Genomic DNA, 67,700 nt, shown 5'->3' on the forward strand with positions numbered 1-67,700 from the left:
TGTTCATTAAATATCACATTTCTACTTCTGATGATTTTCATGTTTTGTTCATCCTAAAACCTATAGTCAAATTTCTCATCACCATAGCCAATGAAAAAGCATATTTTAGACTTTGCATCAAGTTCACTACGAGAATCAGAATCAATATGAACATAAGAAACACAACCAAAAACTTTTAAATGTGAAAACTTTACCTCTTTACCGCTCCAAACCTCCTCAGGAAGTCTAAACTCCATGGAAACTGATGGTCCTCGGTTTATCAGGTAAGTTGCAGTGCTAACAGCATCAGCCCAAAAAAATTTTGGTAGTCCAACATGCAACCTCATACTTCTAGCACTCTCACTAAGAGTTCTATTCATGCGCTCAGCCACACCATTCTACTGTGGTGTCCTAGGAATGGTCTTCTCCATCCTAATTCCTTGTGCAGCACAATATTCATCGAACCCTCCATCTATGTACTCTCATCCATTATCTGACCTCAAACATTTTACTTTCAAACCTGTTTTTGTCTCAACCATGGCCTTCCACTTCTTAAAAGTTTCAACCATGGTTTGACTATTTGACCCTTGCAGCTTACGTTCTTGGTCTTCCCATTGGAACTCCATGGTCATTTTCTACCAATTACACATCACCAGCCCAAGTTGTTCAAGCCATTGTACTCCTAGCACGAGATCAAGTCCTATAAGGGGTAGAAAGTGGAGGGTTAATGTGAAGGGAATACCCTGAAGGATAACCCATATGTGTTCAAACCCTTCCTAACACTTGATATTGCTACCATTAACCACTCGAATGACAAGCAGTCCATCAGAATAACTGATAGCTGAAGTATCTTCACCATTTTAGCACTATGGAAGTTGTGCGTGGATCCCCTATCAATAAGCACCTCTAATTCGTGATGGCTAATTTGAGCCTTAATCCGCATGGTACGAGGGATGGACCAACCGGTGAGCGCGTGTAAAGAAATTTCTGGTTCAATCAGATCCGCATGTTGGTTCTCTATCGAATTTTCATCCACAACTTCTTCACACATAATTTCATTGGTTTTGGTGTGGCCCTCCAGCAATAGCAGTTGAGGTCCTTGGCATCTATGTCCTACAGTAAACTTGTCATTACAATTAAAACAAAGTCTTTGTGCATGTCTTCGTTGCATCTCATCCCAAGTTAATCTCTTTATAGGTGAAGCTTTTGTTGGTGTTGGTAGAGCTGGGAGGGTGCGAGTAGGTAGTGGTGGGCGTGAGATCCTTCTTTGTCTCTGGAGTTGTTCATCCTTCATGCGAGCTAAGCTTATTGCCTCCTTCAAGGTTTTAGTCTTAAACATACGAATTGCTTCTGAAATTTCGGACCGCAAACCACCCATGAACGATCCTACGAGCGCCTTCTATGACCAATCGTGAACCCAATTACCTAGTCTCTCGAATTCTTTTTGGTAATCACGAAGAGATCCGACTTGTCGAACTTTGGATAGGGCTTCATCAAAATCTTCACTCTTTGTGGGACCAAAATGAGCCCACAGTTCCTTCTTAAATGATTCCCATGTAACCAAGCGACCTTCTTCCCAGTAAGCTCGACGCAACCATTGCCACCATTGGTTGGCTTCTCCTTCAAGGTGGAACGATGCTAGAGATACCTTTTGGTTGTCTATCGTGCCTTGAAATTCAAAGAATTGAGCTACTCGATTAAACCATTCAGTCGGATCATCTTCGAAGTATCTCAGAAATTCTAACTTTACCATTTTGGAAGAGAAAACCTGTCTGTCGTCATCATTCTTCTCACGGTACGAACAGGAGGATTCTTCTCGCCAATTATTGTTGTTGTTGTTTCTTGAGGGTTCTTTAGTTGAAAGCAAAGCCTTGGATAGCTTGTTGATGGTTTCCTCCAAATGGTTCAGCTTATCAGTTACGCCTAACTCCAGTCGTTGCATTCCATCTTGAACTCCACTGAGTCCAACCTCCAAAGCCTCAATCCTCTCTTTGTTATACGCCATTGTAACGAAGCTCTGATACCACTGATAAGTCCCAGTCAAAGATTCGTGTACTACAATAATTGATTACAAGTATTCTCATCGGGTGAGAACGGACCACACAAGGAAATTGGGTTAAAAAATGTCATATCCTTTATTGATGTCCATGAGCAATAAATACAAATCAATCTAACAAACTTTTAGCATGTCGCTGAAACTGAAAGTCCTTCACACCATAATGAAATAAATTCAAATAATAAAAAATAACAATAGCGAAAGTGAAAATCAATGCAACAACTTTTATTCTTCTACCACTACTTATGACTCTTTCCAGCACGTGGTTGTTAATCCTTCTTAATTCCTTGTCATAAGAGAATAGCAACTTGACTATGAAATGATCCCACAACCACTTGAATGCGTACATGTCTTCATGCATGATATTTTGGATTTCTTTTGATGGCACGTTGCGAACGTTGTGGACCATTCAAAGTCTTATCATTACCTTTCAATTAGACTTCTGTCTATTTGTCAAACGGGTAAGAAGAATATTAAGCTGATGGTTTTTTTTTCCTTACCTTTATGGTTGAATATGTTAAGCGATAACCATTGTTGGTATACTTCCTTGTGTACTTGCAATTATTTTGAAAGTTCAATTAGTAAGAACAGAAAATAAATTAAACAAAGTGTAGACCCTCAATTTTGTCCCTTTAGCACATGTCTTTAAGTTCACTTCGAGTGCTCCACAATAGTTCCTTGGTGGCCTATTGCTACTCATACTACTTACATTTTTTTTTAACCACCTTGGAGACTCTAATTAAGAGATTTATCTAACCCCATTGTGACCCTTGGCAACCCTAATCTAGACTTAGACACTGTCTTAAACATCCTATGCACCTTCTAGCCTACACACACTCACTTTAGGTCACTTAACACTTCACCTAGATTTGCTTAGATACCTTTTTTATTACCCTAGGCACTTTTTAGGCTCATCTAGGTTCACCTAGGCCTACTTAGATTCACCTAGACACCTTCCAACTTGCACACATTCACCTTAGGTCACTTAAGCACTTTTTCATAAATAAGTCACTTGGACGCTTCTTTTGGCATAGTTCACTTGGGCACGTTCTTGATTTTATTTTTTCAAGATTAGATGAGTATTGGCTTGACTATATATTGCATGAAACAAATTTTATTTATTTTATTATTATTATTATTATTTTATATATTTTTTAGGGTTTGAGTTTGATATTTAAATTATTATAATCCGTTGCATTAATTTAATTTCTTGATTTTTTTTTCTAATTGCATACGTCTAATATTTATTTTTATACCCTTATCAATTTATTTATTTATTTACTTGCTTATTTATTCATTCTTTAATTCCATGAGTTGACATCTTAAATTTTTGTGGCTATGTGATTTGATTTTCTATTTTATTTTATTCTATTTCCAATTACATGATTTCTTATTTCAACTTTACTTTTAATTTTGCATGAGACTTGGAGTCATTAAGGAGAGGAGATCACGACCAAATAGGAAAACTTGGAAGGAATCTAGGCTACATATAGAAAGTGGATAGATCAAGGCTTTAAGAAGGAATCCGGGCTGGATAGAGAAAGTGGGCAGATCATGGCTTTGAGAAGGAATCCGGGCTGCCACTTGGAGGATACACAACACGCACTCCATATGAAGGGGCAAGATATGGCAGCTGCATGATGAATTAGTAGAAGGATAACCCATGCAAGAATTTTCATTCGTACATAGGAGAACACCACGTACCCACATGGAAGGATAATGCTGCCAGTCTACAATCTCCATGGGCTGCAGCTTGATTCTCCAAACACAGCAGCCACACATTCTAAAAGCAATAAGCACCATTTAATCTCCACCACCCATATTCAAGAATGATAGGCACCATGGGATTTCTTTTTCTCCATCACATATGGAATGGCTGGTGACTTGGAGAGCATAAAAGGCACGCACAACCTGCTTGTAGGGGACACGCATCGGATGGATTTTTTAAATCTTCATGCACAATAGGCATAAAAAACCATGGCTGCCACTTTCCAAAAATAATCACCATGCAGCCACACGATTTTAAGGAATTTTTTTTGAGATGACACATACAAATTTTGGAGAGTTGCAGAAGACTTCGGACGAGGATTGGGCTGCCACTTGGACGCATCAAGAGAGGATTTTTTTTCTTTCACTTCACAGGTTAGTTTTCAATATAGAATTTTTATTTAGCCTAGATTTTTTTTAAAATTTTAATTCAATAGTTTGATTAATTCTTTGTGATAAAGTTTATATTATTTTCTTCTTAAATCCCAAATTAGTTTAGTTTTAATTTAATTTTTAGTTTAAGTGTGTTAGTGATTTTAATTCATTAGTTTAAATAATCATGTCAAATAAAGTTTGTGTTTTTAATTCCAATTAGTTTGATTTTAATTTGTTTTTAGTTTAAGTGCATTTGTTGATCTTAATTCTTTAGTTTAAATAATCATGTCAAATAAAGTTTGTGTTTTTAATTCCAATTAGTTTGATTTTAATTTGTTTTTAGTTTAAGTGCATCTGTTGATCTTGATTCTTTAGTTCAAATAATCGTGTCAAATAAGGTTTGTATTTTTTTTTATTCTTGTTAGTTTAGTCTTAATTTGTTTTTAGTTTAAACACATTTACTGATCTTAATTCATTAGTTTAAATAATCGTGTCAAATAAAGTTTGTGTTTAATTAATCCTAGTTGGCTTGGTTTTAATGTTTTTAGCTTAAATGTATTTGTTGATTTTAATTCATCAGTTTAAATAATCTTATTAGATAAAGCTTAATTTCAATTTAGTTTAATTTTAATTTATTCTATAATTTGAATGCGTTTATAATTTTAATTCAATTATTTTATTAATCCTCTTAGATGAATTCCATATTTCTAATTCCGATTTTAGTTTAGTTTTAATTTGCTGATTTATTTATTTGTTTTAGTTTAAATATATTTGCAATTCCAATTGGATAGTTTAACCAATCTTATTAGATAATGTTGATGTTTTTAATTCTAATTTAATCTAGTATTAATTATTCTTTTAGTTCGAATGTGTTTATGCGATTTTGATTTCGTTAATTTTGATTTTAATCCATTTATATCCAATTTCGTAGTTGATTATAATTTTAGTTAATTAATTTAGTTAATCATGTATTATTATTTCATCTTCTAAGTATGGTAATTTTAATTTTGATCCATCAATATTCAGTTTTTAGAGTTTTGGTCAATTAATTTAGTTAATCACATGTTATTATTTTCATATTTTGAGTATGACATATTTTGGTTTTGATCTATTAATATTTAGTTCGAGTTTTTAGGAATTTTGGATAGTCAATCTAGTTAATTGCATGTTATTGTTTTCATATTTTCAAGATTGCTAAACTTCGGTTTTTGATTTATCATACTTTGTCAGAGTGTTAATTTATTTTAATCGATCCCATGCTATTATCTCTATATGTTAAGTTTGTTGGCTTTAATCCTTGATTGGTTTTTATCCTAATTTATGTGTTTTCTTGAAATCTAGATGTTAGTCTTGGACAATATTTTTGTTAGTTTGTTTGATTAGGAAGTCATTAGTTTGTTGTCTTAGTGATTGTTGGCCAAATCTTTTTTTTTTTTTTTTTTTTGAAGGCCACTGGAAACCCATGAAGGTTGGCCCCACTCTCATCAGTTTAATTGACATGATTTTCAAAATCTTTATTTTGTGATCTTTGTTTCCTTTTGTTTTGATTGGTATTTTGTTTTCTATGTTTTGTTATTTTAAAAATTAATTTCTTTTATTTTAAAACAAAATACTTTTCTCAAAAGATCCCTTTAAAAATCTATTTCAAAAACTCATTTAGAGTCCTCAAGATCAAAATCTCTTTTTTAAAATAATATGCAACCATTTCTTGATCGTTTTGCATCTTTCTTGGTTTTTAATGAAAATTTTGGTTTCGAACAAAACACAAATCAGAGCTTGTGGTCCCAAATAAATGGGATAATTCTAGGCTAAATTCGTGTATATCAATTGGGGAATTGGTGAAACCCCTACATAAGAAAATCTTTTCAAAACTTATTTTTTCTACCACCCTTGCTATTTGTTATAATTATATCTATCTATTTTTTTAGAAATTGTATACAAGATGTGTGTGATACTTGATTATTTCGTATATTCTGAATCATTTTTTTCTATGCTAATTAGACATGCATGCTAGGATTTCTTATTTTATTATTTATTATCTAACCCTCCATGTCCCGAGGAAGCGTATTATGAATTATCTATGCTATCCAGGTACATCCCCTAACACCCACTTTCTGAATTCTGTAAATATGATTGTCATTATGAACTATGTCTATGTTTGATAGTGCTTGGGTGTCATGATATTTGTTATATTGTTCGATCATTTATGATAAAGTGCATGCTGGGTGATATACTATTTAAACTAACCTTTGATGTTTAATGATAGCGCTTGAGAAGAGGTCCGGGTGCGCATCCTAACTCTCCTTTATTGTGATTTGATCTTGTTTGTCATGCTATATTTTTGGAATCATCTTAGTCAACCAAGCTATCCTCCTAAAGGTACCTTCCCAATAAGTAACCTGGTCCCCGGATTCAGACTCGGGTATTTCAAGGACACACTTTTTCCAAAAATTATGGAGTCACTTTTTTTTAGGGTTTTATTTCTTGTTTTATTTTCCCTTTAAAATAAAATAAAATAAGTGGCGACTCCAACTTTTCCAAAAATTAATTTTTCACAAATAAAAGCTAGTCTCGCTGATTAAGTGGAGACGCACGTGAAAAATGCGGGTCCACACAAAGATTTGGAAATTGATGTAGAACCCTACCCTGGAACTTGGCCATCGACATACCACGGTTGCCAATTGCTGTCTATGGAAATATTGAGAGATTTTATCCATTACTCAGTGCCCACATGTGGGATAGCCATATCCTGATCACCACTGAAGGGAACAGAAAAAATAATGTTTGATGAATGAAGTTAGAAACTTAGAAAATTCATCTTTGGTTTATACTTTAATTAATGAAGCTATGTATGATGCAATTTTGATAAAAGTAGCCAATTAAGTTATGTCATGTGTCATGGTTATGCATTTACTATATAAACGTATTTAGTTTTAAGGTTTGGGAGTTCCAAATCTTGAAGTTTTGAGTTTGAAGAAGAAAACAATAGGTTTGGTTAGTTTCTCATTTTTAAAAATTTTTCTTTTTTTATATTTGATTTTACTTTATTGATTCAATATATTGCTCATCATTTTTTTATGAATTTTGTACATGAAAAACACACCCATAAGAGGTTGAAGGCTTTCTTTAGGGTGTGAAATATGATATTTTAGGTTTAGGACTAATGAGGAATAATGAATAAATAAAAACTTGAAAATGAATCTAACCAAGGTTTGGGTAAAAGAAATAAGATGAATAAACCCTCTAAGCAATTTGAATTAGGTTAATGCATAGTGAAAGTTTATAGAGGTACTAGTGATTTTTGGTGTCTTTTGATGACTAGTTAATTCAAGTTATTTTATCATTACCCTCCCTAAAGCTGAATCTACAAAAAGAGTAAGATCTTACACATTGTTATTCAACCTTGAATCAATTCATTCACTTTATAGTAATTAAGGATCTTAAATAAATGAAAAATTAGATTTTAGATGCAATTTTGAGTTGTAGAACTCAAGTTGATTGTAAATGACCATAGACCCTAAACACCTTAAGGCCACCCTTAATTGAAAACTGTTACTTTCTGTAAGTCTCAAGATGGAAAAGGAATTATGAAAATCACTTGCTAATATTTTTAATTAATTTTTTAGTTTATTCCATATTCCATAATCATTCTTTTCATAATTTTAGGCTAGAATTGAAATTGTGAAATCACTTTAAGCTAGTATCAACAGTATTCATAAGTTGATCTCTAAGTATGATACCTGAAGGACTACAAAGCAATCATAACTTTATCTCCGATTTTGCTTTAATATAGTTTTCTAGTATTATGAGTTTATTATTTAAGTTTCAAATTATTTTTAAAAATTACTAAACTTATTAATGAATTCAATGTATTAAGTCTTGTTTAATTTGAAGTTTCTTTGTTTGGTGAAAAAAATTAGAAAACAGTAATTCGATGTGAAAAGAAACAATAGAGTTATTTTATATCAATTTTTATCCATAAATTTCTAGTATTGATTGGATCATTATTTGAGTTTTAAGTTATTTTAAAAAATTACTAGATTCATTTATGAATCCAACACATTAAGTCTTGTTTAATTTGGAGTTCATTTGCCTAATGAAAAGAAAATTGAAAAATAATGATTCTATGTGAAAGAGAAACACTAAAGTCATTCTAAACTGGTTTTTTCATAAATTTTTGGTATTGATTGATTCACTATTTGAGTTTTAAGTTATTTTTAAATATTATTAGTCTCATTAATGAATAACGCATTAACTTTGCCGTAGAAGGAGCCCAAATAGGAAAACCACTAATTTGGCATAAGTCCCAAGGAGATAGATCTTTTCTGGGCCAAAGCTGGTGCTTATTGAAGTGTGAACAACAAGCATCAATGTGATGATCATGAAATACCGAGATGACGTTCTTTCTCAAGGGTCAATAAAACTAATGTTAGCAAGCATTTTTCTAGTCGGAGTGATCATTGTTTAATTAACAGTCAGTGCTTTCTCCACCATCGTTGATCAATTAGAATTGCAGAGAGAGCTTTCAGATGCCAAAGAAACCTCCTTGGGTTGTGTTTCATGAGGCAGGATGGAGAAATCACCGGTTATATTATTGCAAAGATGCTTTAACCAAACTGAGAAAATTGTTCAAGCCATGGAAAGAAAGTTTTTTTGAAAATATCAGCATTACAAAAATATAGATGGATACATAAAGATTGATCATTGCAAACCATATACTTCACTGCAATTCCTTGAAATTAAAACAGTCATTTTTCTCCGCTTGATTACAGAAAGATCTGTAACCCTATCCTCACTTCTTTTTTTGATAAAAAGAAGAAGAAGAAGAAGAAGAAACTTGCCACACTTGTTCTTGGGAAACACCAACCTCATTCGAAGGCAGCATTACGAGGGCTGGGGGGATTTGTGAGAAAAATATCGAGGAGCTGATCAACGGTATGATAGTTAATATCAGGATATAGTTTTGAAACCTCGATATCATCTTCCCCTATTTCGAAATTCATTAGAACCCCTTTTACGAATATACTATGAAGGATGGCCACCGGTATGTTTTGCGGATTTGGCAGGGCTGAAAAAGTAACAAAGAAAGAAAAGCTTGAAGTTGGTTATCAAAATGTAAATAGATTCTGAATTTCCAAATTAAGTAAAGAATTAATGATGTATTAATTGATTAAGAATTTGAATTTCTTACTCTCAGATAGCTTCACAACCTCTTCCTCTGAGACATGAACTCTCTTGAAGCTTCTACCGGTCTTCTTCTCCCAAAGAGCGATCAATTCGAGCTGCGAAATAATGTTTTTGGGGGGCCGAAAAATGACTATCCGATTGCAGGCTGTGGGATCATTTGCCACCTTGATTGTATAAAGAGCAATGTCTTCTTCATAATTTAACACCGCTGTAAATAACATTAGAAATTGTGTATGTCATGCAAAGATGAGTATATACATGCTTTATACTTTATTTGAAATAGAGGTTTCCTTTAGGACATACCCTGGGCTTCACCACTGCCATAGACGGTAATACTATCGTTTGAATGGTCATGTGGATGGAGCAAGTAATTCATAAAGTATGCACCAAAGCAGTTAGCAGACACAAATGTGTAAGAAATCCCGGCAGCTTCAATGGCTCTTCTGATAATCCTCTTCTTATCAAGGACTTCTTGGAATGGGGGAAGAACAGTCACCCTATCCTCCTCAACTCCAAAATCAGATGGAAGGAACCTCTAATGAAAATAACTAAGTATAAGAATAGCTCAAATTTTAATTAAGCTATCAGATAAATGTGACATCAGTGTAGACCTCAGTGTCAATCTCGTCTGATATCCTATTGCACTCATAATTTTAGATAATGAAATTATATATATATATATATATATATATAGAGAGAGAGAGAGAGAGAGAGAGAGAGAGAGAGAAAATATATTAATAATATCATGTGGGGCTAAAACTAAACATGATCTAACCAATATGTAGAACGCTAGTAAGCTATCTTCAACTTGTAACTTGTAACTTATCATTTGGGTTTCATTACGGTATGAAATCGGTAACTATATGAGACCAAACATAACATATATACTATGTATATTTGCATCCATCTTATGTCTTATTATCTTATACCTCTTTCACTTTTTTTTTTTTGTATTGAACTCCTTTTTTTATTTATATTTTGTCTTATTTATTTATGTTGTTATACAATAACAAGAATAGACAATAAAAAAAATCAGAATAAGAACATATAAATTTACATTAAAAAAAACCATATACATGAAAAACCACAGGTAGAAGAAAAGAAAATCTACTATATCAAAATATTGGTATAAGAGAGGAGAGTTATAAACGAGACTATAGTAGAAACATAATCATCATAACCTTAAAAATATACAACATCACCCGATCCCTCCGCTACCACCATAAACCCCACAAAAAATCTCAAAATTATAATTGCAGGTTTTAATTTCTATAAAAGCTGCATTTTCAAACCAACTAAAAATAAGAGCTGATTTGAGCAATAATTTCAAAACATGCCTAAAACCGATATATATATATATATATTATGAGCCAATTTGAATCAAACTTCTAAAGTGAAGGGTTGGATCGATGAATACCTTTGTTGTGCCCGCAACTTTGATGGCATCTATAATTTTGAGTTGGTCAAGAACTTGGGGATATGCAAGGGCTAAGATGACCACATCTACTTGTTGAATCACCCACACAAGCTTCTCATGCTCATCCAGTTCTCCCTGTTGCAACAGGATACTGATCACCGCAGGAAGTAAGAAAAGAAACTAAGACGAAAAAGAGGGAAAAAAGGTATTACTTGGACAATGTTGACGTCCATGGATTGGAACTCTTTGAGAAGTTCTATCTTGGAGGGATGTGTTTGTGGAGTCATAGGCCTAGAATAAACGTACGTTGGATGACCCATCTTAACGCTGGCCTTAACCATATATCTACCAATATAACCTGTACCACCAAATATGAGAATTCTACTTAACATACTCTCCATTGCTTTCCCACTACTTCTTTGTTGCTCTCCACCTCCCACCTCTCTATTGCTGATCTATTTATAGAAGAAAAAAATAATCCCTTCTGGTTTTAAGACGAAGGAAATGAACAATACATAAGAAAAGACCAAGAAGGTATCGACGAAAGAGAGCTCGTTGTAAATTCAAAAAGATGGACCCATTCGTCCCATGGAGCTAAATGACTTTTAATAAAGTAGGACTTTCATAAGTCTGAAATGGTGCCAAACAAGCTCGACCTTGGTGTCTAATGACCATGGTTTGAAATGTCGAAATTTTTCGGCGAAATATCATCGATATTTCGATTATCGGAGCAGATCAACACGATATTCCACACCGATTATCAATGGGCAATTTTGCCTAAATATCCTCATTTATGCCGGGAAAAATCCCTATATTTTTGGTGGTCAAATCTTGGTGCCTGCTATTCACCCCCAAAATTTCAAATTGTTTACATTCTATGTTGTTTGGGGGATTGAGTTTAAGCTTGGTTACCACTAGGCCAAGTTCACACTTATTAATATATATTAATAATAAATTTGTTAAAGTTCATTATTCAAAAATTAATTAATTAATTTTAATTATTTTACTTTAAATTTAATTAATGTATAAAAACCATCATTATAATTTTCTTAACAAATATTTTTTAATATCATTTATATGATAATTAAATATAAAATATAAATATTAAAAAATTATATATGCATCACCATTTATTTTATATTATTAAATACATTTGAATTAAATAAATTATAATTTTAATATTAAATGTATCATCATTTATCTTATTGATTCTATTTTAAAAAATTATCATAAGTTCACTTTTAAATTTTTTATATTTATCCTTTTAATTTTATTTAATTTTGAATGTTTTTTATTTTAAAATATTAAAAATATAAATTTATTCAAAAAATACTAAAATATAATAATAATAATAATAATAATAATAATAACAACGTAAGTTCTAATATTTTATAAATTAAAATTAATTTGATTAGATAAATAATAAATTATTAAGATCGATTTATCCTTGTTGATATTTTTCTATTTGATAATTTCTATGTCAATTACAATTAAAAAATAACTTTAACATGTGTATGTTTATTTATTTTATTTTATTTTTAAAATTTTTTTTTAAATATTTATATGAATTTTGAATAATTTTCGTCTATCGATATTTTTATCAAAATATCCATCGAATTTATCTTATATTTTCAATATGTCCGTAAAAGTGAATGACAATATAGATCCTGTACAATTAGTGGTACAGGGAAACCATGTGCTACCTACTTTCCGTACATGGTTCACAATTTGAGCCACCCCTTTCCCCATATCATCCCGGCTTCTACCAAAACTCCCTAACTTCATGACCTAATTAATGTCTCGCCAGCTGCACCGACTTCCCACTTCACCGAATAGTCTAGGGTCCGAGACTGTAGGCTTGAGCCCTCACTGCATGGTTGCTTAGGGAAAAGATTTTCACCTAATTAATATCTCGCCCACCGCACCGAGATCTAAGTTCCCACTGCACGGTATAGTTTGGTCGCTACACCAAGATCTACGGCATCAATGAGAGTATAGTGTCAAAGTGCGCATGAATGAGCCCTCACTGCACGAATTATCAAGTCTATTTGTTTTCCATCTAATTTTCCTTATTCTCATATATTTTCACAAAATTATCGGGTCTCTGTCCATTTACTTTGAACTCACTCCCAGACCTTGGATTCGGAATTATCACAATTCTAGAGGGGTATACTTGCTCACCAAAATATTTGTGGATGTATTTCTTTATTATATATTGTCTCTATCAGCATTCAACCTAATTGAAAACATTGTAGATTTGGTATAGATATAAAAAAGATGCAGACCATTAGATTTAGGCAACTTAGTAATAGTTATACTATATTATTTCCCTGATTAGTGAGAGGACTTGTCTTGAACATTAGAGTAAGCTTGTGAGGTAGATACCCTAGTATGCATGTGTTGCACATTGAATAGGATTTGTTGAGATGTATGTCATACATATAATTAGTTGGACATGCAATATCTCTTATTTGCTATATTGCAAGTGCTTTCAATCTTGAAAAATCATTTAGTTAATGTTAAGGTTTAGTGATTACTTTTAAGTCACAAAAGACAAACTGTAAAGTGGTCATACATTCTCACGTATTAGGGTGATTAATATTAATTCAACATGTAGTGAGATGGATGCTTAATAAAAATAATGCAATATTCCACTAGGGATACTTATATTCCCTTGAGCAATCCTAAGGTGAATGATCAAGTTGAGCAATCCTAAGGGTTGATTTTATGTATGCTTTCAGTGTGTTAATGCCCCATATATATTGATCAAGCAAGTTCAACCCTAGCTTAGTAAAAGTAGAAGAAGACAAGAGAAACCACAATTGTAACTCAATTTCAATATAGAGATAATAAGCACAATTGATTTCAAAAATCTAAAATCAATTTCAAGGAGTGAATTAAAAATGAAGGGCAGAGGCCAAATTCAGTTTAATTAATTTCAAATCAATTTGTACATTGAATAAACTTGCAATGGCATAATCTCAAATCTATTTAACTTGTTTGAGGGCTATTCCAATTGAAAGTTTGATTTCAAGGAGGATATTGAGGAGTTGAAATTGGTTTTCAAATGAAGATTTTAATTTCCTATTTTGTAATCAAAATAGCTATTTCAAGTCTGCTAGAAGGAGAAATTTACATAGACTTCAAATTGAAATTTTGCAACCAGGTAGAGCTCAAATTGAAATTTTGATTTCATTAGATACTTTTCATTAGAATTTTGGGATATTTGATTCTACATTGCTTAGGTAGATAATGAAGATAGAGCCACAGTCTTTGTAAGTTTAGGAAGCTTATATATTTGCATTATTATTAGGGTTTAGGGATGGTCCATTTATTCATACGGATTCATACATTGAGACTATTATTTTCCTTTCAATAAAAGTAGTAGTTTTCTTCTTTTTTACACATTCAAGATGGCCTCCATCTTCATCTTCCACAACCTGATGTCATTTCCATCATTGAACTTCACAATATTGTATTTTGCAGTCGACATTCTTCTTTCTCTGCTCTTGATTCAGTTTTGATACTAGATATTGAGTTTTTATCCAAATTCCTCAATGAATTGAGATAGAACAACAATCCAAGAAGACAAAGAATACAATACCAGAAATCAAAATATAACAAAACAAGCAGGATTTACGTAGTTTGGATCCAAGATTGAATCCTACATCCACGGATCAAAATCACCTCCAAAAATCCACTAAGATTAAACCATTTTAAACCGTCAAGAATTTCAAGGATCACCAAGCTTTCACTTCAGTGAAGAAGACTCACACTCTGAAATCCTCTCACTTCTTTTTGGCAATTCAAAAAACTCATCTCTCTATTTTTCTTTTCTTTTCACACTTTTATACATGAGTACATGACAAAAAAGTGCTAAGCAAACAGGTGTGCTAGCTCACACTTTCAATTAGTTATTCAACTAACTTCGCTTATATGGCTAATCAATTTTGGACTATCAATTTCCACAATTTATTTTCTAATTAGAAGCCTAGTGTAATAAGGGAATGTAATCTTCAAAAAATTTAAAATCTGTGTGAAAGTATTTTATCCAAATTAATTGTTACTCTCAAATTTTAAAATTAATTTTCATAAATTTCTTCTTCTTACACAAATTAATAAATATTTTATCTTAGAAAATATTTTCAAAGAAATTCATTTCTATCAAATCACTAATTTTGCTTAAACCTTTTGGTAATGTCCTTTAATGACAAATTATCTTTTATGAAAAATTTCAAAAAAATTACTCTCCAAATTAGAAGCTTCTAGTGTAATAAGGAAACTTCCAAGTTATGAGGTTTTGAAAACTTGAAAGCACCTTATCTAATTAGGAAAGATTTAGAGCATATTTGGTAGTGAATTAATTAATTTATGAATTAAATTTCTTGAGTGAAACTCCAAAAGTCAAACCTTTTTTTTTTTAACAATTAAACTATCTAAAAATATATAAGCAGAATGTAAACTCATATTTTGAAAAGAAAAAAAAAACCCCCCAAAGAATATAATAAAATGAAATTTACTGAACCAATTTTTTTAAATAAGTTTCAAATTAAATTAGGATGACTTTTTTTTCTGATATTTTATTTTCTATTCATTTCATTTAAAATTTATTTTCGTGTTTACTGAATAGTCAAATTTTAAATATTACATAATTATATTGAAAATAATTGATGCTATACATTTGAAAAGATTAATCGATTAGAATTTTACATGTATTCATTTCCCATGCATTAAAAAGCAATCATAGCCCTAGATTTGACTATAAAACAATGTTAATCAACAATCATTTGTTTAGAAACAGTTTTCTATTTTTTAGAACCAAAAAAGGGAAAACAAATTCGATCACAAAAAAATTGTTTTCTATTCTTAAAAACAAAAACATAAAATGGTGTTTTCAGATAATATATGTGAATTGTTTTCAATTGATTTCACTTATTTTCTAAAGATTATTTTAAAAAATAATTTTCAAATACGGAGAATAAATAAAAATAAAACATTATTTATAAAAGTTATTTTTAAAACATATTTAAAATTATATAAAATAGATTAAAAACATTTCAAGTTCTAAAACAGATATTTGTTTTATAAAACATTAGAGAATAGTTCTTAAAAACTCTTTCAAAATTATTTTCAAAAACAATTATCTAACCGTACCTAAATTTCCACTCAATAAATAATTTTATTGTAGATTTTGGGAATTCTTAAAAGTACTAGAAACTAATATTATCATTGTACTAGAACTGAACAATCTTGATGTGAATCTATGAAACAATATTACAATAAATTCATTTCTATCAAATCATTAAGTTTGCTTAAACCTTTTGGTAATGTCCTTTAATGACAAATTATCTCTTATGAAAAATTTCAAAAAATTTACTCTCCAAATTATAAACTTCTAGTGTAATAAGGAAACTTTCAAGTTATGACTTTTTGAAAACTTGAAAGCACCTTATCTAATTAGAAAAGATTTAAAACATATTTGGTAATGAATTAATTAATTTATGAATTAAATTTCTTGAGTGAAACTCCTAAAGTCAAACCTATATTTTTTTATTACAATTAAACTATCCAAAAATATATAAGCAGAATGCAAACTCATATTAAAAAAAGAAACCCCAAAGAATATAATAAAATGAAATTTATTGAACCAATTTTTTAAATAAGCTTCAAATTAAATTTGGATGACTTTTTTTTTTTTTTTTGATCTTTTAGTTTCTATTCATTTCATTTAAAATTTATTTTCGTGTTTGCTGAATAGTCAAATTTTAAATATTACATAATTATATAGAAAATAATTGATGCTATACATTTGAAAAGATTAATTGATTAGAATTTTACACATTTATTTCCCATGCATTAAAAAGCAATCATAGCCCTAGATATGACTATAAAACAATGTTAATCAATAATGGTTTGTTTAGTAACAGTTTTCTATTCTTTATAACCAAAAAATGGAAAACACTTCCAAAGACTAGAAAATTGTTTTCTATTCTTAAATAAAAATAAAAATAAAATGATTTTTTCTGATAATATATGTGAATTGTTTTCAATTGATTTCACTTATTTTCTAAAGATTATTTTAAAAAATAATTATGAAAATATAGAGAATGATTAAAAATAAAGTATTATATATAAAAGTTATTTTTAAAACATATTTAAAATTATAAAAAATATATTAAAAACATTTCAGGTTCTCAAACAGATATTTGTTTTACAAAACATTAGAAAATAGTTCTCAAAAGCTCTCTCAAAATTATTTTCAAAAACAATTATCCAATAGACCTAAATTTCCACTCAATAAACAATTTTATTGCAGATTTTGGGAATTCTTAAGAGTACTAGAAACTAATATTATCATTGTACTGGAAGTGCACAATCTTGATGCTGAGCCCACGAACCAATGTGGGCATGCATTCACGTACGATTAAAGAGGATAATAATGGATCCACCTATAGAACATCTCATAACATTCCCTGCGCTTGTACTCAGGAGGTGAGTGGCCAGCTCCCTGTACAAAATAACAAGAATATATATCCCAATAATTACCTTTCAATTAGCTACACTTCTGTGTATTTGTCAAACGGGTAAGAAGAATATTAAGGTGATGGTTTTCTTTTCCTTACCTTTATGGTTGAATATGTTAAGCGATAACCATTGTTGGTGTACTTTCTTGTGTACCTGCAATTAATTTTGAGAGTTCAATTAGAAAGAACAGAAAATCAATCAAACAAGGATCTGGAAGTTGATGTAGAACCCTACCCTGCAACTTGGCCGTCGACGTACCACGGTCGCCAATCGCTGTCTATGGAAATATTGAAAGATTTTATCCATTGCTCGATGCCCCCATGCGGAATAACCATATCATGATCACCACTGAAGGGAACAGAAAAAATAATGTTTGATGAATGAAATTAGAAACTTAGAAAATTCATCTTTGGTTTATACTTTAATTAATGAAGCTATGTATGTATGATATGATGTTAGACTAATTATCAATGGTCGAAAACTAAGTAAAGGAAGCTGTAAATAATCACCTGAAAACTAGAACTTGCAAGCCTGAGTTGGTGAGGTTTTTGTGATATCCAATGACATTGTTGACATTCACAGTGTAAGATAGGCTAATGTTACACCTGAAAAATTCTTTTACTGTTCCCTGGTTGCAACATCACAGAAGCATCTGTATCAGTGAGATTATGTTGAATCTAAATGGCTTATCTCAAATAAAATTCACATACATACTGGTCTAACGTAGAGGGCCTCTTGGACACTTTTGTAGTTCGTCCATATATCAGATAGCAAATACTCGAAATTCTGTGAAAGAGAGGGAGATATATATAGTACTATAGTTTGCTCATTTGTGAAGCTATATGATTAAACATAAACAATCTACAACAAGAAAAACATTTAGAAAGATAAGGAGTTTACACGACACCAAGCATCACCGGTTGTGTAATGTGATGGAAGGAGGAAACTTTTTGAATTCTCTTGGAGTGATCTTCGAATTTCTTTGTTTTGTTTTGGGGTTAAGAAAGCACAATTTGGCTCCAAAATATCCTGGAGGCTTATTTGTTCTATGCACTGCAAAGATCAGACAGATAGTCGGTACTACTCATCCTTCGTGCCCGAAAAACTTAGAGAAATTAAACAATATGAAGAATGGAAAAGACACAAAGCTATTAATCCATCAATATTTTACCAGGAGGATAGATTCAATAGCCTCTACACATTTTGCATTGGAGGGCTCTACATCAACATATCTTCCATTGCAACTTGTTTTGGCAGCCTGAAAAAGCACAAACCATTAGATTTTCACAATAATATTTAGTTTATATGAGATTATTACACATTCAAGAAGGAAAAACAATGCCATTTGGGTGAAGGAATTAAGGGCTCCAATGACCTCATAGAGTGAATCAGATATAAGTGCCATCCGGTGAGCATATACTATTCTTGAGTTTTTTTCAAGAGTGGTATCAGTATGAGGACATCCAATCAAGTATCCCTGAGATCATTCAAAGAACATTATATTCATGTTCAAAGACTCAGAAACTGTAATACATAGATAGTCTATAGTCTAACTGGTCATATTACTTTGAGATTAATGTGGGGTTCTTCTCCAACTTCATTTCCTGCAAGTCAATAATCAATCAACCTCCAAGACTTGATATATAGGATGATTTGATTCAAAACATCAAATGAAAAGCCCACTTTTACAATATGTAAAAGATATCATAGAATTGAACCACGACCTCCCATCAAACTAAGCTCTGACATCATATTAAACAACTAATCCTTTTAAAAGCTTAAACTTATAAGATTTAGCTTCAATCTTACAATATGTCATATTACTCTTTTAACACATAACATTTTTTATTAACATTACCATCTATTATTTCTTGAGCAATGATGGGAGCAAGTATGCCTGAATAGGAATCCGTCCCAAGAAAGAATGGATTCGACTTGAAATCCAGGTGATCATTCAACCACTGCATCACAACTCAAATAAGACAGAAAATGAATTCAATTATAGCGATATAGGGCACAAATATCACTATAATTGCTAAACAAAAATTAGGCCAACTCAAATAATTTTCTTAATTCTTTGTAGCATCTCAACTCACATTTTTCAAAAACTCAATAGTCTGAATGGCGGACAATGTGTCTGAGGTGGTGTAGGCTTGGGTTGTTGTTGCATAGGAGAAGCCAGTGCCCACAGGTGCATCTAAAAATAGTATGTTGGCCGTCTGGAATATCATCATCAACATTTGAGGAAATTAACTTAACTTCATCACTTTGTCCTACTAAATCAGATCCCATGAATTTGGAATTCAACACAAGTAGCAGTATGAAATTCTGTATATACATACCTTGGTCCATGAGTGTGGATAAAGTAGCAATGTTGGTAAGCCTCCTGTATAATCTGTGGTGTTGAAAGCAACTGGACCTGTTCAGGATAATAAAAATGTCTTTCGCTTTCTGTAAGTAGTTTAATCAATTTTGAAATTCTTAAAAATAAAAAATAAAATGGATCGGTTTTGATCCCAAATTCCACTTTTTCATGGATCGTTACCTAACTTTCCAAGTCATACACGAGCATGACTCTGCATGAGTGATGAGTGTAGTAGGTAAATAATCTCAACCAACTACCGTCATTGGTAGTTGGAACACCAATAGGTGTGGGCGGGTTCAAATGTGAACTTTTATTTTATTTTTATTTTTTTTGTAAAGCTCTTGTGCCCTTTACGTAGCCGAATTAGAAATTCTTAAAGCTATGTTTGGTTCCTGGAAAATTTGAAGGAAAATGCGAGGGAAAGAAAATACAAAGGAAAAGTAGAATGAAAGAAAAAGTGAAGGAAAATAAAAAAAAAATAGATTAAAAGTTGATAAATTATTTTTTTTGTTACTTCAAACTCATTTCATTTATTTTAACTCATCAATATAAAGATTAAATAATTTAAAAATACATAAGTTTTTAATTAGTTTTAATTATATTTGATTTTCTTTGATATTTTTCATAGGACAATCAAATATGAGAAAATCATTTTCCTTAACATTTTTTTTCTTTCCTTTGTACTTTCCGGGAACCAAACATAGCCTAGGTCATATACGATCTCCAAACAAATAAAAAATTAAAAAAATTAAAAAATTAAAAATTGTTAGGTAGAATGAAGAGTAATCAATTACCTAAAATATTCATTAAAATATCAAAACTATGAAAATATTGTAATTGGATTTTACTAAAATGTGGGGTAAAAATTTTGATCAAAAATCTCAATAACATGAAAATTGATCAAAAAACATTAAAAAAATTAAAATAATAATAAAATTATTTTATTAAAAAATTTAATATATGATAAAATTTATAATGTTTCGTGATAATATATATATTGAATTTAAAAGTATATTGAGACAACAATGAATTTAATTTTAATATATTCAATAATATAAATGAAATGAGGATGTAGATATACTCATTTTTTATTTAAAAAATAATTATATTTTTTTTACATTTAATTATAAATAAAAATATAAAAATGATCATAATAGCTTTACATTTTCAAAAACAAGTAAACGTGATTTCAAAATTAAATAATCAAAATTTATTTATTTATTAAAGTCTCATTTTAATATTTCATGAATAAAATATATAAAAAGGTGACAAACGTGCCCTAATGATTGCGCTTTTGGGCCTCCACATACATTCGGCGGCCTCGAGCCTCGCCCTTTTTTTTTTTTTTTTCCTTTTTAATGGGATGCTTACGTGGATAAATTATGATCAGAATATCGCTCTCAATTCGGCCCTTGCCTATAGTATGAAAAATCTAGTAGAACTCAACAATTAGAAAAAGAAGTGGAAATCTTGGCATACCAATTTGATAAACGAAGCCATTCAAGCCAGAACAACCAGGGCCTCCATTGATGTAAAGAATAAGAGGGTCAGCTCGAGGGTTGCACTGAGACTCCACAAAGTAGTAGAAGAACTCTATATCACCCACGCTCACATATCTGATCAATACAACAACTCCATTATCAATTCAAATGATGAAAATGTAACATAGACCATGAATTATGATCTCCACAGAACTGACAAAATACTTACCCAGTTTCAAGCTTAAAGGGAAGCTCGCCGGAGAAACCAGGCAGAGTCCTGACAATGTTTTGAGACACTACTACAGTTGCTGAGAAAAGCAGTAGAGGTAGAAGCAGAAAATATTGCAGATTCATGGCTCTCGCAGTTGCTGCAGAGTGATCGGAGATCAACCCTATTCTATTTTATTTAAGACATGAAGGTCATAAATGTTTGGGTTCTTAACCACATGATTGGATGGGGTTGAATGTAGGTTAATTGAATATTAGGTGGAAGAAACAGGAAGGTTAGATGAAATCAAGTCAATCTCACACAAATAGAGACTATTAATAGCCTGATGTCATGGGTTAATAAAATATGATTGTGCCCATTTGGAAGTGCTTTTGCAAATTTATTTAATTATTCAGCTAGATTGTGTGTCCTCGTGCTCTCATGATTATTATATGTATCTAATAATAATAATTATTATGACACTTTTTTATAATCACTTCTCATTTTTTATTATATTACCTAACATATATAAATTTAAAACAACTAAGGCTCTGTGTCTATATATATATATTTAGATATGCTGAGCTTTATAGTTGGTTAGGAGAAAGTTCCAAAATTCATATAGCACTTTTTGTACTCTGTTTTTTACACAGTTCAACGAATGAAAAACCGAGCTATTTTTTCCTTTCTTCAATCTTCATTTTCTTGAAACCAGTAATATGGTATCGGAGCTTTCCCTTTTGCTCTCCTCTGTTTCTATCTTCTTCTTTTTCACCTAATGCCTATGAGATCTGGATAGACCCTTTGGGAAGAGCTTAAGAATTTTCAAACCCTATCTGTTTGCCATTGTGGTGGAATGCAAGCTTGGTCAGATTATCAATAGCAAGAATATGTAATCCAATTTTTAATGGGGTTAAACGATTCTTATGCCTAGACCCAGGGTCAAATTTTGATGATGGAGCCTCTTCCACCTCTTATGAAAGTTCTAGCACTTGTGATTCAAGAGAAACAACAGCTGAATATCAATTATGGATGATCCTCTAATTCTGGGTAATTCCAATTCAGCTTCAGCAAATGCTCATACTGGCAGTGTTCCTTCTAAAGGAAATCGAGAGCATCCTCAGTGTGTCTATTGTGGTCTTCAAGGGCATACAATCGACAAGTGCTACAAGCTTCATGGGTATCCCCTTGGTTACAAACCTCGATCGAAGAATTCAATGGGTTAAGCTCAAGCCCATCAAACCACTTCTGTTGTATCCGGTGATACGGGCTCTACTTCATCAGATGCAACATTGAGCGCTCTTTCCTCCAGCTAATGTCGACAACTTATTGCTTTGCTAAGTTCACAGCTGCATCGAAGCACGATTGCCACTCCAGAATTGCAAGAGCAAGGAGCCCCTTTAGTCTCAAATTTCCTTGGTAAATATTATTTCTCATCTTCCTTTTGTCATAATTCGATTCCACCCAATTCCTGGATACTTGACATTGGTGCTACACATCACGTGTGCACTTCTTTGTACCTATTTAAAACCTCTTTTCCTTCATAGAATTCTAATGTCACCTTGCCGAATGGTCACTTTGCTCCCATAACTTGAATTGGGTCTATTGAGTTTTTTAGTGGTCTTGTTGTTGATAATGTTTTATAGGTGCATCAATTTCGATTCAATCTTCTTTCCATTAGTGCTCTCTCACCCAACTTCACCACTATTCAGTACACTTTCTCTCAAAATCTTGTCTTATTCAGGACTGTACGCAAGGGAAAATGATTGGGATGGGTAGCCGCTTTGGAAATCTCTATATTTTGGATCCTGACAACCTTTTCCCTATGTTTTCCTATGTCTCGGTTGTTTGTAATAATGCCACAAAGTTTGATCATCAGCTTTGGCATAAATCCCTCTCTTGTTAGGCTTAACACTTTGAGAAATGTATTGAACCTTAAGAATTTAGTTTTTCATCCTTCTCATTGTAAAGTTTGCTATTTGGCAAAACAGAAATGATTACCATTTCTTGTTTCTAATACAGTTACACATTATCCTTTTGAGTTGATGCATCTTGATATTTAAGGATCTTTTCATCATCTTACATATGAAGGATACCATTATTTTCTTACTATTGTGGATGATTTTTTATATTTTACTTAGGTTTATTTGTTGTGTTCCAAATTTGATGTCATTAGCATCTTTCCTAATTTTTACAAGTTGATTCAAACTCAATTTGGTGTGGAGTGTTGCACCTGAACTCTTGTTTTAGTCTTGCATTCCATGGACTATTGGAGTGATTGTACACTCACTACCACATATCTCATTAATCGCATTCCTAAAAAAAAAAAAAAACACTCTACTATACTAATATGTTTCATAACTATTTTTTAAAACAATTCTAAAAAGTAGTTTTCAAGAACAATTTTTTAAAACTGTTTTTTGATGTTTTATAGAACAAAAGTCTCTTTAGGAACCTGAAATGTATTTAATTTATTTTTAATATTTTTAAATGTGTTTTAAAAATAATTTTCTATGTCTATAGCTTTACTTTTAATCATTGTATATGTTTGTATAATTATTTTTTAAAACAACTCTCAAAAAATAAATGAAAACAAATAAAAGATGTTTTCAGATAACAAAAAATAGTTTCTAGTTGTCAAACGTTTTTACAGTTTGTTTTTTGGAAAATAAAAAATTGTTCTAAAAAACAATTATTAAACTAATCTTAACTTTTCTTTTCATAAAAAAGATTTGGGGTATTTTATAATAGAGCTAATCATGTATCTATGAGAACAAGTTGGAAAATACTTCAATCTAAAACATTCTCTGTAAATAAAAAATTAACTTTAGTTTGTATCAAATAAAAGTAAATATCTCTTCTCACTTTGTAAATTCTAAATTAAGGTTAAACACCACAAAAAAAAAAAAAAAAAAAAAAAAAAAAAAACCTATTGAATCTATTTAGTAAAAGAGATTTGAGTGAGTACAAAAGGTAAAATATGATAAGTTAATTATTAAATTTCATAAATTTTTTATTCTATATTTATCTTTTTTGTGAAATAAATGTATAATTATTAAATAACTTTGTTTAAAATTTATCTTCTTTTAAACCAAAACTTTTATTATTAGTTCTTTCATGTAATTGAATTAAAATCCTAGAAAAAAGACTATTTTTTTAACTATTTTTATACTAAATCAAACAATATTTTCAATTGATTTACATTGAATTAAATTTTCTTAAAAATAGAAATATTTATTTTTAATTATTTAATATAATAAAATTAATTTTTCAAATAAACTCTATTTAATCATTGAAAAGGACTAGGTTTAATGCTTGATTAGAAGCTAAAATTATGATTATATTTATTTAAATGGTTTTCATAAAATAATAAAATAATTATAAAATATCAAGTCATACATTGTTATTATTTGTTATGAATCATTTATGTTGCATAATGTGACTATACCATTAAATAGATCGTCACATGTACACTATCCTCGTGAAGCCAATAATGAATGATATACATTTTATTTTTAGGACAATGAGTAAAAACATTTTCTAAAATCACTATCAAAATCACTTTAAGTTAATTAAAATTAGATATATAATAATAAAAATGGTGGATTTATGATAAATATATAGAATTCTTTTTTTAAGTTAAACTACTTTTAAAATTAAAGTCTTCATTATATAAAATTAATTTAAAATATAACTAAAAAATTTTAATTATTTTTATTTTTATAATTAAGATTTATAGATAAAACAAAGTATTGGATGAGGTTTCATATTAATTCTTCTTTCAAAGAAGATAATTATCCCAAAAAAAATTAAATATTTATACCCACTTCTGAAATGAATAATAGTTAAAAAATAGTAGTTACTTTTTTTAAGAAGATCAAACACTTTTCAATTATATCAATTGAGTAGTTATAATTTCAACGCTTATTCAGCATTAAAATTTTTCATTACTTAATTTTATCAAACACCACCCAATAATTGATTATTGGATTCAAAGACATAAAATAACTAATTTAGTTACACCCGAAGACAAACCTTAACGACTCTTCAATTGAAATATTTGGAAATTGAGTGATTAAAACATGGAATATTAGATTTGATATTTTCTCTAGAGAAGTTTAGGAAGTTGGGATCTATGGTTGTCGACTACAAGTCATCAACTACTAGTCTTAATCGTGAGGTTATATAGAAACCCATAACAAATGCAGCGATACTAATCTTATCTAAACCACTTTTTAATTTCAATAATAATCCACTAATGCTGGTGTGGACCCTCCAATTTGCCCCTTTAGCACATGTGTTTAAGTTGACTTCTAGTGTTCTACAGTAGTTCCTTAGTGGCTCATTGCTACTTATACTGCTTCTATAAAACTGTTTTTTATTGTTTTATAGAACAAAAGTCTCTTTGGAACCTGAAATGTATTTAATTTGTTTTTAATATTTTTAAATGTGTTTTAAAAATAATTTTCTATGTCTATAGCTTTATTTTTAATCATTGTATATTTTTGTATAATTATTTTTTAAAACAACTCTCAAAAAAAAAATGAAAACAACTAAAAGATATTTTCAGAAAACAAAAAATAGTTTCTAGTTGTCAAACGTATTTACAATTTGCTTTTTGGAAAACAAAAAATTGTTCTAAAAACAGTTATTAAACTAATCTTAACTTTTCTTTTCATAAAAAAGATTTGGGGTATTTTATAATAGAGCTAATCATGTATCTATGAGAACAAGTTGGAAAATACTTCAATCTAAAACATTCTCTTTAAATAAAAAATTAACTTTAGTTTGTATCAAATAAAAGTTCATATCTCTTCTCACTTTGTAAATTCTAAATTAAGGTTAAACACCACAAAAAAAAAAAATACCTATTGAATATATTTAGTAAAAGAGATTTGAGTGAGTACAAAAGGTAAAATATGATAAGTTAATTATTAAATTTCATAAAATTTTTATTCTATATTTATCTTTTTTGTGAAATAAATGTATAATTATTAAATAACTTTGTTTAAAATTTATCTTCTTTTAAACCAAAACTTTTATTATTAGTTCTTTCATGTAATAGAATTAAAATCCTAGAAAAAAGACTATTTTTTTAACTATTTTTATACCAAATCAAACAATATTTTTAATTGATTTACATTGAATTAAATTTTCTTAAAAATAGAAATATTTATTTTTAATTATTTAATATAATAAAATTAATTTTTCAAATAAACTCTATTTAATCATTGAAAAGGACTAGGTTTAATGGTTAATTAGAAGCTAAAATTATGATTATATTTATTTAAATGGTTTTCATAAAATAATAAAATAATTATAAAATATCAAGTCATACATTATTATTATTTGTTATGAATCATTTATGTTGCATAATGTGACTATACTATTAAATAGATCGTCACATGTACACTATCCTCGTGAAGCCAGTAATGAATGATACACATTTTCTTTTTAGGACAATGAGTAAAAACATTTTTTAGAATCACTATCAAAAACACTTTAAGTTAATTAAAATGAGAAATATAATAATAAAAATGATGGATTTATGATAAGTATATAGAATTCTTTTTTTAAGTTAAACTACTTTTAAAATTAAAGTCTTCACTATATAAAATTAATTTAAAATATAAATGAAAATTTTTAATTATTTTTATTTTTATAATTAAGATTTATAAGTTAAAACAAAGTATTGGATGAGGTTTGATATTAATTCTTTCTTTCAAAGAAGATAATTATCCCAAAAAAATTTAAATATTTATACCCACTTCTGAAATGAATAATAGTTAAAAAATAGTAGTTACATTTTTTAAGAAGATCAAACACTTTTCAATTATATCAATTCAGTAGTTATAATTTCAACGCTTATAATTTAGCATTAAAATTTTTCATTACTTAATTTTATCAAACACCACCCAATAATTGATTATTGGATTCAAAGACACAAAATAACTAATTTAGTTACACCCGACAAATGAAATATTTAGCAATTGAGTGATTAAAATATGGAATTATGATCTGGACCTTCTGGAACTTTTGGGTGTCTTTGCTGCAATCTGTCATTTGAATGAGTGTTTGGTTTTTAGTATGTTATTCTAGATGTGTGGGAGTTGTTTCCTGAAATTTTTTGTAATTAAATTCCACTCCAAGACATTTTTTTAGAAATTGTTTTGTGATGCTCCCTTTTCTAATTACATGCTAATGATTTTGTACTTTGCTTGAAATTGTTATTTATTTTTTAAGTCATTTGACTTACCTTGGCTCAATTTTGGCTTTAGTACTGTATATTAGACATAATAAAGATGCTATATAATTTATACTTGTCCTAACCACTCTAGCATTTTTGGAGAAATCTTATAAATTATGCATGTTATCCAGGTACGCTCTCTATCACTTACTTTTCGAAATTCTATGAAAGCATCAATTTTCCTATGCATTAGATAAATATATCCAAACCTGGAGTAATCATTAGTAAAGGTGATGAAATATTCATATCCTCCTCATGCATGAACATTAAAAGGTCCACATGTATTAGTATGGACTAACTCCAAATACTCTTTGGCTCTATATCCTTTAGTAGTAAATTAAGGGTCTCTCTATATAAAATTTGTAGATTTGAAGATCCTTTAGAATCAAGTGTCTATTGATTCAAACTAATCTTTGGATCCTATTTATATTAAAATGACCTAAATGTAGATGTCAAAGATATGTTTGATTAGTGTTAAGTTCTTTTCTTTTTAGTAAGATATGATTACTCTCATTACTTGGCAAAAGTGATAACAAAGTAATATGATATAGATTTTCAACCAATGATCCTGAACATGTAAATGAATAATTCCTTTTAATAGTAACTTATTTAAAACACTAAATAATTTGATTTACGTAGACTAAAAATCAAAATAAAATTCTTTCTAGACTAAAAAACATAAAGACAATTTTTGAGTTGTAGAAGACATTTATTCTCTAAGATAAAGGTAATGTCTTCTATTGTCTGCACAACTATCCTCACATTAGATGTTAGAGTTAGGTACATATCCCCATCATTCAACCTTCTCCTTAGTTGAAAACCTAGTAAGTGAAGAATTACATATATCGTTAGTGGCCCCAAAATATATCCATCATGAATTGGTAGAATCTACCACTAAACATGATTCAACCAAAAGTGAATGATGTATACCTTGTTTTTTCTTTAGGAATTTAAGGAACTCATTTTTCCAATGGCCTATTTTTTCCACAATGGAAACACATTTTCTTTCCTTAGCTCTTGTTGTCTTCACCCTTGAACTTTCCTTTCTGTTTGGTGTTTCATTCTTGTTCTTGTTTTTCTTAGTCAAGGAGCCTGAAGAACTCTTGACTATCATGTGAATACGTTTTTCATCTATGAGAATCAATCATATAAAGTCCCTCATAAGCTTTGGTAAGTTCATCAACAACTTATTTATAGAATAGTTGAGCTTTAACTACCTGAAGGGATCTGACAAGGTCTCTAAGATCATATCGACTTTGGTGGACCTATCAATCTCAACTCTAAGGATCTCCATCTCATTAAAGACTTTAAGTTCCATATGATCTATAACAAGAGTTCCTTCTATTAGCTTAGTTTTCATGATAATCCTTACAACAACTTTTCTAACTGATCTGCCCTTGATTAGAAATGTATTAACCATTTTGAAGTAAAAAAATGTAATGAGGAAGCATAGCATGTAGTGGATAAATTTGAAATGAGCCAATCACTTCAAATTGGAGACTTTAATTTTGAAGTCAACATTTTGGAATCTTAAGATTCACTTATGAATTCAAAATCCATTTTGAATTCACTCAAATTTTCAAATTCAAGGTTTGTTTTGTGTAATCTAAACTTCAACCATTTGGAATCCAACCTCTTAAGCACCTATTAAATTCAAAATTACTCCAAATAATCTAGAAGTTGTAATTTCTTGAGTTTTTAGGACATTTATGGTGCAATTTTGATAAAAGTAGCCAATTAAGTTATGTCATGTGTCATGGTTATGCATTTACAATATAAATGTATTTAGTTTTAAGGTTTGAGAGTTCCAAATCTTGAAGTTTTGAGTTTGAAGAAGAAGACAATAGGTTTGGTTAGTTTCTCTTCTTTTTTTACTTTTTTTTTATATTTGATTTTACTTTATTGATTCAATATATTGCTTATCATTTTCTTATGAATTTTGTACATGAAAAACACACCCAAGTTGAAGGCTTTCTTTAGGGTGTGAAATATGACATTTTAGGTTTAGGACTAATGAGGAATAATGAATAAATAAAAACTTGGAAATGAATCTAACCAAGGTTTGGGTAAAAGAAATAAGATGAATAAACCCTCTAAGCAATTTGAATTAGATTAATGCATAGTGAAAGTTTATAGAGGTTCTAGTGATTTTTGGTGTCTTTTGATGACTAGTTAATTCAACTTATTTTATCATTACCCACCCTAAAGCTGAATCTACAAAAAAAGTAAGATCTTACACATTGTTATTCAACCTTGAGTCAATTCATTCACTTGATAGTAATTAAGGATCTTAAATAAATGAAAAATTAGACTTTAGATGCAATTTTGAGTTGTGGAACCCAAGTTGATTGTAAATGACCATAGACCCTAAACACCTTAAGACTGCCCTTAATTGAAAACTCTTGATTTTTGTAAGTCTCTAGATGGAAAAGGAATTATGAAATCACTTGCTAATATTTTTAATTAATTTTTTAGTTTAATCCATATTCCATAATCAATCTTTTCATAATTTTAGGCTAGAATTGAAATTGTGATGTCACTTTAAGCTAGTATTAACAGTACTCATAAGTCGATCTCTAAGTACGATACTTGAAGGACTACAAAGCAATCATAACTTTATCTCCGATTTTCCTTTAATATAGTTTTCTAGTATTATGAGTTTATTATTTGAGTTTCAAATTATTTTTATATATTACTAAACTTATTAATGAATTCAACATATTAAGTCTTGTTTAATTTGAAGTTTATTTGTCTAGTAAAAAAAATTAGAAAACAATAATTCTATATAGAAGAGAAACAATAGAGTTATTTTATATCAATTTAGACTCATTTATGAATCCAAAACATTAAGTCTTATTTAATTTGGAATTCATTTGCCTAGTGAAAAGAAAATTGAAAAATAATGATTCTATGCGAAAGAGAAACAATAAAGTCATTCTAAATTGGTTTTTTTTTCTAAATTTTTGGTAATGATTGAATCACTATTTGAGTTTTAAGTTATTTTCATATATTATTAGTCTCATTAATGAACAATGCATTAAATTTTATTTAATTTGGAGTTCATTTGTCTAGTGAAAAAAATAAAAAAATAATGATTCTACATAGAAAGCAAACAATTATAAAGTCGTTTTAAACCAATTTTTGTCCATAAATTTATGATATTAATTGGTTCACTATTTAAGTTTTAAGTCATCGTTACTAGACTTATTAATAAATCCAACACATTATAAATTCTACACACACACACACATAATAAAAAATATATATATTTGTGTGTGTGGGGGTAAAATGTGTGTTATTGAGTTTCATGACTTTTTAGTGAACTCCATGACTTTTTAGTATTAATTAAATTAGTTTTTGAGATTCGAATTATTTTTAAAATTTTATGTATCAAGTATAGTTTCACTTGAAATTTATTTGCTTACTAAAAAGTTTTAGAGTTTTAAAAAAAAATAAAGAAAGCCTTTGATATTTAATGATCATGGAATTCATGACTTTTTAGTATTAATTAAATTGGCTTTTGAGTTTTAAATTATTTTAAAAAATTTATAAATTTTATATATAAAGTATAGTTTGATTTGAAATTTAGTTGTTTACTGAAAATTTTTAGAAAAGTTAAAAAAAATTAAATAAAAAATCCTTTGATATCGAGATCGTGGAAAGAAAGGGAAGGAACCATGTTCAATAATTTTATGGTTATATATATATATATTCTCTATTTTACCTTGTTTTTTTTGGAAAATAACAACAATCAAATAGTATTAGGAATTTTTTTTTTTTTTTTTTTTTTTGGTTTTCAAAAATAGAAAACTATTTTTAAATCATACAACTAAACAGACACTAAAGTTTCTATAAAATTCTGGGATATTTCCACAAAATTTTCATATTTTGGAGTATCGATACAACATTATGACAAAAATTTTGACCAAAATTTCAACAATTTATCATGGTCCTTAGAGTGAGGAAAGTTGGATCTTTTGCCGTCTAGACTACTTATCTTTATTATTTATACATGAAAATGCTATAACACTTGATATAGCTATGTACAAAATTAAGTATTAAAAAAAATCTTTTGTAAAGAAATTAATGTTAGTTATCTTATTTTCAAATTTGATTTCAATAATTCTTATAAAAAAAAACCATCATGATAATTTTTTAATATGTATTTTTTTTACATCTTTTGTTTAATAATAAAATGTATAAGAAAAAATAAAGTTGTAATAAAATTCTAAATATTTGCAAATTAAAAAAAAAAAGTTATACATATATTATCATTATTTTTTATATCCTTGATTACATCCAAGTAAGATCCATCATCGATCATTTTAGTATTAAATATGTTTTCAAGTTTTGCAAATTATTATCGAATATTATAACTATTACCAAACAATTATGACTTCAATATGTATATTATTATTTATTTTATCATTTTTTAGGGTTTTTTCTAACAGTTCTATAACTTTAATCAATTTTCATTTAATCTACATATTCTGTTTGAATTTCTATATGATTGTTGTTTCCTGGATCCGAAAAGAGAGTACTTAGGTTCTCCCAATAACTAAAAAGTGCATCATGTCTGAATCTAACTGGGGTTCATGGTGGTGGAGGAACTGGATCGGAAAAAAGAGGGATTCTAGTTGTTAAGATATCTAATGAAACTGTCGCTAAAATTGAGATGTCATTCAAAGATAAATATATCAAATATCTGGAGTTTCTTTTTGTATATTATATGGATGATCCGATCCACAAGGACCATGATTGGGAATTGTTTGATCGTCTTTTTCCGAGGAAGAGGCGAAACATAATCAACTTGAATTTGGGACAACTATTCGAAATCTTAGTGAAACATTGGATTTGTTATCTCATATCTGCTTTTCATGAAAAAATACCAATTAAAGTGGAAGGTTTCTTCAAACAACAAGGAGTTGGGTCAACTATTCAATCAAATGATATTAAGCATGTTTCCCATCTCTTCTCGAGAAACAAGTATATATATCTGACATTTTCTAAAAATCCAAACATCGATATTTTTATTATTTACAGTATTTTAATCCTTGATTAAAAGCAATGATTTTTTTTTTCCAATCTCGTGTCCAAAATAGTATCTTCTAGAGTTCAGATTTGGGCATAAATTCGTTCTTCTAAAATCTCGTAAGAGGTACTTGCCCCATGAATAAGTAGGTGGGATTATGCGCCTTTGTTGATGCTTTGTCCTTTTCTTGATAGTTGCTGTTGGGTTTGTCATGCTTTGGTGGCCTAATCCATAACTTCACCTAATATATGACAATAACTTGAAATTAAATACTCACTTTGTGTCTTGTGACCTTGCCATCAAAGGAAAAAAACAAGTATTAACAGCTTTGAAGAACAAATCACATTGTCCTTTTCTAAGATGAGTCGACTCTTTGGCATATATAAGGGATAACTTCACCATAGAAGGAGCCCCAATAGGAAAACCACTAATTTGGCATAAGTCCCATAAGGAGATAGATCTTTTCTACTGGGGCCAAAGTTTGTATCAATGTGATCATGAAATACCAGAGATGACGTGCTTTCCCAAGCGTCAATAAAACAAATGTTAACAACAAGCATTTTTCTAGTAGGAGTGATCATTGTTTAATTAACAATCAGTGCTTTCTCCACCGTTGTTGATCAATTAGAATTGCAGAGAGAGCTTGCAGATGCCAAAGAAACCTCCTTGGGTTGTGTTTCATGGGTAGGATGGAGAAATCGCCGGTTATATTATCGCAAAGATGCTTTAACCAAACTGAGAAAATTGTTCAAGCCAGGGAAAGAAAGTTTTTTTGAAAATAGCAGCATTACAAAAATATAGATGGATACATAAAGATTGATCATTGCAAACCATACACCTCACTGCAATTCCTTGGAATTAAAAGATAGTGTCCAGATAAACTAACATTGATTCAGCGGATTGATCAACCTCATTCGAAGGCAGCAGAACAAGGGCTGGGGGGATTTGTGAGAAAAATATCGAGGAGCTGATCAATGGTATGATAGTTAATATCAGGATATAGTTTTGAAACCTCGATATCATCTTCCCCTATTTCGAAATTCATTAGAACGCCTTTTACGAATATACTATGAAGGATGGCCACCGGTATGTTTTGCGGATTAGGCAGGGCTGAAAAAGTAACAAAGAAAGAAAAGCTTAAAGTTGGTTATCAAAATGTAAATAGATTCTGAATTTCCAAATTCAGTAAAGAACAAATGATGTATTAATTGATTAAGAATTTGCATTTCTTACTCTCAGATAGCTTCACAAGCTCTTCCTCTGAGACATGAACTCTCTTGAAGCTTCTACCAGTCTTCTTCTCCCAAAGAGCGATCAATTCGAGCTGCGAAATAATGTTTTTGGGGGGCCGAAAAATGACTATCCGATTGCAGGCAGTGGGATCATTTGCCACCTTGATTGTATAAAGAGCAATGTCTTCTTCATAATTTAACACCGCTGTAAATAACATTAGAAATTGTGTATGTCATGCAAAGATGAGTATATACATGCTTTATACTTTATTTAGTGAAATAAAGGTTTCCTTTAGGACATACCCTTGGCTTCACCACTGCCATAGACGGTAATACTATCGTTTGAATGGTCATGTGGATGGAGCAAGTAATTCACAAAGTAAGCACCAAAGCAGTTAGCAGACACAAATGTGTAAGAAATCCCGGCAGCTTCAATGGCTCTTCTGATGATCCTCTTCTTATCAAGGAATTCTTGGAATGGGGGAAGAACAGTCACCCTATCCTCCTCAACTCCAAAATCAGATGGAAGGAACCTCTAATGAAAATAACTAAGTATAAGAATAACTCAAATTTTAATTAAGCTATAAGATAATGTGACATCAGTGTAGACCTCAGTGTCTATCTCGTGCAATATTCTTTTGCACTCATAATTTTAGGTAATATTAAACTCCAATTTGCAAGTTTTAACCTATATACAAGGATTATAATATCGGTTTTGACAAATACATTGGTAACTTGATTTTAATGATATATTGAAAAATGTTGGTGGATATTTTAACACATAATATTGATTAAACAAAAATTGATCAAAATTTACGAAAATATTGGAAAACTTTTTAAAAATAATATAAGAAGTAATAATTCTTATATTATTTATTATAATTGATATATAAAGAAATTAATTTATGAATTATATAATTTGTAACATTTTATAATAATAGTTAATGGTATTTGAAAATTCACTTAATACTAAAATGATAATTTATTGAATTTGAAAATAAATTTAATATTAAAATGATGATTTACCTACTTTATAATATATGTATAAATATTATATTTGTATTTAAATCACAATTTTTATGCTTTCAATAATAAATAAATGGAATTTGAAAATAAATAATCAAAATCAATATATTTATTAAAAATTTATTTCAATATTTTATTTTTAAAAATATATATATAATTTAGGTGTAAACATAAAATACATTTTATATAGAAAATTTAGGTGTATACATAAAATATATAAAATATAGGATGTAATATTAAACAAAGGCAAAGTTAGCCCAATGGCATGGGGTCTGGTTCAAGTCTCCATGCCACAAAGCAAAAATCTCATTTCACTAACTTTAATGTTTGATTGAGCTTTGATCGCTAGAAAAATCAGGAGAATGGATCCATCGGCACTTGAAATATCAAAGATATATTGGTAATATATCCCTATGTTTTAAACCATACCTATATATCAAGTAACATATCGACCATTAACCAATCAGAAGCAGAGTTTAGGGCATTCATTTTGCATTTAATAAGACGTCACAAGAAGTATAGGTAGTGTAGAAAAAGAATTCAATCTTTGAGATCATCTTACAATTGTGTTAGCTCATCTCTCAATCAAAAATAGAAACAAATCAACTGAACTGTCGTATGCGTATATGTTTATTTCTAAATGACTATTATAGAAAATACAATAATAAAATCTTCTAAACCTATTTCAGCGTTAACACGGTGAAGTTTTTAAGGATGAGTTACATATTTGACATTAAAAAGAATTATTGTAATGAATATCATCATATAATATGATTTTGAGACACGTATAAATTAATAATATGAATAAAAAAAGTACAAAGAATATCATTAAAAAATATTAAAAAAGACGTGATAAAATATTAATAATATCCTATGGGACTAAAACTAAAAATGATGTAACCAATATGTAGGCCATTAGTGACCTATCTTCAGGTCCAGAGAGAACTTTCAGTAGCCAAAACAGTAATTTCATGAACAAAGTTAGGAGTTTGGATTCAAAATGCCCTTTGGATAAAAATGGACATTTGGGACTAGGAAGAATAACTTAATCAAAAGGACCCATTTCTCTCTCATGCTTCATCTTTCATTTAAAAAAAAAAAAAAATTATTTCAAATCATATTTTGAAAGTGCAACTTCGATTCCAATTTATAAATCATACTTTAAAATTGCGGGTTTTAATTTCTATAAAGCTGCATTTTCAAACCAACTAAAAAAAAGAGCTGATTTTGAGCAATAACTTCAAAACATGCTAAAACCGATATTTTTCTTACGAGCCAGTTTGAATCAAACTTCTAAAGTGAAGGGCTGGATCGATGAATACCTTTGTTGTGCCTGCAACTTTGATGGCATCTATAATATTGAGTTGGTCAAGAACTTGGGGATATGCAAGGGCCGAGATGACCACATCTACTTGTTGAATCACCGACACAAGCTTCTCATGCTCATCCAGTTCTCCCTGTTGCAACAGCATATTGATCACCGCAGGAAGTAAGCAAAGATACTAAGACGAAAAAGAGGGAAAAAAAGGTATTACTTGGACAATGTTGACGCCCATGGATTGGAACTCTTTGAGAAGTTCTATCTTGGAGGGATGTGTTTGTGGAGTCATAGGCCTAGAATAAACGTACGTTGGATGACCCATCTTAACGCTGGCCTTAACCATATATCTACCAATATAACCTGTACCACCAAATATGAGAATGCTACTTAACACACTCTCCATTGCTTTCCCACTACTTCTTTGTTGCTCTCCACCCCCACCTCTCTATTGCTGATCTATTTATAGGAAAAAATAATAATAATTCCTTCTAGTTTTTAAGACGAAGGAAATGAACAATACAAAAGAAAAAAAGAAAGGTTTTGACAAAAGAGCTTATCTTTAGATATTTGAAAAGATTTTCGGACCCATTCGTCACATGGAGCCAGATGACTTTAAATGAAAAGTTTCGTACATCACAACTGTTGAAATTCGTGCAACGATTTATGGTGAAAAATAATAGTAAAACGAGAAAAAAGAACATGCAAATTTAACGTGGTTTGACTAATTGCCTATGTCCACAAGAACAGAGAAGTGGATTTTTACTATGTATCAAATTAGGGTTACATAAAATGGTATTTATATTAACTTTTAGAAATGAAAATTCCAAAAATACCCCTAAACCGTACTATAGGAGGCGTTGCCCCCCATACCCCATAACCTATCATTCACCCCACAACAAAAGAAGTACAAGCCTAAGTGGCAAATATTGTCATTCCGGCATTTGCCCATTTTTTCTCTATATGTCATTTCGCTCAAATATGAACCACATACTACATTAATAACCATGTATGATTTTGGAAATTTTAAGTCAAAAGCACCCTGTTGTAGGCTGTCCAATCTGGAAGCAACACTGCCAGAAAAAAAGCTCAACTAATGGAATAGTAATATGGTCATTTTTATAAAACAATTTCTAGGGTGGAGTGAAACAAATTCAACAACAAATCCCAAGTTATTTCCATGTGTGTGCTGACAACTTTGAAGCTGCAGCTTAGCAAATCGTGGAGGAGAAGGAAAGGGCTGCCAAAAATGCAAACAAAGATCAATGACTTTTAAGTCTTCTGCTGCTTGGTTGAAATTAGGCACCGACTTTGCTAGCTATTTGGTACTAAGTTTCAGCATCATACGGAGTTTTCATTCGTCTCCACTATAGCTGGTTGCTTTGCACATTTGCCTTCTTTAGTTACCTGCAGCTTATTCAACAATCAGTCAAATAAATGGGGCTAAAAATGACGCTACAAAGCGGTAGCAACTAACACAGCTGTTTGGATAAACATTCAGCCAAATCAATAGCTCATATGGCTGGCAAGTGTCTGCACTACAGCCACTTGCTTTACATATCTATCTTCTTTATCTGGGAGCAGCTTATACAATAGTAGTCAACTAATTAAATGGAGCTGCAAATTATACTAAACTTTGTGGAGAAAGAGTCAACAATTAACAGAACTGTTTGGATAAACAAGTTTCTCCACTACAATTAACATAAATTTTACTTAGGTATTTTCCATGCAAATTTATGGAATCGGAATCAAGGTTTTAATTCCTCCTGGCTAGGATTTCCTATATTCTTTTTTAAATATAACCTAGGACTCTCCCTGCAAAATATGACAATATCAATACTTATTTTATACCCATATTTAGATATCTGTATACATAAATTTACTTTATGAGATATATTCGCTAAAAAGTGATATATTAAAATAGTTACAAAGATTAATTCTAAGAAAGTTAAAATGGGGTTTTTTCTTTTTTTCCAATTTCTAAGTTATGAGAAGAAAAATGAACTTTCAAATAACAAGCTCAAGCTAACTCGAAATCTTCATTCTCCATCAACTTTAGTACGATAAATACACAATAAAACACTAAAATCTACTAAAAGTTTTCAAGTTTGAGTAATTTTCTAGAATAGTGCATTTTCATTACTTAGTGAAAAACTAGTTTTTCCTTGAGGTTTCAAATCATAAGCTATGTTTGGTTCCTAGAAAGTTTGAAAGAAAATGTGAGAGAAAGAAAATTACGAGGAAAAGTAGAAAAAAAATGATGTGGTAATTTATAAGAAAATTTTTATATTTTTTGGGATTTTATCAATTTTTGAACTATTGAATGAAGGTTTAAAAGTCAGGCAAACAAACCAAATCACATATTTTGAATTTTAATGATATTTCATGAATAAGTGTATATATTATATATGTTTTTAAACTTTTTATAAAATAAAACCTTATCAAATAAATCAGTTTTAATTATTTTATTTTTATTTTTCATTTAATTTAAATGATTATTAAAAATATAGAACCATGATGTTTTAATGATTTTTTCCCGTATATATACCATAATTAAATACAAGAAAATATATATTTATAAACTTTTATACATATATATTTCTAGTTTTTTCATAAAAATAACCTTAATAGGTATATTATTGTTTCTCTTATCATTTTTTTTTTTTAAGTTTCCTCTAATATTTTTATAAATTTAAATTAATTTTGGTTTTATCAATATTTTTTTATTAAAATTTTCGGTGATATTTCTCAATATATCTGTAAAATCGAATTATCGATATATCTATAAAAGCTAATATTTTAATTCATGGTTGGGCTCTTGTTGTCTTATTACCGCCAACCATATATGAAACCTATCGTTACATGTTAATGTGTGCAAAATTTTAAGTATCTATTTGACATTTAATATAATAAAATTTAGATCAATTATCAACTATATACATAAATAAAAGTAAATACAAAATAATGGAACAAGAACCACATAAATAAGATAATCTAGATGGTGTTTGGTTTTTTTATTTAAATGTAAATAAAATTTAATTTAATTTAATTATAAATACAACTTTATAATATTAAATATTAAGTTATTTATTTTTTAATTATTAAGTATTAAATATTAATACTACAAGGACCATATTGAGATTGTGTTTTGATTGGTTCAAAAAATTATTTTTAATATTTAGTAAAAAAATAAAATATTTTAGTTTTTTTTCAGTGAATTTTTTTTTAAATAAGTAATAAGTAAGAGAAAAAAATGTTAAAAACAAATTATTTAAAATAATAAAATTGAGTTAAAAAATAAAGATCTCTTTAATAATCTTAGATACAACTTTTTGTATACAATTTGTGCCTCTAAATACAAGCAAAAAAAAAAAATAAATCTCCTTAATCATATTTACTTGAGTCATCCTTAGAATGAATTGAGGGTAATCTCGAGTTTTTTAGATTAGTGTAAATCCTAAAAAGTATATAGAGTTAGATCAATAATAAATTCGTTAATCTAAAGTGGACATAATAGTAAAACGAACTATCCATATTCTTATGAACACGAGCAATAATCCATGTTCTTATAAACACGGGACAAGTCATGTTCCAATGGACACGAACATTAATTAGTGTTCTTATGAACACAAACATTAATCCGTGTACATAAGAACACGTATAGATAGCTATGACCATGTAAATATATTTGTTAAGATTCAATAAAAACATTTTCTGTTATAAATCCATTCCACTGAGAAGATGACACGTGGACTCGTGAAAGGAGATAAAAACGAAGGAGACGTTCCAGAACAAAGAAAGTGAATTCACCAACATCAACCAACAAACTTTATAATGGAAAGATGCCAAAAAATAAAATCTACTTGTTGTACGTTCCTGCTTCAATCTTTCAATGGCTAGTGTTCATGTACATATATAGGCATGAATATAAGGAGACAAATGGATACATCGCTATCTGATTTAGCTATCTGTATTGATAGATTTACTTTATGAGATATATTCACTAAAAATTGTATAAAATAGAAATATATTTATTTGATAATTTAAACAATATTAATATATTTACATTTATTCTTATTATGAGTTAAAGATAAAATTAACGAAATACTTTAAGTTTTAATTATTCACATATAATTTATTTTTTATAATTATTTTTAATTTTAATAATATATAAATTATATATTTATAATGTAATGCTGACATCATCGTTTAGGCCACGGTCCAACCATCTATTCAATTATTAAACCACAGCCGATAACCCTATAACTAATTCAGTTTAATGATTAACCCGATCAACAACTTCAAATTTTTATCCTCATTGAACCTTTTTTTTTTTTTTTTTTTTTTTGTTCTACATAAGACTTTTTTGAGTTCTTCAATGACTGAATCGTTGATCATTAAAACATATGTAATAACTTATTGGCAGTTAAAATAGACGTAGGAAGTATTAAATTTGGTTGTTTAAGGATCCATGATGACAATGTTGGCAAGTTTTTAGTAACCAGAAGTTTCAAAACACGAAGTCATGAACATTTGTAAGCCCAATGCCCAGCCAAACCCAACTCAAACCCAAACCGCCTGCCTCTAGCATGGGACTGGGTATCGGCACGGAATCTCCAGCCCAGCCAAAGAAGAGACCGGAGCCCAACATCAACCGGCCAATGAAAATACAAGGCAAGCTTGGCCCATTCTATAGTTTGTCCAAAGAACAAGTGCTTTCCGGGAAGAAAGTAAGGCCCGATTGAAAATGTTTTTTAGAACAGTTTTCTATGTTCTAAAACAAAAAAAAATATAAGAAAAAACGTTTGGCAATCAAAAATTGTTTTTTATTTTTTATTCTTAAAAACAAAAAATAAGGTATTTCCATAAGGCATTTTTTAGTTGTTTTCTTTTATTTTCTAAGAGTTGTTTTAAAAATAATTTATATAAACATGTAGAATAATTAAAAATAAAATACTAGCTAGAAAAATTATTTTTAAAATATTAAAAGCAAGTTAAAAATATTTTAAGTTTTCAACTAGACTTTTGTTCTATAAAAATCAGAGAACGGATTCTAAAAACTGTTTTTAAAAACTATTTTTTAGAATTATTTTTTAAAACAGCTACTAAACAAACCCTAGACAACTCCAAAAACACTTTAAAATTGTTTTAAAAATAAATTCAAAAGAAACTATTTTCTATCAAAAGTTTGTCCATGCTTCCCCCTGTTCATGCATATGAGCAAAACCAATAAATCCAAGAAAAAACACTAATATCCTCGGGAGGACTCGAATCATAGAAACCATGGTCTATTATTAAATAGATACTCAATACATCTAGATTGCAAGAAACTAAACCCAAAAAGGACTACAAAAAGTAAAATAAAAGCACTCCCTCCCCTTGAGGACCTTCATAATAGATTTGAAGTAGTGGATGACGTTGAACTAGAGAGGGTAGTAATGCACCCACCTCTTGAACATGTAGTAACATTCTCTTCTATAGTACTCTGGAGCCGTGTGACCTGCACCCTGTTGAACCCAAAACCACATATGTTCAAATTCTATTATTTACTTTCAATTTAGTAGAGAAAAAGACTAGGAAATGTATAGAATATGGTTGTGCTTGCCTTCACGGTCGCATAAGTCAATCGGTACCCATTTTGTGAATGCTTCTCCGTGTATCTACATCAAACACCAATGATAACTTAGCCATGAATTTTCAGAAAAATCACTAACTGCATTGGAGACTTGGGAAAAATTCTTCAAACCTACCCTACAATTTCACCATCAACAAACCATGGCCGCCAAGGACTAACAATTGTCAAATTGAGGAGTCTAATCCATTCTACCGCCCCCGGGTATGGAACAACCAAGTCGCGATCGCCACTGCAGGAGTCAAAAAATCAACCATATTAACAGCTAGGGTTTGAATACTTCTTGTTTTAATTGGGAGTTGAAGTGGTGCTTACACTTCTACAAGAACTTCCAGCTGCTTTTTACTGAGATAACGGTGAACATCGATTACACTCTGAACATCTTTTGTGTACGACAAGCTCTTGTTGCACCTCGACCAATATTTTACAGTTCCCTGATCCGACCATAAAACAAAAAAAGAGATGAAAAAATGTTCAGTACTCTAATACCATTCATCACTGAGAGTTGATCAGGTATTCACATACCACTCGGACATTTAATGCTTCTTGGACACTTTCATCATTAGCCCAGATGTAGGACAATGCATAATTGAAGTTCTGCAAGAAGATATGAACCAGTTGATCATCAGCCAGCCATCTACATTTCCAAAGAAAAGTATAAATTCAGAAGGAGGGATATGAGGTTTTTTTAGTACCCGGCACCAGAACTCTTCAAGTTTTGGTGTATTAAGAATGAAGTCTCCAGGCTTCTCATCCAGAGATCTTCGGGTTGGTTCTGGGGATTCAAAGACACACTTGGGCTCCAAAATATCATTACGGAACAAGTCTTTGACACACTGCAAATTCAAACATAGAGATGATATACAAGTTAAAAGGAAGAAGGAATTAATTAACTATGTGATTGATGGAACCCGAAAAAACAAATAATCATGACTTACATGTTGGATTTCACCAAGACTACTTAAGCACTTTGTGTTAGATGGATCTACATCTGCATAGTTCCCATTGCAGTTTTCTTTTGCAGCCTGGAAAAGCACAGACCATTATAAGCTTTACAGTTCAATCCTAATTTTAGTAGGGCTACACTAGAAGTTGTAACAATAAAAGAAGATAGAGGTTTTTGAGGGAAGAAATTAATACCAAAATATCAATTAAGCAAAGGCAATTTTGGCAAACAAAAGACAACAAGAAGTGAAGGGAGATAAAAATGATGTGGTTTTTGTTTATCAAAATACTAGAAATTATTGGTTTTTTGGGGTAGTATTTTCAGAAACAATTTTAAAAATCTCTTTTGAGAATTATTTTCTTTTAAAAAAAATTATTTTATTCTTTAATATTTCATAAGAAGCCTATTCAAAAACTTTAAATATTCTTTACATGTTTTTTATGTTGTTAAATATTTTTGTAAAGTAATTTTTTTTATTATAATAGTATTTTATTTTCAATCATTATTTATATTTTTTTAAGAATAGAAATTTATTTTGTTTAAATTAATAAACATATTTTTTTATTTAAATTTATTCTTAAAAAAATAAAAACAAAAATAAAAATAAAAACTGTTTTCAAAAACAGCTTCTCAAATTAAGGAAGATTGGTCGAGATTACCTCATAGAGCTCATCGGATATAAGGGCCAGCCGGTGAGCAAATACAACTTTTGCATTTGTATTGATGTTTTCATCTGTTGTTGGGCTCCCAACCAAATACCCCTAAAACCATCATTGAAAGAGAATCCAAATCAATTAATTGGGATCACCCCAATAATAAACTAATGAAATCATTCAAAGTTGGTAGGTCAGTGGAGTACTTGTAGGTTAAATCGTGGCACAGTGTGCTCATCTATAGCTGCAAGTCCATATACCAAAATCTGAGCTCAGTACAATATTCAAACATGAAAGAATAGCAAGTTGCATGCAGTGACAAAATTTAGGCTTATTACCATCTACTATATGTTTGACGACTAGAGGAACGATTATGCCTGAATATGAATCACCACCCACATAGAGTTGAAGAGGGAGGTATTTAGGGTGTTCAATCAACCACTGCACCATTATTCATACATAACTTAGTCAAATAAACTATGGAATTAGTCAATATTTATTACTTAATTAACTTAATTAATTAATTACCTTCCTCAGGAACTCATAGGTTTCAAGGGCTGAATCTGTATCTGAACTAGACCAACCATCCGCGGATGTTGAGTAGGAGAAGCCAGTGCCAACTGGGGCATCAAGGAATAATATGCTGGCTGTCTGAGGAATTGTCACAGCACAATTATTTAGGAATTATTGGCTAAGTACAATTTTTCAATGGTGAAGTATGTACTAGTAATGAAGCAAATCAGTATGTTGAAATTACCTTTGTCCATGCATATTTGTAAGGCAGCAATCTTGGTAACCCTCCTGGGTAGTTGTGGATATCAAACTCCATTGGACCTACATTCATAACATAAATAAATTATGGGTGTTTGATAAGGAAATTAAGCACTTATTTTTCTAATTGCTTGATTTTATTCTTACAAAAAAATAATAAAAGGAATAGTTTATGGAAATTTCCTTTTGAGAATCTTTTTTGAATGGATGAAGTGATGGTATTCTTAAAAAATAAAGAGAAAGACTTATGCCAATTTGAAAATACAAAAGAATGGAAGGTATGGAGGCCAAAAATTCAAAGTAATCGTGCGTAATCAAGTGAGACTCGTAGCTTTACCAAACACATCACGTGCAATACATTGATACCCAATGGTCAACTTGATCATTTGAACTTGAGAGAAGAGCTACCTAAGGCATGCATTGATGCCCACTAATTGCGATCAGTGGTGATCCTACCAACGCAACACTCAAAATATGGCAAACATTAGTCTTAAATTTAGAAGATACTATGATATCTAATGTTAATTAAGGAAAGAAATTTTTGATATTACATATCTAATGATCTTCTCTTAATTATATAAATATATTTTAAAGTTACAAAAACTTATTGGTTTCAAAATAAACAATATTTGACAAGAGGGGGTGAGTCATTTTAAATAATATTAGAGTTAATACTTAACTATAAAGTGACATTCTTTGTTTTCAATCCGATAAAAAATCCCTATACGTTTAGTTTCATAATTATATGAGAGATGACAATAACAACTTGTTTTGAATATATAGTAAGGAATCCATCTTAACCCTTAAATGTATTTTGAAGTCGTAAAAGCCTATTAATACTAAAACATGTAATATCTAAATGGGAGCGAGTGAGTCCATGTAAACACAATCAAGCATTTTTTTTATCAAGACTCGTTTTGAAATGTCCAATGTTTTAAAAATCGAATCAGATCGACTAGTTCAACCGGTCAAACCGTCGATCGGACCCTAGTCAAGTTCAGTTGAGTTTTTGAGCTAGAAAGGACTTCAGACCGACATTGAATCGATAGTTGGACCGTCAAACCAGTACAAAATCGAGATGATTCGATTCAACTAAGAATCTGGGTTTTTGGGCCAAAACAGACCTTAATAACCAATGGGTCGCACCCATTCACGGCCCAACCCACCATGGCCAATAGCCAATTGAGATACAAGCATAATGAGGTTTTTAAAGGTATTTTTATGCTCTTGCTTTTCCAATGTAGGATAGGACAAGTTAAACATAAAACAATCAGCATTTATATATGCACAAGTTTACAGCCCAGGGGCTTGAACCTTGGACCAAGGGTTCAAGATGAGAATGGTTACACTAACGTGTTGCTAATTGGTTTGTGCCCATAATAAAACCATCTCAAATATCTAATATTTTTTAAAACACTTTCATTTTTCGTATGTAATATTATATATGTTTTATTTAATAAACTTTAAAATATTAATATATTTATATAAAAGATGGAAAAAATAAATATTATTGATTTTTAATTTTATTTATATTTATATTTTTAAAAATTATTTTTAATTTTAATAAAATATAAATTATACATTTATGACGTCACCAGTTCGACTGTAGTTCAACCACCAGTCCGACCACTAAACCATAAACCAATAACTTTTTTGGTTCGTTGATTGGTTTGATTCTAAAAACATTGGAAATGTCTACTCCAAAGCAATAAAAGCTAAATGGTGATATCACAACAAATATGAAAATGAAAGAGTATAATTCACTTTGTTAAGCACTCAAATGGTTATATATAATCGACTTTCTAAACTACCCTCATGAGGAGAAGAAGAAAAGTATACCGATTTCGTAAATGAGTCCATTGAAAGAAGAACAACCGGGGCCTCCAGTGAGCCAGAGGAAAAAAGGGTCGGTATGAGGGTTCCCTTGTGACTCAATGAAGTAGTAGAACAACTCCGAGTCTCCAACGCTTACGTATCTGAAAAACACTAACCCCATGACCCATCACCATTTCCACCTCCAAAAGAAAAACAATCTAGCGCCACAATGCCTCAAAAAAATTGCAAAATTAAAGAAAAACACTAACCCGGTTTCAAGCTTGAAAGGAAGCTTCCCATAGCCAGGCAGATACTCGACGATGGAACCGGCCGAGGCTGCATTTGCTGAGACTAGCACTACAAGCAGCAACCGCAGAAACAGTCCTCCATGAAACATACTAGAATTGGATGGCCTTTTTGCAGCCATACTTCAACTACACAAGGACTAAAGATTGTTGTAAGAGAGACGATCAAATGGTGTACTTGCACTTTATGGACTTTGTTTTATATATATATATATATAAATATATATTTTCTGTGGTGGTGGGGAAGGAAAATTAATGAAGATATACTTTGGAAAAAGGATTTCTTTGTTTCGCCCACATGGCCAATTTTTAAAATTCTCATTGATTAAGCTGGTCAGCACTAGCTAGCTAACCCACTTGTTCTTTCCTATCTAACATTCATGTCTTTTTAAGTTCAACAAACCATAGGTTTCAATAGCCAAGTTTTGAAACAAGTATATAGCCGTTTGGTAACGCTGTCTGAAGGCTTGAATGGCCTATATTAATACAAGACTTTGTTAACACATCTTTAATGCGAAATAATAATATTTGCCATTTAAATTTACTTTTTAGAATAAGTTATTGTTTTTCAATACAAATATTAAAATAAAAATATCCAATTTTATACTATAGCATCCCTTTTATTATCATATTTTTAATCATTGGTCTATGGATAATTTATTGCATGCATTAAAAATTAATTAATATTCATTAAATATAAAAGTTTTTTGGAATTCACTTTATATATAAATAATTAATAAAAAAATGTGACTCAAGTAATGAAAAGAATAATATACCATTATTACCATATGCTTATGGGCAATGGGTGATTGAATATGTTCAAAAAAAAAAAAAGGAAAAAAAACGACAATAAAAATAAAAAGGTTAACATACATTAAATGCAACAATTTCATTTCCCTCAATGTCACTATACATAATCGGAGTGGGTGGAACAAAACAACACTAAAACTCATCCTAAATTTAAAATAAAATAAAATAATCTCAAATCTTGTCTTAAATTGATTATTTAAATTTCAAACTCGTTTTATTAATACAAAATGAGATGAGTACTAAAAAAATTTGTCTCATCCTCATCTCTAATTTCAATCTATTGTTTTGACGATTGTATTTGATTGAAATCTTCAAATGGGTGAAAGTTCAAAACCAAGCCTCAAGTTGAAAATTATAAAACATGGAAACGGCTGTAAAAATGTTTACTAATATATCATAGAGTATGTGAGTGTTAGATATATAGTTGACCCTATAAGTTTAATTAAAATAAAATATATATTTAAAAAAAATATATATATATAAAAGCCAAAAATCCCATCAAGTTGACATGGAAAGCCTTGGTTTTCCCATTTTTGCTTTTCCAATGATTTTTCGAAGGCACGTATGAATAAAAAATGTAGAAAATGAACACCAAACTAACTGGATTGGTCACGTGATCTTAACCTCATACAACCAATTAGCACCCAACAACCTCATATGAATGTTTGGTGTGGTTGGTGGTGTCACATGGAAAGCTAACCCCGACTGATTGAATGATATAAACATGAATCCAAGCACGTGTCTACCAAACCCGCATCGAAATGCCCTGGTGGCTGCTAATTCATGTATGCCAAAATTTTCACTAGTGTTACCAACCTTATCACTACTTTTGGTGGTTGGGACAGAATTTAGGTTACAATCACGTGCCACTCACACTTATTCTATGCCAATTTTATTTTTATTTTTTTAGCATAGAGTAAAACATAAGTGATTTGAAGTGACAAAATGGAAACTGTTATAGTAAGACAACTCTTCTCCCTTAGGTTTATCTTTCTCATATTTAAAATAAAAATCTTTATTTTTATTAGCAGTGACGGAGCCAACAGTTTAGTTTAGGGAGAGCGCCCAAGAAAAAAATATAGGTTTTATCCTAATTATTAGGGAGAATAATAATCGGTTCAATTCAAGTTCTACTATTACAAGAAGTGTAGTTTTTTTGTTTTAATATTTTTAGGGGAGGTATGTACCCCTAGGAACCGATTGGCTCCTTAATGTTTATTAGCTTTTTGGAAATTAAAAAAAAAAAGTTTGAATTATATAAATTTTTAAAACAATATTATTATATTTTTGTTAATATTTTTCATTAAATACATGATTGTCAAGTTTTAAATGATGGTGATATAAGTTTTTTTTTTAATTTATAAAAGTATCCAAATAAGGATATTTTTACCGTTATGTAATATATGTCATATTTTTTAAAATATTTTCATCCTGCTACATTTTATCTCACTTATACCTTTTATAAAAGCACACACAAAAATAAAAATAAAAATAAAATAAAATAAAAGATGAGGGCCAGGAGGATGCGCCCAAGTCCTAACAGTGGAGAGTTATGATCCTCCCTTGAAAGAGAATGGCAAAAGACAAGGACGCCCAACACTTGAGATAAGTACAATGGACATGGGCCACTTGAGATCCCACTGAAATACTGTTGTGTCTTCCCAGACTACATATTGAAAGCCCAAATCCACATGGATCCATTATGTGACAGCTCATAGGCTATCATGGGCCTCCTTCATCCAGGCTCCAATTTGACAATCATTTGGCTGATGAAGGCCCATGGACCAAGTATGGGATTTGTTGAAGTCATTACAATTGTCCTATGCTTCAATACTACAGTATACAATCCACCTTAAAATTATGAAGCAAAAAAAAAAAAAAAAAAAAAACCAATTCCAAAATCACCTTTGTTTGTGTACATAGTCTGAGTTTTAGGGTTTTTAATCATGGGTGTTACACAACATCATCGGAAAGGCATTTTTTTCAGTATGTATGAAAAAATTCATCATCATCATCAGAAAAGCATTTTTTTCAATATGTATGAAAAAATTCATCATCATTCCCGTGGTGTTAAGAGTACATACGCATCTTCAGGTTTCATAGCGTTATATCCGAGTCTCATTCTTTTGTACCTTGATCTCATTTATTTGTACTTTCATTTAATAACCTAAACTCCTTCATGCTCATAACGGTTGAGATGAGAAGTTTAATGGGTATCAATTTGGTACCTCAAATATTTTCCTCAAATTATATGACAATTAAAATACTCTGAAGATGATTGGTTCAATCCTCATATCATTTGGAAATTCAACAATTTTATTACAAGATGATCTCTCTCACAGTAGACTACATATGGAATTCAGGATGAATAATGAAGATGATCCACTTTCCATACAAACAAACACCTAATTCATTGTAGTTTTGTATACAAAGACAATCTAATAAAACACAGCATTTCTCTTTGTAACAGCACAGCTTCTGCTTCTCGGATACAACACATCTGCTTTGAGCTTACCATCATCATCTTCCACAAACTCACACGGCTTCTCCTCATCAATTCTCCCAATCCTCCCTATCCCAATACTGTAGCTCCTCATTCCCACCCCTTTACGCCTCTCCATCTCCACCCTACTCCCTCCACTCCTCTTAGACACCCTCCCCATAAGCTCCCTCAACCTCAACTCCTCATCTCTACGCTTTGAAGAACTGACGCTAAAGCTATTAGGCAAATGCGAGACTTGCAGGGCCGGACAGCCTACAAGACCACCATAGCCGACGCCCCCGCTACAGTCCATCATGCTTCTCATGTAAAAGTCTCCAGCCTTGGCCAGAACCCTAAGTGGAGCTCCAATGCACCGCATGGCCTTGCTTTGCTTTTTTCCCTTGGTTTTCATGTTTGTACAGTGCCAAAAGAACTGAGATCAAGGAAAAGAGGCTTGGAAATGATAGATGAAAGTAGAGAAGAGAAAAGCCTGTATGTATATAGATGAGGTGGGGGTTTCAGATTGATCGCTGGTGTGTTTGTTTCTCGGAATATGCATGGCAAGAGGAGGAAGAGGACTAGTTGAGGGTCAGATAATCCACTGCGTGTGGACTCTTTCAGAGAAGGAATTCAATAATTTAATCTAAGAAGACACATTGTAGGCCAAAATATAATGATAAAGCAAAGGGAGAGCTGGCTAGGCCTTTAGAAAACAGTACACATTTGCCGTGGACCTCCACATTGTCTTGTTATGATCGTGGGTGTTTTAAAAATGTGAGGGAATCACCCTATTTTAGTTGAACGGACAAGACCAAACTATGTAAAATTTCCCAACGACATATACAAGCTGACAGAAGTACGTAATTCACATATAGTTCATCAATCCCTTGTTCCTATTATTTCCCCCATTGATTTGAAAAACACATTTCATGGTCAATATGCTCTTGATTACTATATAGAACCATATTATTTTGGTTGTCATGCATTACAAATTATAGATCTAACTCTCTTTTAGAACTGTGGATGAAGGAGTTACATGTCATGAATCCCTTGTACAAGACTAGTCACATGGGGAGCGAATGGGGATGATTAAATCAATGTGGATTGTCCATTGTATAGGGGCCGGACTAAAACTACTGAAACCAGACAAGGAATGGGCAGGAGTAGGGCTGAGAGGTATGGGAATTAAGAGTCTATCAGAAAAGTAGCTTCAGTGGGATCCCTATTCCTGCACCCCTCATATGAAAAATAAAAAATAACAAGGTTGAATCATTTGGTAGACTGTTTGATATTTATATATATAATTTCAGTTCCATATTTTGAATTGCAGTGGATTCTATCACAAGATCTCGTTATGATAGAGTAAGTAGGCACACTGCTTTTGGTGAAATCGGCAAAGCTTGCGGACAGGCTCGTGACATATTCAAGCCAACTTGCCAAGGAGCGGACCTTGTGTGTTTTGTGTGAGCAAAAGCTTCAATGTAAATTCATTAATAAATTCGTATACAAAACATGAGTGTTTTTACCCTTCTCGGTGGCACCCACTCTTTCTCACATATTTATCCATCATATATAGTTTTCACAAGTTTATCTCTATCTAACTTTAACTTTTTCCCCCAATGACTTATAATGTTTACAAAGAATTTCTAATAATATTCCTTATTTTATAAGAAATTATAAAAAAAATCTAACTATAATGACATTTGAAATTAGGAAATATTTTATTTAATATTTCTTATAAAAATAAATATATACTAATAATGAATTTAAAACATTTTCTAACAATCTTCACATTAAATCAATCTTCTATTTCTTCATGATAATACAAGCTTTTGAGAAACTTTTCTAATCCAAATCCTTATTTCATACTACAACTTCCTTATGTGTCATGGTTCATTTCTTATACCATGGTCTTATCATATACCATGATCCCCTTGCTTTTTGTGTCACATTTCAATAAGAGAACAATTAATTTTACATTCGACTAAAATTTCTTTTTGTAACAGCTTTTGTGTTTTATTCTTTTTACTCTTCGAGAAGCCTTCAATATAAGCTTTGGTACTACTTGTGATAAAAAAACTTAGTTTAAAAATCAATTGGTTGTCAATGAAGTCAAGCTAACCCTCTTTGTGTGGTTTGATGTCATTACTCATTCACACTCACCTTGGGGCTTAACCATCCGGGGATATACAGTAAGCTTGACTCATTGACTCATCCCACACAACACACATCTCTAAGCCATGACTCATTCCAAGGCTTATAGTGGTGCCCGAATATCTTGAACCTTCCACAATTATCCCAAGGTCATTTTTTAATAACCATTTTAATTTCTCAAGAAGCAACATTATTTCATACCTAATAATCTCTCCTCAACATGTAGCTCGTACATAACTCGGACTCATAACCTAACTTTGATACTACTTATTCTACCAATAAAAGCTTCAATGCAAACATCTTAAAGCAAAAACATAAAAATTAAATAATTCACACAAATGCACATAGGATTTTAACGCGATTCTGTCAATCATACCTATATTCGCAAATAAGAGAAAATATTTCATTATATTATAAATAATATTACAATGAACCTAGAACATATATAATTATTAGATTTCAAAACATTTAATGTTTCCTCATTCTTTGTATTTACACCCTAAGTAATGAGTCATTGGTCTACTTAGTGTCCTTCCTCTTCTTTATATTTCTATCTATGTTCATCTTTGTTCCATAACTTTTTTCTCTTATAATTTACAATATTTATAGAGATATTTCTAATAGTTTTCCATATTATATAAACAATCTAAATACAATAACATAAGAACTTAGAAAATATTCTATATCTATATATACTCAAATCACAAGTGTTCCTAAGCATGAAATCTTTTCCCAGACCAGATTATAAGATGGCTTTACATGCGAAGAAGCTCTAAACCAAGATCAACAGACCGGTCAAGATTTTTGAAAAAGTAATCCAATGCTTGGCTGTATATGGATATGGAGTTCATGGGAAATGATGTTGAAGGAGAACTAATTGCTCCGCATTAGATATCATCATCATGAACAATCCAAACCAGACAAGACATGTGTTTGTCTGAGCTGAAACAGCTTAATCAAGGTAATCAATTCTCAACCCCTATAGTTGAAATTAAGGCACGGTTGAACAAACAAAACTAGCTGTAGGCAACTGGAGCTACACCAAGTTGGCCAGGTTCGTCCATTCAAGCTCATCTATACCTATCAAACAAACCAAGCCAAGCCAAATTCAAAATTTAGCTCCAATGTTCAATATGTAGTTTGTGTGGGGTGGGGGGCGAAGTGAAAAGTGTTTGTATATACCAGAAAGGATACCATGAAAATGACAATCCAACAAGCTCACATGTTGCATGAAAATGACAATGTATACAACAACTTCACATGGGTTAATAATGAATTTGCTGGATTTCCCATTTAATGTTGGTGGGGATTCTTCTCAGGGAAGGCATGGGTTCATCACATGGAGGTAGTACTCTGATATCCGTTTGTCTTTTAACTCATCAAGCAAAACATGAACTTCTGGGGGTGGTGGAGTCCCGGCTCCAGATACGAACAATCATATATGTGCAGGTGGGAACAAGCTCAAAAAGGAGAGACCCCATCATTGGATGCCCTTTTCCAGTACATGTTTTCTTCATCAAAATCAAAACTAGCTAGTTCATTCCAGTTGGGTTACCAATTATTAGACTATCACCAACTCCCAGTTGCTAAGCAGGAAGTGAAGGGGCTCAAGATTTTGCAACTCTTTCCACAGTCCCATTTTTTACAGATGGGGGGAAAATGGAACAATTGAACCGATTTGGTGTTTTTTATTATTCATGTATATCCTTTCGGTTTAAAAATTTTGTAGTATTTATGTGCTGTACACTAACCTCATACCTTACTCTATTTTAAAGAAAATTATGGAATTCATCTACGTCTACACAAACAGATTTGACTTCTCTTCCATTCCCTTCATAACTAAAAACACATGGTTGAATTGACGTATAAATTTATAAATTTTAAAATTGTCACGTCAATTAATAGTACCAAACTAAAAATATTTTTTCAACCTAAAATATTTATACCTTATTCTTATGAATTTATTTCCTTTTTCAATAATTCAAATTTTTTATCAACAATCAATATTTAAAATGTTACATTGTGAAACTAGAATTAGTTTTGTTGTCACTCGAGATGTCAAGAGTCGAGTTACCCATTGAGCCCACGAGATTAAAGGGGGCAAAACCTCCTATAGAAATTTTTTTTATATGATAAATGAGGACTTTACCCCTATTATATATTTAACTTTTTTAGATTTTAGGGTTTGGTTTTTTAGATAGCGTGGATGATAATTAAAAGTAGTTTTGAGAGTTTCATCATTATATTCTTTTTCGTTCCTTTGATTAGTAGACTATGGACATACAGATTATATTAATCGTTAAACCACGTTAAAAATCTTATCTTTTTATTTATTTTCTTATCATGTGCATAGTTTGATTAATATAAAATTTGATTAATAATAAATCAATAAATTAAAATTTGCTAAAAAAAAACATAAAAAAATAAAGAAAAACTAAGAAAATAGAAGGTGAGAAACCATGTTGGTGAAAAGGAGGAAAAGAGGAAGAGGATGAATATGGGCGTATCGACATTGACTTCCAAATCAGAATGCGAAAAGTAAACACCATTACTTGCTGCACTCTTTGAACTTTCCTTCCATTTCCCCCCTATGGTCAGATGGAATTTATTCATTGGACCCAATGTTTGACAATTTTAAATTGTATTAAAAAAATAATAATAATAATAGAAGGGTATTTTGTTTAAGTTTAACAATTGAGGCTACTTTTCCCTCTTCATTAATAAATCCGTGGATGGAAAAACAGCCTTTCCCCATGCCCACAAGGGATGGCTGCTGACTTTGCATCCCATTTATGTGGTTTGCATTTATTATTCAATTTCCATGTCACTGCCCATCTTATTTGACAAAGAGGGGGGAAAAGTCCATTTACACTAAATTGGTTGCTCCATCACACTCTCACATTTTCCAAAATATACTTCAATTCCAACCTAATCAAATTACCTCCAATACAAATTTCTAGAAAATATACATTCTATACGAAAAAAAAAAAAAAAACTATACTCCAAAATCAAACACCCTCTTTTATTACCATTTTAAAAATAAAAATATCCCGAGTTATGTTATAACGTATTTGAATTATTGGATTAATTTCATTTCCAGTCCCAACATTTAATGTAAATACAAGATGTTTGATAATTCAACTTAATCACTTTATATGATTTTAATAATTTAATTTAAGTTTTTGCTGAGGTTAAGATAGTGTTTGGTTTTTTTAATAAAAAAATTAAAAATGAAAAATAATCTATTGATATGTTATTTTTAGTTAAACAAAAAAATTCAAATGTTTTAGTCTTTTTTATTCAATAAAAAAACAAACATCATCCAAATATGTTTAATAAAATAAGTTAATATTATAATTAAGTATTAAGTCAAAATAATTAATTTATTATTAATTTCAAATTCTTTTTGTTTTATATGTCCATAATAAGAGTATATTTTAAAATATGATTTAACATTGAGACTCATTTTTTATAACAAATATTTTATAATTATTTTATGTATTTATAATATTTTAATATAAATACTTTATAAATAATTATATTATTTAAAATTAATGAAAATAAATATAAATAAAAATCAATAAGGATAAATATTAGACCAAATAATATATATAAATGATGATTTAAAATAAATTTTAAGTTAATTTTATTAAATAAATTTAGTATTTAAAGTAAAAATAAATAAATAATAAATTTTAAGTTAATAAATTTAAGAATAATTTAACTTACAATTAACATAAATTATTAAATTTTATCAAACAATCACTAAATTACCATTAATTTCAATATAATAATGTATTTTTAAAAATATATATATTAAACATATTTACATATAATATTTTTATTTAAAATCTTTCTAAAAAAAATAAATTTTATAAATGAAATATATTTATAGAATGTTGATAGAAGAAATTTGGAATTTGAAACCAACGGTATGAATATTATAATTTTTTGGGAAAAGAATTTCAAAAAATATTGAAAATTTAAAGAGAATTTATGCCACGTTTATTCCCAAAAAAATAAAAATGGTTACGCATGATTCCGTATATTGAGGGCCCAGTCGAAAGCAAAGAGCTCTTACAACCGTACGTCTGCCAGAAAATTTTAAACACCGAAATATTAATTTTGTTTTAAGGCGTGAGATTCATGAATCAATATTAAGTAAAGGTAAAAAGAAAGGTGAAAACAGACACGCCGCCAAACAAGACAGAAACACAGATTTTCTGCCGTCCCAAACAGAAAATTTCATCCTCTAAGACCAGTCCTACATCGCAACAACAATGGATCTATTTTTAGTCCTGACCACACTTACTACCACTGCCAATACGAAACGATCAAGATTTCCTGTGATGTTTCGTGATTTTTTACCCATTTTATTTTCCTTTCCTGGATTTGAAAGGGAAAAAAGGAAATGAAGGAAAGTACCAGAAAACATGCGTTAGTGAGATTAATATTAATTCTTTCCAACCAAACACCCTCTGGAAATGCGATAATTGTTGAACATAATCATTCTAAATAGAATTTGTTGTTTCCAGTCGATCTTCATGAACATTTTTGTTAATAATTCATAAATAATTTGAGATATGAACAGATGAGCCAAATGATAATTCAAACTCGTTGAGATTGAAAAGAAAAATCTTCATTTTTCTAAATATATAGATCTATGAAGCCGAACCGAAACGGTTCCCAGCCCTACGCCGGTGCTATTACCATTTCGCCGGCAGTAATTGGCGCATTCCTCGCCAGGAAACACAGAATTGGTCGGCACATCAACAAAGCAAAACAAACAAGCGGAAAAAAATTTAAACAAAAGCAAAAATAGAAAATCCTATCCCATATCTACAGATGGATACAGAGACAGAGGGAGTCAGAAAAAGAGAGAAAGGAAGAGTTACGAAATGGTTCTCTTTCCGGGACGATCGGCAGCTCTCATGGTCTTGTCAATGAGCTTCTTAGCCTTTCTGCTTCGGATCTCCACCTTCACGCTGGAGCTCTTGTCCATCTTTATGTATGGCTTCTTCGACTTCTTCAGCGCCCGAACCTTCGACTTTATCGACTCCACCAGGTTCTCCAACTGAATCGCCATCACTATTGTCCGATCAAACCAGATGCCGGGAGGATCACGGTTTCCAGGTTTTTTGGAGATCGCAGTGAAGCCCTCGACGTCGACCTCTATGTTGATCAGTTGCTTCCGGTTCGTGAGCCGAGCGGTTTTTATCAACAGACAAGTACAAATTCACCTTGGCTTTCCTAGATTATTACGAGTTTGCCATTTTCCGTACTCATTGTCCGACGTGTTGATTTTGGTTGCATCTGCACCGTTGATTCGCCTTGAAATCACTTCGAAATAGAAATTTGAAGTACGCAGTCGGCAGGGTAGATTGCAGTCAAATCCGTTAGCCTACAGTGCCGAAAATGTAGTTGTCAAACTTGAAAGGGTGTTATGGCTAATATTAATTTTATTTTATAAAAGTATGACTTTAATTTTTAAAATTTTAAGAATTTTGGAATAATTTTATTGAAAAAAATAATTTGATCTAAGAAAATATTATTGAAAATAAATAGTGAGAAATCGTCTTTATGAATTAAAAATTTATAAAATATTAGGTCATTGATAATTATTTTTTAAAATAGTTTAAAAAAAAAACAGTTTTTAAGAAAAGTTTTTTTAAAACACTTCTCAAAAAATAAGTGAAAACAACACAAAATAACTAAAAGATGTTCTCTCTATTTTCTGTTCTTAAGAACAAAAAATAAAAAATAGTTTTTTGTCATCAAATGTGTTTTTGTGCTTTTTTTTGTTTTGAAAAGAAGAAAATCGTTCTTAAAAACAATTAGGACACAATTCATTATTTTTTTCAAATCATTATGATTTGTTTAATATTGGATAAAGAAATTAAGGTTATGTTTCATTCTAAAAAAAAGTCAAGGTTATGTTTGATTCTAAAAAAACTCAAGAGAAAAAAATTGGAAAGAAAAAGTATAAAGAAATAACAAGAGAAAGAAAATAAAAATTAAACTTAAAGTTAACAACTTATTTGTATATACTACTTTAAACTCATTTAATTTATTTTAATTATTTGATATAAAAATTAAATAATTTTAAATATATAAGTTTCTAACTAATTTTAATTATTTTTCATTTTTTGGTATTTTTTTATAAGACAACCAAATGCGGGAAAAATTATTTTTAGTTAAGTTATTTTTGGTTTTTGGAAAGTACTAAGAAAATAAAAAATAAAATAAATAAAAACTTAAAAAAAATTATATTTAGTTGTACTACGAAACATAGTAAAGAAAGCTAAATATTAATGTCCAAGGAAAATAATTTTTTATATTACTGTCACATTACGTTCTTAAAATATATTGAGGGAATAAAAAAATATCTAAGAAAAATGATTTTATCATATTTGATTTCTTTATGAAATATATGAAAGAAAATCAAATACAGTTAAAATTAGTTAAAAATTTATACATTTTTAACTTACTAAATCTTTCAAAGAGAAGAAATATGTTAAATGAATTTGAAATAGTATAGAAAAAATTTATTAATTTTAATTTAGATTTTTTTTCCTTTTATTTTTACTCTCTATTTTCTTTCCCACAAATATAGTATAAATTAGTAAGAAAGTATTAAAAAAATCAAATATAATTAAAATCAATTAAAACTTATACATTTTCAAATTATTTAATTTTTATATCAATGAGTAAAATAAGGAAATAGGTTTGAAGTAATAAATAATAATAATTTATTAGATTTAAATTTAATTTCAATTTTTCTTCACTTTTTTTACGTGCTTTTCTTCTTATTTTCTTTTCCTTATATTTTCCCTCAATTTTTATTGGGAATCAAATATAACCTTTTTTTTTTCTTTCACTATTTTTTTCCTTTTACATTTCCTTTCTATTATCTTTCCCTTGAATTTTCCCTCCTATTTTTTTGAAAACCAAACATGACCAAACATTTTTTTTTTCTATTGTTTCCTTAGTACTTTGCATGAAGCAATCAAAACCTATTGGTAATTACTTCATCTTTGTATAAATAATTCAATTAGCTAGACAATGTGGAGGAATTTCCTACCATCACATCATATAATGGAAAGGAAAGAAAATAAATAGTAAAATAGAAGGGAAAAAAAAAAGTAAAGAAAAATGAAAAATAGATTTAGACTATATTTAATTCTCAAAAAAATTGAAAGGATATACAAAGAAAAGAAAAAATAAAAATAAATTTAAATTAATCAATTATTTTTAATTTCACTTATTTTAATTCATCAACATAAAATTTAAATAATTTGAAAATACATAAGTTTTTAGCTAATTTTAATTATATTTGATGTTTTTTAGTATTTAAAATCATTTCCTTCACGTATTTGTTTCTTTCCTTAATACTTATTGGAAAGAAACATAATGTTAAAATTTAAAAATTATTTTTTATAGTTCGATAAACTCATTTAGCTTATATTCAATTAAATAATTCTAAATATATAAATTTCATATTAATTTTAATTATTTTAAAGTTTCTTTTTGTATTTTTCATGATGATACCATATATAAAAAAAACTATTTTTCTTAACATTGTTTTCTATTTTTTTGATAATTTTCAAAGATCAAACATAATCTACAAAACTAAATAGCTCTTAATGAGATACCTCTTTTAATTTCTTCTTCTCAAAGTAAAAACTAAAAACTATCCTATATTATAATAAAAAAATAAAAAAATAAAATTGATTTGAATTTTTTGAAAAATTACTAACGTAAAATTATAGAAAAAAAAAAAAAAGTTGCTTAGAGGTTAATGTTCTTGTGGTTCCACCATGTAATCAATACACGTGCGTTACGTAGGATTATTCCTCTCCCAAAGGATGTAGACCGTGACGAGGCACTTATTTTTGTTATTTCATCCAACTTACAGGGTCATTTTAGTATTTTCGTATTTTCTAGAAAATTTAAAGCACCACCAGCTTACACAAATTAAAAATATATTTAGAAGAAATAACATTTTATTTTTTCTAAAAAAAAAAAAATCAAAATACTTGAAATATTCATTACTTTTTTGGACCAACATTTTTTAGAAAATGATTTTGAAAGCATATGGTAATTAAAATTAAAAATAAAATTAATGAAAATGGGATATAAATTAGAAGAAGAAAAATGAAGGTTGTGATTAGAGTCAACGGTGAAGAGAGGGAAGCGTAGGGATTGGAGTATTAGAAGTACAAAAGTGAGAATGGTCATGTTTTAAGCTGACACGCCATTTTATTTTTGAGGCTTTCGTAGGTTGAATTCTTACCAATTAATGGATTTGTTGACCGCAACTCGTTAGCTTCCCCTCAAATTGGTTCATTTAATCAAATATAAAATATTATTTTAATTAGGTAAAATATAGTAGGCTTGTTTAGTTTTGTTAATTTGTTCTATAAATATGGAGAATTATTTGAAATTTTTTATTGCGTAGACAATTGTATAAAGTTTTTTCATAAAAAATAATTTAGAATTAAAATAAAATACTGTTTTGTGACAAAAGTTTTCCTTGATATTTTCAAATAGAATTAGAGTCCTTTATAATTTTAGAAAGTGTTTTTAATTTTTTTTAATACTTGAAAATATTTATCATTTAAGTGTTAGAAAAATTAAAAATATTTTTTAGAATTATTATCAAATACACTTTTAAAATGCATTTGGGAGTGTTTATACTGGAAATGTTTTTAAGGAAAATGTTTTCTCAAGAAATGTTTTTAAGATAATCACATATAAAGTATTTTTTTTAAAACCATTACAAGTGATTTTTCAGCATTACAAATAATATTTCAAAAATTTAAAAATTTTTCAAAATTTTTTCAAATACTAATTAGGAATAATTTTATAAAGCGTTTCTAGTATTTCTAATACTTGAAAGATAAAAATTTTCGAGTATTAGAAATATTAAAAGTGTTTTCTAGAATAATTGTCAATCAAGTTCTAAATGTTTTTGTAAAAACACCTTTTAGATTAAAAACGCTTCCTAAATCATTAATATACGTGTTAGTATTTAACGCAAAAATTAACACACAAATTCAAGATCATTGAATTCAACACATCTCAAGAAAATTAAAGAATTGATTACATACCGTTTGAAGAACACGCAGCCATATTAAATCGAGAAATCCCCTTCAATTTATAAACCTTAAATTCTTGATATCTTCTTTTCCTTATCAAATTTTAATACACATAATTATTTCCTTTAATTGATGGAAGAGAACTTACTCACAAAAGGGGTTATGTATCTTTCTTTTATAGATAGGAGAAGAGGGCCTAGAATAATCGTTCAGAAAACTGTTCTGAATGTGTTATTCTAATAATTGTTTTATTCTTATTTACCCACTCCATCAAAGGGTAAATATCCTTACAACAGTTATTAACTATTTTGGGTATTCTTTAATTGGCTAAAAGCTTTTATAAGTGGATAAAAATTAAAACACTAGGTTAGTAGGCCACCCACTTAATTTTAACGTGGAAATAACATTCTCCCACTTGACCCACTAAACCGATTATGAAAACTATAAGATATATACTTTTATATATAAAATATATACTGGAAAATAAATTTGACATGTGATCACGATTTCAATAAAGTTAGCCAATACGTCCAAAATCATATACCATAATATTGAATCAGTTTAGATCATAAATGCAAGTCATGGCGGTCACATAACCATAATGTCATGTTTCCTTCCATGCACCACACGTCAATAACCCTAACTAACCCAGTCCTTAATGTCAAACAGACCCTGTAATTTGTCTTGTCAGGACAATTCTTGTTTATCAAACAATAAAACGTGCACCCATAATTGAAAACAAGAATAAACAGAAACAATCTTTAATGAGCAAATTGTCAATTACATAACCACCATTCATTATCATACATATTATGGATTCCTCAAGAGACCCATCCACATAACATGTTCCAAATATGCCTTTGGAGGTAATTTTTTTAGTTAATGGATCAGCAACCATAAGTGTGGTCCTAATATTTTCAACTTGTTGTTTCTAGACTCTTTCTTTAACAGCTAAATACTTTAAATCTATGTGCTTAGATCCACTAGAAAATTTGTCATTCTTAATGAAGAAAACAGCTGTGGTGTTATCACAATATATTTTCAAAGGTTTAGCAATAGAGTCGACAATACCAAGTCCTGAGATAAAATTCCACAACCATAAAGCATGACTTGAGGCTTCAAAACAAGCAACAAACTCGGCCTCCATCGTGGATGAAGCAGTAATTGATTGTTTTTCACTCTTCCACGATATTGCCCCATTTGCCAGCATAAAGACAAATCCTAAAGTTGACTTTAAGCTATCGAGACAACCACCATAATCAGAATCTTAGTAACCGACAATCTCTAATTGTTCTGATCTTTTATATGTGAGCATATAATCCTTTGTCCCTTGTAAGTACCTCATCACCTTTTTTGCTGCTTTCCAGTGTTCGAGTCTTGGATCACTTTGGTATCCTCCTAACATGCCAACAGCAAAGCTGATATCCGGTCTTATACATGTTTGAGTGTACATCAAACTTCCCATAGCTGATGCATAAGGAATTTTCTTCATTTGCTCAATTTCCATGTTATTCCTTGGGCACTGTTTTTTACTTAATTTGTCACCTTTCAATATAGGTGCAACACCCGATGAACATGACTGCATATTAAATCTCTCTAAAACTCGATCAATATATCCTTTTTGATATAAACCTAGCACTCCTGGAGATCGATCCCTAAAGATCTCGATGCTAATAACATAGTTTGCCTCACCCATATCAACCATTTGAAAGTTTTTAGAGAGATGTTCCTTGGTTTCACATAATAAACCAAGATCACTGCTAGCAAGCAAAATATCGTCCACATACAGTATCAAAAATATAAACTTGCTCCTACTAACTTTCAGATATATACACTGATCAACAGTGTTCTCTTTAAATTCGAAATATGTAATGGTATTATTGAACTTAATATACCACTGTCTGGAAGCTTGTTTAAGACCGTAAATGGATTTCTTTAATTTGCAAACTAGGTGTTCATTTCCTTTCTTTGCGAACTCCTCAGGTTGTTCCATGTAGATATCTTCATCCAAATTCCCATTTAAGAATGCAGTTTTCACATCCATTTGATGTAGCTCTAAATCAAAATGAGCTACAAGTGTCATGATGATTCTAAGCGAATCTTTATTGGAAACTAGAGAGAAGGTATCTCTGTAATCGATACCTTCTTTTTGAGTGAAACCTTTGGCCACAAGTCTAGCTTTAAATCGTTCGATATTGCCTTTAGCGTCGCGCTTTGTCTTAAAGACCCATTTACAGCCGACAGGTTTACAACTATTAAGCAATTCAATGAGATCCCAGACACTGTTATAGGCCATAGATTTCAACTCATCACTCATAACTTCCATCCATTTACTATAATCATCACTTTCCATGGCTTGTGAAAACGAAACCAGATTCTTTCTTATCCCAATATCAAGGTCAGATTCCTGTAGATACACCACATAATCATCTAAAATGGCAGGTCTCCTTTCTCTTTAAGATCTCCTCAAAGGTGCCGGTTGTGGTAGCTTTACAACATTTTCAATGGCAATATTTTATGGTGATAATGAACCATGTCTATTATATTGCTCATGTTCCTCAACTTGTTGAACAGGTTAAGGGGCAATAATTTCTTGAGGTAAAAAGGGTGGTGGGATATCCACTCTTATCTCCTCAATATCTACCTTTCTTGGTTCATTACTCCCACTGATTTCACCATTCTCTAAGAATCTAGCATTACCGGTTTCAACTATTCTCACACTGTGGTTAGGACAGTAAAATCTATACCCTTTCGATTTATCTGGATAGCCAATGAAATATCCAGATATCATTCTCGAATCAAGATTTTTCTCATGTGGGTTATAGATTCTTGCCTCCACTGGACAACCCCATATATGTATATGTCTCAAACTAGGTTTCCTACCAGTCCATAACTCGAAAGGAGTTTTTGGAATTGCCTTACTAGGAACTCTGTTCAAGATATACATTGCGGTCTTTAAGGCTTCACCCCACAATGAAATAGGTACAGAAGAGTAACTCATCATACTCCTAACCATTTCCATTAATGTGCGATTACACCTTTCAGCAACACCATTCTAATGTGGTGTACCAAGCATTGTGTACTGAGCACGAATGCCACACTTTTCAAGGAATTTGGCAAAAGGACCAGGATTTTGTCCTGATTCATCATATTTTCCATAATATTCACCACCTCGATCTGATCTCACAATTTTAATCTTTTTATCTAATTGTCTCTTGACCTCTATAATGAACATCTCGAAGATGTCAATGGCCTGAGACTTTTCATGCATTAGATAAACATAACCATAACGAGATAAATCATCTATAAAAGTGATAAAACATTTCTCTCCTGTAAAACATGGAACAAAGAGTGGTCCACAAATATCTGTATGAATTATCTCAAGAAGCTCATTACTTCTTGTGGCACCTTTCTTTGTATGTTTAGTTTGCTTTCCCTTTATGCAATCCAGGCATACTTGAAAATCCATGAAGTTAAGATTTTTGAAATTCCTTCCTTCACTAATCTCTCAATTCTTCCCCTAGAGATATGCCTTAATCTTCTATGCCACAAGATTGAAGAATTTTCATTAATTAAGCCACGTTTTGAACCAACATTTGAATGCAGGGTTATCAAAGCTTGTGCAAATTCATGATTCAAGGAAATTTTATATAAACCATCACATAAAATACCAGAACCAACTGTAACAGAATTTAACAACAAACTTAATTGTCCAGAATTGAATAAAATAGAATATCCAGCTGCATCTAATTTGGACAAAGAAACTAAATTCATAGAAATAGAAGGTACATAAAAAGTGTTTAAAAGATTCATCCCATGACCCGTCTCTAAGAGTAAGCGATAGGTACCAACAACTACCATTTCGATCTTGAGACGGTTTCCCATATAGAGGAACTTTTCACTTTCCTTCGGTTTCCTGGTTGTAAGGAATCCCTCTTTTTTCGAACCAAACCTTGCGCTTGTTACAATCCTTCTTCACATGCCCTTTCTTGCCACAAAAGTAGCAACTTACCATGGATTTTCCATCATGACTCTGGCTACCTTCCCCAAATCCACTTTTCTTCGGTGGAAACTTCTTTCCTTTTCTGAATTTTCCTTTGTTCTTCGTGACTCCATGAGTTATAGCAAGGGCAAGATTATGTCATTCTTGTCTTAATCTCACTTCCTCTTGTATGCATTTACTAGTGAGCTCATTCAAGTTCCACTGATCGCTGTTAGTATTATAGTGGATCTTGAATGGAGCAAACTATAATGGAAGTGAGTTAAGGACAAACTGTACCAAGAAGGACTCATCCATACTCATGCCTAGTGCCTTAAGCTTTGCAGCCTTTTCAGTCATGTTTAAAATATGTTGTTGAATACATTTCTGACCATCATATTTCATGGTGGTCAATTCAACCATCAATGTGCTTGCAAGGGACTTATCAACGCATTTGAAGCGCTCCTCAACAGATTTCAGAAATTTCGAGGCAGACTCGATTTGAGGGAGAGAGGTCTTGATATTATTGGCAATAGTCATTCTCATAAACATCAGACTAAGTCTGTTTGATTTTGCCCAGGCTTTTGATTGTTCCACCTGCTCCAGAGTACTGTCATCCGTAGCTTCAGGAGGTTTATCAGTTATTAAAGCCAAGTCAAGATCCAATACGCCCAGTAAGAATTGAACCCTTTCATACCATTCAGAAAAGTTCGACCCATAAAAAATAGTCATTCCAGATGTAAGAGAGTGCAACGAAATGGGAACTGTACAAAATAGAACAATGCTCACAATAAGGCCTCAAGTATAAAATAAATAACAATGAACTATTGATATCGTTAAAATTCTCCTTTGGGTAAATTTTAACATATCCAATGTTCACTTGGAGGGAGTTTAAAATACTTTACTATTTTGTGTCATTTATATGTTGCCTTTGGGTATCCATTTTACCTTTCTAATCAACACAAAATAAACGCATTAATTAATAATTAGCAGAAATTGACTCTCCTTTAGGCTAGTCTCATTCTCCTAATTATAAAGAGAATTATTAAGAATTTTACAAGTCTCCCTTTATTCTTTTATGCAATTTAATAAATACGAGGCTCACTAATTTAGGTTACTTTGGCAACTATCTAAACTAGTTAACCTTACATTTATAAATTGTCTAATAATGCATTAGAGAACGATCCTTGAACGGCGCCTAGAACGGACGTCTGCAACGCCCAAAACCGGCGCTTCTCATCGACATCTGAAACGCCTAAAAAACAGTGCCTGCACGCCGTCTAGATCGCCTGAAAACGACGCCTGAAATGGTGCTTCTGGAGCGCCTGAATACGGCGTTACTGCAGCGCTTGAATGGCGCCTGAAGCGCTCTTGGAACGGCGCTGCAAATGGCGCCTGAAGGGCGCCTAGAATGGCCTTGTTGCATGCCTTGAATGACACTTCTTGAATGTCTAAAACAACGCCAAACGACACCTTTTCCGACCATCGAACTGGTGCCAAAACGGTGCCCCTCATCGGCATCGCAAGTGTCACCCCTGTCACTGGTAGCGGCACCCAGAATGAAATGGCGCTTGGACGACAACGCTCCAGTCGGCGTTGCAAGGAAGAGACAGTGCCTTCCTTCTACGTGCTGAGGCTGGTCTTTATTTTGTTTAGATTTTCTCCTATTCGTTTTGGTGAGACCAATTAATCGAAGATAAAATCTCAAAAATTTAATCCTTATAAAACAATGATTCTGAATATTTGAATTCAACTTGGCTCTAATACCAATTGTTAGTATTTAACGCACAAATTAACACACAAATTCAAGATCATTGAATTCAACACATCTCAAGAAAATTAAAGAATTGATTACATACCGTTTGAAGAACACGCAGCCAAGTTAAATCGAGAGATCCCCTTCAATTTATAAACCTTAAATTCTTGATCTCTTCTTCTCCTTATCAAAATTTAATACACATAATTATTTCCTTTAATTGATGGGAGAGAACTTACTCACAAAAGGGGTTCTGTATCTTTCTTTTATAGATAAGAGAAGAGGGCCAAGAATAACCGTTCAGAAAACTGTTCTGAACATGTTATTCTAATAACTGTTTTATTCTTATTTACCAACTCCATCAAAGGGTAAATATCCTTACAATAGTTATTAACTATTTTGGGCATTCTTTAATTGGCTAAAAACTTTTGTAAGTGGATAAAAATTAAAACACTAGGTTAGTGGGCCACCCACTTAATTTTAACGTGGAAATAACAATACGGACTCTTAATTCTTGGAGATGTTAATCCTAAATTGAAATAAAAATGAAAATAAAAGGGTTATTTATATAAGTTATCTTATTCCATCTCATGCAAATCATGAATTACTAAAAAAAAAAATCCTAAAAAAAAAAGGGAAAAGTGTTTAAGGGCATATTTAATAATATTTTCAAAAATTATTCTAAAAAACTGAAAAATAATTTTTAAAAATAGTTTTAAAAACAATTATCTAGTATTTTTTTAGAAGAAAAGTTTGTTGAGAATTTTAAAATTTTTCAACTTATTTGCTATGTTTTTAAAAATTTTTTAAAATAAATTTTATATGTAATGTTTTATTTTCAATTATTTTTCATGTTATTTGTCTCTTTATTTTTTTAAAACTCTTAGAAAATAATTAAAATAATTAATAAAATATATTACCAGAAAACACCGTATTTTCAGTTTTTAATAATTAAAATTTATTTTATAATTTATAATTATCAGATATATATATTTTAAAATTTTTCTTTTTTTTCTCAATGTTTTTGGATTGACAAACAAACCCTAAAATACCTTAATCCAAAATAGATGTAACGTTACAGAGT

General features: G+C 30.3%; 6 protein-coding genes and 1 pseudogene across 6 annotated transcripts; all 7 read right to left on the bottom strand.

Annotated features, from left to right (window-relative positions):
- Positions 1–1,357, bottom strand: part of LOC117911668 — a 9,091-nt pseudogene extending 7,734 nt beyond the window's left edge.
- Positions 1,358–8,802: 7,445 nt separating this feature from the next.
- On the bottom strand, positions 8,803–11,307 carry LOC117911714 (eugenol synthase 1-like). The gene is made up of 5 exons (XM_034826111.1): positions 10,994–11,307; positions 10,782–10,916; positions 9,668–9,899; positions 9,369–9,572; positions 8,803–9,245 (listed from the first exon to the last, which is right to left on the bottom strand). Exons 1-5 carry the CDS (start codon positions 11,180–11,182, stop codon positions 9,046–9,048), a joined length of 960 nt encoding a protein of 319 aa, XP_034682002.1. The 5' UTR covers positions 11,183–11,307; the 3' UTR covers positions 8,803–9,045.
- A 5,703-nt stretch (positions 11,308–17,010) lies between these two features.
- Positions 17,011–21,535, bottom strand: LOC117911555 (serine carboxypeptidase-like 17). The gene is made up of 14 exons (XM_034825965.1): positions 21,382–21,535; positions 21,151–21,287; positions 19,649–19,725; positions 19,403–19,525; positions 19,165–19,267; positions 18,873–18,910; positions 18,682–18,783; positions 18,478–18,564; positions 18,207–18,359; positions 18,021–18,092; positions 17,816–17,934; positions 17,541–17,654; positions 17,405–17,459; positions 17,011–17,289 (listed from the first exon to the last, which is right to left on the bottom strand). The coding sequence occupies exons 1-14, from the start codon at positions 21,504–21,506 to the stop codon at positions 17,206–17,208; spliced, it is 1,389 nt and encodes a 462-aa protein (XP_034681856.1). The 5' UTR covers positions 21,507–21,535; the 3' UTR covers positions 17,011–17,205.
- An 11,848-nt stretch (positions 21,536–33,383) lies between these two features.
- On the bottom strand, positions 33,384–36,629 carry LOC117911752 (eugenol synthase 1-like). Its single transcript, XM_034826171.1, has 5 exons — positions 36,433–36,629; positions 36,220–36,354; positions 34,175–34,406; positions 33,873–34,076; positions 33,384–33,749 (listed from the first exon to the last, which is right to left on the bottom strand). Exons 1-5 carry the CDS (start codon positions 36,619–36,621, stop codon positions 33,550–33,552), a joined length of 960 nt encoding a protein of 319 aa, XP_034682062.1. The 5' UTR covers positions 36,622–36,629; the 3' UTR covers positions 33,384–33,549.
- Positions 36,630–41,478: 4,849 nt separating this feature from the next.
- On the bottom strand, positions 41,479–46,517 carry LOC117911922 (serine carboxypeptidase-like 16). The gene is made up of 14 exons (XM_034826359.1): positions 46,302–46,517; positions 46,057–46,193; positions 44,204–44,280; positions 43,975–44,097; positions 43,785–43,887; positions 43,653–43,690; positions 43,453–43,554; positions 42,786–42,872; positions 42,543–42,683; positions 42,373–42,444; positions 42,163–42,281; positions 41,966–42,079; positions 41,821–41,875; positions 41,479–41,722 (listed from the first exon to the last, which is right to left on the bottom strand). Exons 1-14 carry the CDS (start codon positions 46,457–46,459, stop codon positions 41,639–41,641), a joined length of 1,410 nt encoding a protein of 469 aa, XP_034682250.1. The 5' UTR covers positions 46,460–46,517; the 3' UTR covers positions 41,479–41,638.
- A 2,928-nt stretch (positions 46,518–49,445) lies between these two features.
- LOC117911872 lies at positions 49,446–50,249 on the bottom strand. The gene has a single exon (XM_034826296.1). It carries the CDS (start codon positions 50,039–50,041, stop codon positions 49,586–49,588), a length of 456 nt encoding a protein of 151 aa, XP_034682187.1. The 5' UTR covers positions 50,042–50,249; the 3' UTR covers positions 49,446–49,585.
- A 6,151-nt stretch (positions 50,250–56,400) lies between these two features.
- On the bottom strand, positions 56,401–56,955 carry LOC117911478. The gene has a single exon (XM_034825876.1). It carries the CDS (start codon positions 56,867–56,869, stop codon positions 56,675–56,677), a length of 195 nt encoding a protein of 64 aa, XP_034681767.1. The 5' UTR covers positions 56,870–56,955; the 3' UTR covers positions 56,401–56,674.
- Between the last annotated feature and the right edge of the window lie 10,745 nt (positions 56,956–67,700).

Source organism: Vitis riparia, chromosome 3 (assembly GCF_004353265.1).
Source record: "Vitis riparia cultivar Riparia Gloire de Montpellier isolate 1030 chromosome 3, EGFV_Vit.rip_1.0, whole genome shotgun sequence".
In the NCBI taxonomy this organism is placed as follows: domain Eukaryota; kingdom Viridiplantae; phylum Streptophyta; class Magnoliopsida; order Vitales; family Vitaceae; genus Vitis; species Vitis riparia.

Coding starts and splice junctions, on each gene's coding strand:
- LOC117911555 (XM_034825965.1), bottom strand. CDS start 21,506: ATGAATCTGCAATATTTTCTGCTTCTACCTCTACTGCTTTTCTCAGCA. Junction 18,360..18,477: donor CTATTGAATCTATCCTCCTG/GTAAAATATTGA, acceptor TGATCTTTGCAG/TGCATAGAACAAATAAGCCT. Junction 17,290..17,404: donor TAACATATTCAACCATAAAG/GTAAGGAAAAGA, acceptor TATTTTGTACAG/GGAGCTGGCCACTCACCTCC.
- LOC117911714 (XM_034826111.1), bottom strand. CDS start 11,182: ATGGAGAGTATGTTAAGTAGAATTCTCATATTTGGTGGTACAGGTTAT. Junction 10,917..10,993: donor TGGACGTCAACATTGTCCAA/GTAATACCTTTT, acceptor CTGTTGCAACAG/GGAGAACTGGATGAGCATGA. Junction 9,573..9,667: donor TGGCAGTGGTGAAGCCCAGG/GTATGTCCTAAA, acceptor TGTTATTTACAG/CGGTGTTAAATTATGAAGAA.
- LOC117911478 (XM_034825876.1), bottom strand. CDS start 56,869: ATGGCGATTCAGTTGGAGAACCTGGTGGAGTCGATAAAGTCGAAGGTT.
- LOC117911922 (XM_034826359.1), bottom strand. CDS start 46,459: ATGGCTGCAAAAAGGCCATCCAATTCTAGTATGTTTCATGGAGGACTG. Junction 44,098..44,203: donor ACAAATATGCATGGACAAAG/GTAATTTCAACA, acceptor ACAATTCCTCAG/ACAGCCAGCATATTATTCCT. Junction 42,282..42,372: donor AAGCATTAAATGTCCGAGTG/GTATGTGAATAC, acceptor TGGTCGGATCAG/GGAACTGTAAAATATTGGTC.
- LOC117911752 (XM_034826171.1), bottom strand. CDS start 36,621: ATGGAGAGTGTGTTAAGTAGCATTCTCATATTTGGTGGTACAGGTTAT. Junction 36,355..36,432: donor TGGGCGTCAACATTGTCCAA/GTAATACCTTTT, acceptor CTGTTGCAACAG/GGAGAACTGGATGAGCATGA. Junction 34,407..36,219: donor AAGTTGCAGGCACAACAAAG/GTATTCATCGAT, acceptor TATTTTCATTAG/AGGTTCCTTCCATCTGATTT.
- LOC117911872 (XM_034826296.1), bottom strand. CDS start 50,041: ATGAAAACCAAGGGAAAAAAGCAAAGCAAGGCCATGCGGTGCATTGGA.